Source organism: Nelumbo nucifera, chromosome 3 (assembly GCF_055504915.1).
Source record: "Nelumbo nucifera cultivar China Antique chromosome 3, China Antique-T2T, whole genome shotgun sequence".
NCBI classification, from domain to species: Eukaryota; Viridiplantae; Streptophyta; class Magnoliopsida; order Proteales; family Nelumbonaceae; genus Nelumbo; species Nelumbo nucifera.
In genome coordinates this window covers 18,403,316-18,475,404 of record NC_142651.1, presented here as the reverse complement: position 1 = coordinate 18,475,404, position 72,089 = coordinate 18,403,316, and the positions used below count along the sequence as shown (strand labels likewise).

The following is a 72,089-nucleotide window of genomic DNA, read 5'->3' as shown; positions in this document are numbered from 1 at the left end:
ATGATGGCCCTGAATGATTATCAAGATCGATCATATCTTTCTCAGATTAGGACCATCCACTTGACTCCTCCCCTTAATCCATGCCTACCCGCCAAATTGTAGCTCAAAATTCACTCATTTGACCCCCCATCAAGCCTAGATCATATTTCAACAAATCTCATTAAGTAGAGTGTACCATCCATCATCCCAACTTCACATGAAAAATCATACCATACCATTGTGTTTAGAGACCCATAAAACCTCAGCAAGTCAAATTTTACGACCAAATACCTCCGTTTGACCGTTAGAAAAGCAAGATTCTATTTTGGGCCCTCTCGTTGATTTAAAACCATAAGATAAGACCATGATCTGAACTAAAAAAATGAATCTACACCTCTGATTAAAGATCCATCACTTCCATTAGATTCAGGACAATCAAAACTACCAACCCACCAAATTTCATCCCAAAATTCCCCCGTTTGACCATTCATCAAACAAAGATTCTACTTCAGCAAATCTCGTTGACCTAAATTTGTCAGCCATAAATCTCAATCATCTCGACCCTATTTGTCCGATCAGACCTCACCATTGTATTTAGAGACCTAAAATACCCCAAAACGCCAAATTTCATGACCAGATTCACCCATTTGACTATTAAACTAGAAAAATACCATTTTGACGCACCAGATCAAATTGCCACATCATCTAGCCCAAGCTATAGCCTTAAAAGAGTGATGGCTGATGTCAGACCCATCCTTGACTCGTTAAAACACCTAGACCAATGAAACAGAGCCTAATAAGCTTAAAAAACTTAAAATACCAAACAGACCCTATTTGAAACAAAAAAAAAGACAAAATAACATTTAAAAGTTTTTCAAATTTATATTCTCTACCACTAACAGCCCCAAATACGATACTGCAACATCTGGCATGCCCTCAACTCCCATTGACCGCACAAAACACATGAAAACTACCCCCAAATAAAAAAATAAAAAACATTTCACCAAACAGGAAAACTTGATTGAATACCTATTTCTTTGAAGAATCTTTGCCTATTTTAGTGAAAGAACTTTACTCAGTCACAAACACTGTAGCTGAGCAAATTTCAGACCCATCTCCCTTCATTTTCTCTATAAATAGAGGCCCAACTCGAACTTGATAAGGGGGACTGAAGAGAAGGAGGAAAGGAAACCTAAGAGAGGCCCTAGAAAGAGAAGAAGAGGGGAAGAGATGAGAGTTTCCCAACTCCTATAACACACTCAGTTTGCTTGTAACCATGAAATCCTTGAAGCCTAACCTAGTTCCTGCTTTGCTCAAGTTTCATTTGAAGTTCAGTCAGTTGCTGGAAAGCTTGTTTCAAGGTCATACACGAGAGTTAAGCCTCTCATCCCACCATATCTTTCCTTTTAGTTTAGCTTGAGATTACTTAAAACCCTGAAATCTTAGAAAACTTGCATTCCCAACTTCTTTCGGATTGAGAAAAAGTGGTAGAGAGGCGAGGGTCTTAGGGAAACTAGTACCTAAGACATGATAACATCACATCAAATCAATTATGAGTGAAGTTGGGAACATTTTTGTCAGATTCTAGGAGCTTTTAGCAATCTTGTTAGTTCGTGTTTTGTCGGATTTTGAGCCTAAATTAAACTCATTTTGGGGCTGCTACAGCATCTTGGAGAGGAAGCTGGATCTGCTCCTCACAAATGGGTGCCTCATAAGCACATCCACCATGCATTGGGAACAGGTCCCGTGAATAATGACTAATAAGTACGGGAGATGTTCCCAATGCATGGTAGGATGTACGTATAAGGCGCCAAATGTGAGGAGCAGATCCGGTCCCCTTGGAGAGAGGGGTGCCTGAAACCTTCCCTCTCCCAATCCTTACAACCTGAAATCTCTTGGTTGTATGTCTTTATCGTGGAAAATGGAGTCTCTATCAAAGACCTAAATCGAGTTTTTCAAACCTGAAAATGATGGACCATTTCCTCTAAAAAATGGGTGGCGACTCCAATTCCTTTGAGCCGGTCATGAGTTTCTCGGAGCTCACAGTGAGTATGGGCGTTCAGATGCACATTGGGAACATCTATCCATGAATTTAACATACATGTATGGGAAATATTCCCAATGTACAGTTGGATTCTATGATATTGATGCTTTTGCTTATAGGAGATCCAAACCCACCATAAGTAATTTGGATTAGATGAACGGTTGGATTCTTTGTTATTGATGCTTTTGCTTCAGCTAATCCTTCCTCCACCACGACTTGGGACATCTAATCATGTTCTTACTAGGTTTAAACTTGATATTGTTACTTAAAAAATGATGATTAGGTGCAAGTGTAAATGAATAGTAAGGGTGATCATGGACTAATTTCGGTTTGGGCTTTGCACTTGTTAGATGGGCTATTAGCCAGGGCCCCAACTTAGCCTAGTTTTCAGCCTATCTTTTATGTAAAACATATATCAAATAGTCTATGCATTTTCGTAATGTATCTAAACATCTCTGTATTCTTTCATTTCTACCCATACATTTTCAAAATGTATCTATATCCATGCATGGTATAGCGTTCAAAGATTTGAAACAAATGGTGACTCGAATCCTAACTACCTCGATTCATTAAAATTTTTAACACAATTAAACCTGTTTTTAGGTACGCGTAACCCTCCCAAAACGGCAAAACAAGTTCTTTTTCTGTTGGAGCTAAAGCTCCCCTCTCTTCTCTAGTTCCTTCACCCCCTCTTCTCTTCCTAACGTACATGCAACTGCAACAAACCTTAATTGAGTTCAATGGAAGTTAAAATAGATTGAAGCACACCTTGTCTCCCTCCCCTCTTCTTCCCCTTGATTTTTTCACTTTTCTCATATTTGCCTTTTTGTTCGAGCGAGATTTTAGCTATGGGTGGATTTGAGACGAGCCAAGTAGAATACATGGCTATTTGAGCTCGGTTTGCCAAAACAGTGTTAGGCTTGAACTTGATTCGATCTAGAGACTTGAGCTTGAATTTGGCTCATATCAAAAGCTCGCAAGTTTGAGCTTGACTCAGCTTGAGTTTGAACGTAAGCCAAGCTTCCTATAAAAAATAAAAAATATTTATTATTATACATAAAAAATAAAAAAAAAGTATTATATATATATAACATTATCATATATGTAATATATATAATTTTTGTTATATACTAGACTTGTAAAGGGAAAATTTGATATTTCATTTTTTCTATTAACACTCAATGCCGATGTCAATTGTCAGAAACAGTATGAATAGTGTAAAACAATAGTTAAACAGTAAGGGTAAAGTTAATCAATTAACTAAATCATAAGAGTAGTTTAAGAAATTTGCCCAAATAAAAATGAAAATAGGCCACCTAATTTGAAGACCGAATAAAGGGAAAACTTTTGGAGGAAATCACAAAACCCTAACTTGGGTGGATGCCATTAACGCGTGATGAACCATTTCAGACCAAATGATAGGAGAAAAAGATTTGCAAAAAAAAAAAAAAGACACAATTAACAGGAAATCCCTAGCTTTCCTCTTATTTGTAAGGAAAGCTTGTATTTTTTGCTTTTTATAAAAAATCTATGATATCTGAATGACATACTTTTTTAGCAATACAGACTTGGCAAGTTCATTTGAAGAGTCACAGGTATTCATCAGTTTTGGTTCTATGGGATTCCACCAAAGCGGCATAGCAATTTTTCAATTGGTTAGGAGTTTCTTTAATAATCGGTTTTGGATGGAACTGAATATATAAATTAAGGTTTTGAATGAACAAACTACAAATCTTTGGAAAAAGAAATAGAAAAACAAATTCAAAGATTATGTCTCTTCGGAGAAACATTCGATAAAATTGGAATAAAATAATCTTTGAATTTGTTTTTCTATTTCTTTTTCCAAAGATTTGTAGTTTGTTCATTCAAAACCTTAATTTATATAATCTTTGAAAAAAGAAATAGAAAAACAAATTCAAAGATTATTTTATCATTCCAAAGAAAACCAACCGAAGATAGAAGTCGACATGCTTAATTTGGATAAAATAAAGAACCAGTTGACATTTCAACCTTAATAGAGAAATTAGTAACTCAAAACCCATCTTTAGAAAAAAAAAGACGCCTGATGCTTCTCTTTGCAAAACCTAATGGACCAAGTACACATTTTTTTCTCAAAACCAGGCAAATGGATTATTCAGATGTAGTTATTGCAAAGAAGACGATAATGCTGATAATGATGAAAAATAAAAAAAGAAAAGAGGCAATGGACGAATGCAAAGATTTATTACAAATGGCTTCATTGTATGTTTGTTCTACAACCTTTTGTTAACGACATCTGTAGGGTTTTGTCTGCAACATTTTTTTCGTTTTGTTTCATCTATCCTATGCTCTCAAACTATTCAGATAAACTGTCAAAATATCTTATTTTATTTTTATTTTTATTTTAGGGAAAATTCCCGATTAGTACCCAGTACTTTGGCTCGAGTGACAATTTAGTATTCGAACTTTAAAATGTAACAATCCAGTACCTAAACTTTAAAAATGTGACATTCCAGTACCTGTCGTTAACCAGTTCGTTAATATGCCGTTAAGTGACATTTGAAAAGTAAAAAATGCCCTACAAATTCTATCTACTTCTCTTTATTAACCATCCAAATATTGACAATAAAATAAACAGTCTCAAATTATAGATTCTTCTAAATCGTCACCAACTTTTTTTAATAGAAGAGGCTAGGATTTGGGACTGCTTAGTTTTTTGTCAATGTTTGGATGGTTAATAAAGAGAAATATAAGGAATTTTTAGGGAATTTTTTACTTTTCAAATGTCACTTAACGACTGATTAACGGATTGGTTAATGACAGGTACTGGATTGTCACATTTTGAAAGCTTGGGTACTGGGTTGTCACATTTTAAAGTTCAGGTACCAAATTGTCACTCGAGCCAAAGTACAAGGTACTCATTGGGAATTTTCTCTTTATTTTATACTAGTTGGAATTTGGTACCTGTGTGATGTACGGGATTTTTTAATTGAATTACAAGTTGGGGTTAATGGGCTTTTAAAGAGCTCTAGATACTTATAAACACCTTACCACAAAATTTCATTACAGATATCCCCCATTTAACCCTTCATCACACTAAGATTTTAATTTGGGCTATCTTATTTGCCAAGATATTCATTTCTTACATGCCCTTGATTATACCATTTATGGACCAATCAAACTCCACCAAATGATCGAAGAGACCAATACCTTTAGAAACCCCATTGTCAGCACCTGATTTTTGCTCAATTTGCCATCGAAACTCCAATTTACCTCGAACACCTGATCAGACCATTCCGATCCTTCTGAAGTACCTAAGAATCCCTAAACACCATCATCAGACCTAGGACCCCCTAAAATATCTTCCCCAGAAATTTCAACCCAAAATTCCCATCAATTTATTCCTTTATCAAACTAAGATTCCCTTTCGAACCCTCTCATTAGCTTGAAGCACCCACGCAACCCAAATCTCCTTGATCCTAAAATTTCTGAATCAATTAGACCATACAACTGAACCCTAGACACACCAAAAACATCTACCATAAATTTTTCAACCTAAAATTCCCCTATTTGCCCCATCATCGAACAAATATTCCATTTTGGATGCTCTCGTTAACTTTTTAGGATTTTGGCCCTCCAAAATCAATTAGATGTTTCCATAAGATCCTCGACACCCTAAAAACAATATCTACAAAAATTCAGTCCAAAACATTTGTTTGCCCCTCCATTACACTAAGATTTTATTTCAAAGTTTCGCATTGACTCGTCAAGTCCTTTCCAGATCTGCCCAATTTTGGCATAATTGGGCCAATCTAGCCCTACCAATCAACTCATAATGCTCAAAAGCACCACCCTGCCAAATTTCAACAAAAAAATTCCTCATTTTCCCCTCCATTACACGAAGATCCTGTTGCAAAGTTACTAAATTAACCGAATCCCTACCCTTCTAAATTTGCCTAATCCAAGACTATTTAAGCCAATCTGACCATGCCAATAGATTCAAAATGCCTAAAAACCCCGCCTTGTAAATTATTTCCTATTTTTGTTACTTGAAAGCTTCAATTCCTCTAAATTATATTGTTTGCCCCTCCATTACACTAAGATTTTATTTCAAAGTTTCGCATTGACTCGTCAAGTCCTTTCCAGATCTGCCCAATTTCGGCATAATTGGGCCAATCTAACCCTACCAATCAACTCATAATGCTCAAAAGCACCACCCTGCCAAATTTCAACAAAAAAATTCCTCATTTTCCCCTCCATTACACGAAGATCCTGTTGCAAAGTTACTAAATTAACCGAATCCCTACCCCTCTAAATTTGCCTAATCCAAGACTATTTAGGCCAATCTGACCATGCCAATAGATTCAAAATGCCTAAAAACCCAATTATTTCCTATTTTTGTTACTTGAAAGCTTCAATTCCTCTAAATTATTTAATATATTTTACTTTATTTCAATACTATTTAAATAAATTTAAATTATTTATATTTTATTTTCTTATTATCAAATAGTATTCAATCTATTATAATTATTTTTTTATGTTTTTATAAAATTTTTAAGGTTATTTCATAAATTCTTTGTATAATCTATTTTATTTGTTTTTAAATAATATTTAAGATATGATTTAGTTATTTCTTGTTTTAATATTTAAAATTAATTATTTACAATATTATTTATCTATTTAAATAGTATCATTATTTAGTTATTTCAATATTACATATTTATTGAATTTCATAATCCATAAAATTATAAGTTATACTATTATTATATAAATTCGTTTTTAATTTTGTAAAATATAAAATTATTATTAATTTAAATATTATGAAATCTATTTTAAGGATTTTCTACTTTTAATAAAATTTTTAATTTTATTATATAATTCCGTTATTTTAACTATTTAAAATTTAGTTATGTTAAATATTTTGTTATTTACAATAATTAGTTATTTAAATACTTAAATAAAATGTAAAACATTTAAATTTTTTCATTGTTTATATTTTATTTATTTTAAAGTGATTATATAATATTTTTATTTTTTACTTTTATTATTTAAATAATGGTTAAATTTAATAATTCATAACAATATAATTTATATTATTAGTACATAATTTCGTTATGAATTTCATAAGAGTATAAAATTACTAATATTATGAATATAATAAATCTATGATAATTTTTTTTGTGTTTTTAATAAATATCTTAAAGTTATTACATAAATTCTTTATAATATTTAAATAATTCTTAAATTTTGTAATTCAAACTTTCTTTTGATAGATATAGATGAAAAGCGGGGGATAGGATAAATAGGAATTATATATAATTTAGGAGAGAATTAGGAATTATATATAATTTAGGATATAAATAGGAATTATAGATAATTTAGGAGAAAGTGGGGGCATAGTGGTGCCACTTGACTACATTAGATTAGATTTTGGTAGAGAGAGATTTTAAGAATAGTTTTATGAAGGAATATCTAAAGGGATAAACATAGAGGAAAGAGGGATGGGCAAGGCATGTTGAGATGTTAAAATGAGAGAGGGAGAAGGGATTGATGAGGTGGCTTCATGAGGGAGCAAGGAAGGCAAAAATGAGAGGGGCTTAGAGTTATCAGTTGGGGTAAAGGAGGAAGTTGAGGCCACCTACGTGGCACTATGGATATAGATCAAATTTTGTAAAATAAGATGTACATTGGGAAACTAACCGACACTGATTTGTTAAATAACACACATATGTAAATAAGGGTAACATGCAAAGGCTAGACTCGTTGATTAAATCAAGTTTATTGTTCGGTAATAAACCTTGTCCGAGATCATATTGGCGTTGGAGAGCACATCCCACCCGTGTATTTGGAACATCTTCCCATGACAAGTACGGGAGATGATGAGACATCATGGAGATGTTCCCAATACATAGTTAGGATGTGTTGTAAGGCATTGCGGAGCACTGTCGTGTTAATGTGAACTCATTTATGGTGCAATTGGGATCTGCTCCTCACACAACCCATCTCACACCGATCTCACAGGCACACCCCACTATGTGCTGGGAACATCTCCCATGATAAGTACAAGAGATGTTCTTGATACACGGTGAGATGTGCCTAAGAGGTCGGTGTGAGGTGTGTTGTGTGAGGAGCATATTCAGACTCTTTATGGTGGCCATGGATAAACCAACAATCACTGCCTCACTGGAATCACATGTATTCTATGCCTATTGCCTAGACAAAGTTAAGAGTTCCGACTCTCTCGGTTAAATGAGAATTCACATATAAGCCCCACAAAATGCCCCACAGTCTATCCAACCATGTCTTGGGAACCCCTCCCTATGACAACTTCAGGAGATGCTCCCAATGCATGCTAAAATGTGCATGTGGGGCATTTGTGGGCACATATTTGATCCCGTCAAATGAAAGAGAAGGGGTTTCACCTTTGAGTTGGGGTTTGTCATTTTAACTTTTAGGGTAAAATACAAAAACCTCCCGAAAGTTTTTAACAATCATAAAAACTTCTTCTATAGTTTTACTTTGGCAAAAACCTCTCATAAACTTTTAAAAAATTGACAAAAACCTCCCTTCCGTTACAAACTCATACGAAAAACATTTATACCAATGTACCCATTGGATATGCCTATGAGATGCCCATTTGTGAGGAACAGATCCCGTCACCTCTATAGCTATAGCCGGAGACCGGATCTATTCTTCACGATGCCTCTCACACACACATCTATTATGCATAATTGAAAATATATTCGTACTTTTCAATTATTATTCATGGGAGATGTTTTTAATAGATGATGGATATGCGTATAAGGCGTCATTTACGAGGAACAGATCCTGTTTGGCGGTAACTTTGTACCCGATGCCAACGTCTTCGGTTTTGACAATGGCCCCGCCAAGGGTGGGCCCCCTAGAGCCCTAGTGGCTGCTTACAGGGTCTGCTGGCCTCCCATCAACGGTATTGAATGCTAGAATCGATGCCGACGTCTTAACTTCCTTCAAAGCTGCCATCCACGACGGCGTCGATGTCATTTTCGAATGGCAATGGATATTTGGAAAAACTTTATGCACTAACTCCACCGTTGATTCGAATAGGCCATGGATATTTGGAAAAACTTTATACATTGATAAATGTTTTTTTATTAATCGAAGGGAGGTTTTTATCATTTTCTTTTCATTTTAAAAAGATCTTTGTGTCAGAAATTTTAGAGGAGGTTTTTGTATTTTATCCTAACTTTTAAGAGGTCCGTCGTTAGAAACTCGTTACCATTTGAATTCAAAGCGTCAAACATGTAGGATGTGGTCAAATGCCGGGGGGCTGTGTGGGCCCCACTCCCACTCTGTTGTTCAGTGATTCTGTGGAAAAAAAAAAGGAAACGGCGATATCCCGACCGTCACATGGCCGAAATATAATCGAATCTTAACGGTTGAAGGATGCTGTTTAGTATATTTAAAGCAAGTAATGGGCAAATGCCAAAGGGACGTTAAACCCTAGCATTGCAGCAGCGGCAGGCCGGCAAGGAGAGAGTGGAAAGGAAGCTGGCGATTTGGGAAGCTTTGTGCATGGGTGGGTCGGAGAGAAGGGCAGATTTCAATCAAAGAAATCTGAAAGAATTCTATCTTCTCTTTCCGATTCCACCCATGCCTAAGGTTTCCCATTTTTCCTCTCTTTCCTTTGCCTTCTCCTAGTTATTATCAGCTTCGGATCCATTGTTATTGGTTTCGGGAAGCTAGGTAAGAAGGTTGCAGAACTGCTACGGGAGGTAATGTTTGCATATATACAACTCTGATTATCTATCATTTCGGGAATCAGTTCTCTCGAAGAACAGTAAAGTTCTCTTCAAAGTTTGCTTCATTCCAATGTGCGTCGTTGCATCTTTTAAAGTCAGGTAATTCCAATGTTAGTCGATTCTGCTCTCAAGGTGAGTTAATGACAGTCTTCGTTCAATGTAAGTCGGTTCACCTTCAACCGACTCCATCTATTATAAAATCCTCTCTTCGGATTCAGATATCTGAGAGAAACAATAGAATACATCTATAAAATTTTTCTCTCGATCTACTAAGCTCTTTTCTATTATATATTTTACTATTTTTTTACTGTTACTATCATCCGCAAACCATCAGTGGTATCAGAGCCCGGTCGATCAATTTTTGGCGTGATTTCCTCTAAACATTGTGTGCTTAAGCTAATCGTTCTACTCCTTCTCTTCCAATCTTCAAAGGAGAAAATTATGACTTCTGGTCCATCAAAATGAAGACCTATTTTCGGTCACAAAGCCTATGGAAAATTGTTGAGGAAGGGTTCTACATTGCTGAAGATACTTACACTCTTTCAACAAATCAAAAGATCTATGAAGAGAATTAGCAAAAGGATTGTCAAGCACTATTCTGTTTGCAGTAAGCAAGGCTGAGGAGATATTTCCTCGAATTATGGGTGCATCAACTGCAAAAGAAGCATGGGATACACTGCAGGAGGAGTTTCAAGGATCTGTCAAGGTACGCACTATTAAATTGCAGAAGTTTAGAAGGGATTTTGAAAATCTTAAGATGAATGATAATGAGACTGCAAAAGATTACTATTCTAGAATAAAGAAATAGTAAATCAAATGAGAGCCTATGGAGAGACTATTTCTGATAAGAAAATAATCGAAAAATTTCTAATCTCTTGTATAGAGAGATATGATGCAATAATTTCGGTGATAGAAGAAACAAAAGATCTAGAAACACTATCACCAACTGAATTAATGGGCTCTCTCGAGACATGAAAAATTCGGCAAGAAGAGAAACCACAAGTTGATGGGAGAAAGTCACAAGGAAACTCAAAAGAAAATAGTGACAAGTATTCTTTCTGTGGTATTTGTAAGAAGAGAAACCACTTTGAAAAAGATTGCTGATTTAAAGGAAAACCACAGTGCCAAAATTGTAAAAAATTCGGCAATGTTGAAAAAGCTTCTAGATTTAAGAAAATCCATCAAGCTAATTTTTCAGAAAAGAAAAATGAGGAAAATAATCTCTTTTATGCTTGTCATTATGCAATAGAAGAAAGAAATGATACTTGGTATCTTGATAGTGGGTGCAGTAACCACATGACTAAAAATGAAAGCATCTTTCATAGTCTTGATAAAATCAAGATAAAAGTCAAAATTGGTAATGGCGACTTCATGGAAGTAACCGACAAAGGCACCATTGTTGTTGACACCAAACAAGGAAAGAAATACATAAATGATGTACTTTTGGTTATGAACATTGATCAAAATCTACTCAGTGTGGGCCAAATTATTGAAAAAGGTAACTCTTTACATTTTGAAGGAAACTTTTGCACAATCTATGACAAGCAAGACAAGTCCTTTGAAATTGCAAAACTAAAATGACTGAAAACAGATGCTTTCCCATTCAATTGAGAGATGCAAGTTATATTGCAATGCAAGTACAAGTGGACGAGTCATGGCTATGGCATAGAAGATTCAGACACTTTAACTTCCATGGATTAAAGATTCTTTAGCAGAAAAACATGATGCGTGACCTACCAGCTATCAAGGAGTTCAACAAGGTTTGTGAAGGGTGTATGCTCGGAAAACAACATCGACACCTCTTCCCATCTGGCAAAATTTGGAGAGCCAAAGAGCCACTGGAGTTAATTCATATAGATGTTTGAGGTCCAATGCGTACTCCATCGAATAATCAAAACAAGTATTTCATTCTCTTCATTGATGATTATACTAGAATGACATGGGTTTATTACTTGCGAAAAAATCACAGGTTTTTGATATTTTTAAGAAATTCAAAGCCCGTGTCGAGAAGCAAAGTGGTCACAACATCAAGACCATAAGAAGTGACAGACGCAAAGAATATACTTCTAATGAATTCAACAAGTTCTGTGAAGATGAAGGCATGGAGTATCAACTTACACTCGGATACACTCCAGAACAGAATGGAGTATCCGAAAGAAAAAACAGAATAGTTATGGAGACTGCAAGAGCCATGCTCATGGAAAAGGGTCTTCCCAAAATTTTTTGGGCAGAGGCAGTGAGCACTACTGTCTATCTGCACAACAGATGTCCAACTAAATTTGTGCCAGGTAGGACACCAATTGAAGCTTGGAGTGGGCAAAAGCCATAAGCAAAACATCTTAGAGTTTTCGAATGCATATGCTACACACACATCCCACAAGAGAAAAAAGGCAAACTAGATGAGAAGACTGAGAAAAGAATTTTTCTTAAGCTATAGCACTCAATCAAAAGAATATCGAGTCTATAGCATACGGAAAGTAAAACTCATAATTAGTCGAGACATAAGCTTCAACGAGGATGCTGCATACAATTGGGAGACAAAAGAAGTTGAAAGAAAGACTATCAACTTGCCTCTATTACCAAGTCAAAGAATTGAAGAAGATCATAATCAAATCAATTCGCCAACACAATCGGAACCGGAACAAACTTCACAGTCTACTCTAGACTCACCATCAAGGCGAACTAAATCCTTAACGGAAATATATGAAACATGCAACTTGATGATCATAGAACCAAAAAGCTTTGAAGGAAGAAAAATGGAGAAAAGCTATGAATGAAGAGATAAAAATTATCGAAAAAAATGAGATTTGGGAGTTTGTGGATCGTCCACAAGACAAAAGACACTATTGGAGTTAAGTGGGTCTACAAGACAAAGCTTAACTAAGATGGCTTAATCCAGAAGCTTAAAGCAAGGCTAGTTGTCAAAGGATACTCACAACAATACGGTATCGACTACAATAAGACATTTTCTCCAATTGCTCACCTTGACACAATCAGGGCATTGATAGCACTAGCTGCATAGAAGAAATGAAAAACTTTTCAACTTGATGTGAAATCTGCATTCCTCAATGGCTATCTTAAGGAGGAAATCTATGTGGAGCAACCTCAAGGGTTTGTGGTGCAAGGACAAGAAGACAAAGTTCTCAGATTAAAGAAGGCATTATATGGTTTAAAACAAGCTCCACGATCTTGGCACAGCAGAATCGATAATTATTTCTTGGAGCAAGGATTCAGGAAGAGCTATAGTGAGCCAAACTCTACATCAAGACTCAAGGTACAAATAACACTCTTATTGTTTCTTTATATGTTGATGATCTCATTTATATTGGAAATAATGAGAAGATGGTCAAGAAGTTTAAAGAAGACATGATGAAGACTTTTGAGATGACTGATTTGGGCCTAATGCACTACTTTCTTGGAATTGAAATAACTCAAGAAGAAAAAGGGATCTTCATCTCACAAAAGAAGTATACAAAACTCTTTTGAAGAAATTCAAAATGGAGGGGTGCAAAACAGTCTCCACCCCATTAGACAACACTAAATTATTCAAAAAGGAAGATGGCTCACCAAAGGCAAATGAATCACAATTTCGGAGTATAATTGGAAGTCTTCTCTATTTAACTACTACAAGAACAGACATCATGTATGCAGTTAATTTACTATCAAGATTCATGCAGAATCCAAGTCAAGTCCTTCATAGAGTAGCTAAAAGAATACTGAGGTATTTGCAAAGTACAAAGAGCTATGGAATTTGGTACAGAGTCACACATGACTCTAAGCTCATTGGCTACACAGGCAGTGACTGGGCAAGTTCGGTAGATGACATGAAAAGTACATCTGGTTATGCTTTCACAATTGGATCAGGGACATTTTCTTGGGCTTCAAAGAAACAAGCAACAGTTGCCCAATCATCAGCTGAAGCAAAATATATTGCAGAAACAATAACAACGAGCCAAGCTATATGGCTCAAAAGGATATTTGATGACATGGGAGAACCACAAGTTGGTGCTACTGAAATCTACTGCGATAGCAAATCAGCTATTGCAATGGCAAAGAATCTCATATTTCATAGCAGAACCAAACATATTAGCATCAAGTATCACTTTATCAGAGAAATTGAAAGAAACAAATAAATAGATCCCAAACATTGCAAAACTGAAAAACAGTTAGCTGACATATTCACAAAGGCTCTACCAAAAGGCAAGTTCGAATTGTTACGAGACATGATTGGAGTTGCTGAAATGTACACCAAGAAGGAATATTGAATGTTGCTACACATTTCCAAGAATCATTGAATCAGTTCTCTCGAAGAACAGTAAAGCTTTCTTCAAAGTTTGCTTCATGCCAATGTGCGTCGTTGCATCTTTCAAAGTCAGGTAATTCCAATGTTAATCAATTCTGCTCCCAAGGTGAGTTAACGACAGTCTTCGTTCAATGTAAGTCGGTTCACCTTCAACCGACTCCATTTATTATAAAATCTTCTCTTCTCTTCTGATTCGGACATCTGAGAGAAACAATAGAATGCATCTACAGAATTTTTCTCTCGATCTACTAAGCTCTTTTCTATTATATATTTTACTGTTACTATCATCCTCGTATGGCAATTGATCTCGGATGATGCTTCGACTTCGTACTGGTTTTGCTCTGAGCATGCGATGCTTGGCCTCGTATGTTTTCGCTCTACGCATCTTGTAGCCCATGATCTGAGATTTCGTTTTGCGTGAGTGGATCAGAGTTCGATTTTAGCTGATTTAACAGAAGATGTGTAATATAACCCTAAAGTCCTTTTTGGGACATTGTCTAATACTATGCAATGTAAAGCAGGGAATGGTTATTAGATCTTTCCAGATCTATAGCTTCTGTTTAACAGAAGGGAATACTAAAGGGATCGGTCGGCCCCAATCCTCGTTATTGAGTTCAACCTGTAGTTCATTCTTCATGGTGAATGAATTAATTTGATGAACCGAATGGCTCACTGTGAATATTTACATATTTTTTTTCTTTTTTATAACTAGTCTCACGTTGAATCTAACAGGCTTGTATGTTTGGATTAAATTGAATTGAACGCACTTGCAATCGAGGAAAAAAGTAAAATAAATTAAAAAAAAAGGTTTTGATTTTCAAAAATTTTGGTTTTTCATTGTAATTCAACTGCACAGTTGGAAAGTTCATTGCAAGGTTCTCTTAAGCATTTCCCAAGTATCTTCAAGCGTTCTAGTGGTGGACAGTTGGCCTTCCAATTCCACTTATTAAGTTACAGAAATAGGGAATTATTGGCTCCCAGAATGCAAAACAGCAACAAAATTCCAGAGTACAGATGAGAAAATAGAACAGGGCTATTTTGCTGTTGCAAAACAGCAACGAAATTCCAGGAAATTGCAAAACAACATTTCCCAGAATGCATCCTTCTGAAAGTAGGAAATGTAAAAGTTCTATCTTGTGTCTCAACTCAAGAAAGCGTTATTAAAAAAACAGAACAGGACTCTCCGCCCTCAAAATTCCAGAGAAAGGGATGGGATTCTGTCTTTACTTGAGAGTTTTAAATGGATAGTAATTTTCGGTGACTGAATCTGGATTGAATGGATGGAACTATGAGATCGCATGATTCCCATTTCTTCTTCTCGGAGATTTTTTACTTTTCTGTTGAGAAAATTAGATTTTTCACTGCCTGAGATTTCTCACCAAAGAAGTCGGATGTTTTCCTTTCTACTGACAATCAAAGGTATTTTTGGGTCAGTTGGGTTTTCATGAGAAAATGGCAAGAAAAAGAAAATAAAGAAAATTTAACGGAGGTATTTTAATAATTTAAAGCCCTCCATTATCTGACTTAATGGCCGAAGGGGCCTTTGTCTAACGATCATAGTTGAGGGGGCCTTTGTCACAAAAAAAAAGTGCAGGGGTCTTGTAATTTACCTTTAGTAATAATCATTCCACAATTTTATTTTTTATTGTTTTAGATTTTCAATATGAGATCTATCATAATTTATAATAAACTCTATTTTAACCTTCTTTCTTAGTTTTTTTTTACTAAAAGGATCCAATGAATATATCAAACAAGCAAATCCAATCATAAAAATGTGGTCAATATAAATCCTCTCAAGGCTCAGTTTGGAAAGAGTACAAATGTAAATATGTACAGTGTAAATATATATAAAATAATATAAAATACAACGTTTTACACTCTATATATTTGTATTTGTACTTCTTCCAAACTAAGTCTAAGAGTTCAGTTGTTTTACTCAAATATTATGAGAATTTTGAGAAATTTTATGAGATTTTAAAAGGATGGGAGAAGCTTGTGTTGAGCCCATCCCATGCTTGATCCACTTGAAGGGTTGGGTTGGGTTAGAGTTGAGATAGGGCTATCAATAGAAAGTCCAAAACACCAACTTCAGATTCAATAATCATCTCCAAATTTAGATGATTTGTTTTCATAATTCAATACCCAAATTTGGATTTTACAATATGCAATAATACAATATGGATTTACATATATATATATATATATATATATATATATATTGATTAAAATTACATATATATATATATTATTTTTTGAATGTTTAAAAATGTATTAAAATAATACATTTTTTGCTACAAAATGTATTGTTTTAATCTCTCAAATTTTTATTGATTTTGTGAATGTTTTGTCTCGAACCAAAACTCTCCACCTATGCTATAAGTGAAGGAATCAATAAAAACCCAAGACCTGTCAACCTATCCCCAAACTAGTTTGGGATGATCACCACTTAGGCTGTGTTTGTTTTCAGTGTAAATAATATATTAATTTTATCCTTTTTTTTATATAGGCTACACAATAGGGGGTAAGTCCATCCCCAACCTAAGTACCGGTGGGATTCAATCCTAAGTCTCCACTAGGACCAGCAGGAAACCTTACCAACCAGGTTGGTACCTTCGCTATATACATCAATTTTAAGGATATCACATCAACAGCCCACTAAAATTTTAAATGGAAAAATATGGATAAGCCCAACGCAGATTTCTGTATTCTACCACAGATCTATAAACATTCAAAATGTCAAAAACCCCCACTTTATACATCAATGCCTGCCATGAATTAGCATCAATTCCAATCTGGCACCTACCCCAACTGTACTTTGGACCTAAAAATTCTGGCCCTGGGCTGAACCGTCATTCTCCCAATTTTAAATCAATCTACTGAGTTTTCCATCAAAATTTACAATTTTCCATAGAAAACAAATGCAGCGGACATTAATCCCTGATCCCAACCAGTTGCTGTCGACTGTTGTCATATCGGAGTTGATTCTTTTCGCCAATCGCTACCGGCTTCAAGCTTATTTAAGCTTTGATCACCAGTTGCTGTTGTAAAGTCGCTGCTGGCAGATATAAACATCCATCCTCAGTGTGAGAGTTGAGACTTAAGATTTGAGATCAGGCTTCGACTATTGATGCTGGGTTGCTGCATAAGCTTCAAGTCTTCATTGATGATCGCTATTGTGTCCAGTTGCTACCAGTCAAATGACTCCGGTCACCGTGGCCTGAGTTAACGGTTAATTAAGAGGTTGCCGCTGAAGTTAAAAGCATATTAGAGAAGAAACCCATATAAAATGAACGAACAAATTAGATAGTTTTCTTTAATTTTTATTCTTTTGGGATATTATCTAAAATTCACAGTGATGTATGCCATCGATTGTAAGTTTGTAACCGCCCATTCTAAGCCCATGTTTGGAAGTGCTTAAAAATAGGTATTTATTTAAGCTATTAAGTATTTATTGATATTTGAAAAATAAGTCTAAAATAAGTGTTTACTTTAAAAAATAAGCACTTAAAAAAGTTGAATGCCAAATACAAATAGTACTTATTTGAATAAACACTTATTTTTAAGCATTTATTTTTAACTTAAAAAACTCCCAAACATGGTCAAAATTGCACTCCAGATGCATGGATTGTAACGGCTTCCTTGTTCATGTATGCCATGGACTCAACTTCATCTGTCTCTATAATGGGATTTGGTGTGATTTGTGTTGATTATTATTGGATGATTAGCGACCACAGTTCATCTCAATTCACATTTAGAAATTTAAAATTCAGGACCCGGAAACGAGTTGGCATCATTATTATTGTTAAAACCATTAGAGAATGTGAGACAGTAGAGATTCACTAGCCGGCTCGATGGGTGATTGATTAATTCAAAGGACTTTTAAGAGTGTGGTTTATAGACTAAATGGAACCCAAATCTTGTCTGGGTGGGACGTTGACTGGTCCGACCGTCCGGATTGATGGGATTAAAACTTTGCTGAAACTTCGTGAACAACTGACCTTGAAGTCCTCTCAGTAGTATCATAGTGTTGCAGTCAAGAAGGTTCATATATATATTGAGGCTGTCAAGGATTAGTTTAGAATCCCTTCAATCGGATCTGTGATCGAGTTGATTGGCTATCCCAATTATGGCCCATAGGTGTGTGTCTCTTCCGAGATATCCACATCCAATAAAATTGGAGCAATACACATATAGCCCATAGGCAATTACAAGTTTACAACGGTGTGGTGACCCAGTAGGCCGAGAATGATAGAAAATAATTTGGACTAGCTGAGTGTGATGGCTGTGTAGCGTCATTGTATATGTCTCACAAGTGCAACAACCACTAAACGGATTGAATTAGAATCGGATCAGGCAATATCCAAACTGAATTCGATTAGAAAATCTGATATCTAAATTTGATTTGATATTTGATAGATATTGAAAATTAATATTTGAATTTGAATTCGAATTCGATTAAATATTTGAATATTCGATTTGATCCAAATTTGGCCAATTAATTATTTTGGTAGTTAATAAATAAATAAAATAAATGTTTTATTTATAAAAAATACATAAATATATAAAATATTTATATAATTTTATTATTATATATGTAAATTATATAAAACATTTAAATGTTTTATACATTATATATAAGAACTAAATAATCGATCGAATTCAGATATTTATCGAATCGAATCTGGTCATATTCAAATTTGAATCTGATTAACTATTCTGTATGAATAGGATATCCGAATTTGACCAATTATATATTAGAATTATCCGAATTCAATTCGATTATGTCGAATTTCGAATTCAAAATCGGATTTTGAAATACCATTGACTCCCCTAGTTAACATTCATGACTGATGCCAGTTAATTGGAATCTCGTAGAAAAAGTGCACAATTTTAACTATTGGGAACATTTTGGAGCATGACATGCCACCCCATTTAATTGAGATGTTCGGAATGCACAGTTGGAATGTGTTATGGTGCGCCTTTTCCCAATAGCCCTGGGCCCCTGGCTGTTGGCCTCCGACAGACATTTTTCTTTTTGGTAGAAAAAATGTGATGAGAGGGTCATAAAAGGTTGCATACCAGGATTAAAATTTTGTCACATATTGAGGTGTATCGGCCGATACGTATCATATTGGTGACCCTCTTATACGCTTCTATACTAAGTGTTTCAGGGTCTGACCTATTTAAAGGGGTAGACAGGCCTTAAACTGACCCTTGAACTGGTTTGAAAAAAAAAAAAAAAACACTAAAGATTTTGAACCTTTTTGCATGCGTCTGTTAATGCAAAATCCTTAAGGCTGTGTTTGGTTTGACCAAATCTAACATAAACATAAAGTTGAGGCCCGAGGAAATGTTATGCTGTGAAACTGAAGCATCAACTTTCTATTTCTCTTCTTTTCTATCAAACAAAAATGCAAAATAAAGGTTGTGGCATATACAAGAAAGTGATGATTCTAAGAGAATGGTCGTGTCATTGAGTAATCCATGTTCAGCCCTATCTTTGCATCATCTGTTCTGGGCGTTGGGTCCATGGTACCATGGATCCCAGGCAAGAGATTTTCTTTTCTTTTTTTTTTTTTTTTGTTAGGCAAGATAGGTTTGGGCTTGGGAAAAATGTAAGGGGCTTTTACATTTGGTCCAAAGGAATGAGGATTTTCTTATATTCTTATGTTCATAATTCTCGGCCCAGCTCCACTCTCATTTCCGGCCTTGGTCATGCCAAGTTCTGATAGGAGAGGCCCACCCTGATCCAACAACCACTTTTAATTCGTCACCCAAGCACGACACCATTTTGGTTGAGTTGTCTTCTTCCGGGTAAGATGGGGCCTGGGAAGCTTCAACAGGTCCTCAGGATGGGCTGGCAATTTTGTGCTCAAGCCCAACTGACTCAAGTTCCCAATGGACGTAGCTGGATTTGGATTGATCATTGACCAGCCCAATAGTCCCATGACCCATTCTTATCTTGGCCCATTTCCAATCTAATGGATAGGGATTATGACTCAGATCTGTCTTAATCAAAATGGATTCAGATGGTGAACCAATCCATTGACATTCCTATTCGTCTAAGGTCGCAGCATCAATGATTGTAAGTTGTAACTACTACCCATTTGGATGACAAACAAACCATGTGAGCACTGAATTCAGTTCGAACTCCAAACTAGTGAAACAGACCCAATGGACACATTCAACCAATTCCCTTCCAACTCATCATCTGCTACTACTCATCATGCACCTCAGATGGGGACCCAACCTGGTAGTGCATTTGTACATCATTGACCAACCATTTGACGTGTGATGCTAGGAAACCAGGATCCTACGGTTCTGATGATCAAACCCTTTTGAAGCTTGATCTTGCAACCCATGAATTTGCCATGGCTGATGTAACCATTAGATCAAAAAGCCCACCTTCAGTTGTGTACAGAAGGAGAACCAACAACACAGTTCACAGCCACATTTCATTGTCAGCCTGAAAGGGACCTTTTCTACCAGCCTTGATCTGGCCCTGCCCTGTCTGTCTAGGACAATGCCAGCAGAAGCCCATCTATGCTCAGATCAGATCAAGTTGATGTCTTGGGACCAATCTGAATTAAACCCTTTACATCCTTTAGAATTGGCTCCACCAAAGACTCTGAATAGGTTCTGAAACATGGATATATAACTGAGCAGTGTTCTGATCTGGGTTTATATATATATATATATATATATATATATATAAATAGCATCCACCATCAAATTGCATTAGCTCTTTTTTTTCATGAATGCATTAGTTGATCAGCAAAGGAAGATGGACCCACTTCAATTTTCTTTGTGGCATCCACAAAGCCAAATAATCAATGCATACCAATGAATAGACGACACGTGGCCACTTGGTGTTTGGCTGATCATGTCTCAATAAATTTAAGTAGAAACGTTAGGTGGTAAGTGCCCAGAAGATATGATCCATGATTAAATCTTGAGCTCTATGGAACCGAGATTTAGTGAAGAATGCTTTAAGTATTCTGAGCCCATGTCCATCCAAATTTGGTTTGAATCCAAATGTAAGTCCAAATCGGTCGGGTTGCACCAACTATCTCTGAACTTTCCTTGAATTTTCTGTTTCTTTCTGCAAAACAAAAGATCTCTGCTATGGGCAGATGGGGTGGGGGTCCCTTTCTTTCTTCTTTGCTTTTTTTTTTCCTGAAAATTTTAAATTATTTCTAATATTTTTAATTTTCATTGTTCAGCTTCAGCAGCAATCATGACGACTGGAAACGAATTTGTTTATTATTGCCACTACCCATCTCTCACTTTCCCATATCATTTCACCAAAGCCAACTTGTAACAGATTACTGGGCCCGTTTGGGAGGGCTGAAGCGCTTTGATTAAGCTGCCTTGAAGAAGCCACCGAAAGAAGCTTATGTGGAAAGTCATCTTTTTGGCTTTAATAATCTAGCTATTTTGGGTTTTTCATCAAACATTTCTTATAGGCTGTTTGGGTGAGACCCACCTCGTCAACCTAGAAGCTGCTATGTGAAAGCCCTCCTAAACGGGCACCAAAAAAACCATCTGCAGAAGCACCTAGGAAGTGATCTCCTACAAATTAAAGGGTTAGAAAAGCTAATGGCAGACTCAGAGGACATGACTTGATAATTTAAGGGTTCATAATCGGATATGGTATTGAACGAAATAGTACTCTTGTAGCCCACCATGTAGTTGGACAAGGCTTAGATGGTGATGAACACGACCCTTAATTTAGACCTTTGTCAACACATCTCAATTCTCTCTCTCTCTCTCAACACAAAGGACAATATGTTTGACAATTAGAAGGCCTGAATAATTTCCAAAGTTGAGAAAATAATGCTTCTTTGGAAACACATGTGAGCCCCTTTTCTTCTAGGCTCAACACTTAAAAGAAGAACTAAGTGGAGCATCCCTTTTCGGGTCTCCATTTCTCTCACTCAAGAGAGTGGGAACAAGAGAGCTCGACAAGTAAGAAACATCTAACATGTGGAGGGAATAATTGTGGGGGAGGACTCATCTTGTCTAAAGGTGATACCAAATACTCACCACCCATTACCCTCACATGCGTATTCATCCAATTAATTGTCTTTGTCTCCATCCATAACTCTAAGCTGGAGTTTTGGATATTTTTAAATCCAATCATTTGCTTCTTTAGTCTCTTCAAAACCCATCTCAAATATGGAAAAAAAGAAATTGTCTCAGCCAATTAAATTATTAAGACTTTATTTGTTTGCAGTGCAAATCTGAACCAGATATAAAATTTACACCCCCATATATTCCATTTTGCATCCATTTGTTTGTTAACTATGATTTACACCCTTAATTGATTTGCATTCACTTGGCAGTGCAAAATTTACATCAACCCAAAAATTGATATAAAACTTGCACCACCATCCTCCTCCTTTAATTCTCTCTCATATAAAGTGAGGACCACATCCTCTTGTTTCTTACCTCACTCCCAAACAAATAACTCCCCCTCCTACTTCTGTTCTCTCTCATATAATGCGGTATTTGCACCATTTTCACTTTCTACTTTACTTCTTACAAACAATAAGACAAAGTCGAATCTAAAGCAAAAGAAAATCACAATTTACACTCAACCTATTTGCACTCCCATGCATTTATACAAGTGCAAATCAAAGTTTTCTAGTACGATACCTTTCTTTCATTAACCAATCACCCAAATATGTTTTCTCTCTCTCCTTATGAGTTATGACTCATGGATTTCTCAACTTTTTTCTGTATAGGGTAAGGATTCCTAAACTTGAACGTGTGGTTTTGCTTTTAGCCAAGAAAGAAAGAAAACAAAGCTATGGTTAATTTGGAACACGAAGAGTAGATAATGGCTTGGCATCAGCCATGCAATAAGTTAGCATAGTACTGATTGGAAAATGACTTTCAGAGAACGTTTCATTTGAAGACCTTACTCACTCAATGGTTTTGGCCAAACTGTCAACTGTTTTCCATTGTTCTTGTTGGAACTTTATTCAGACAAAATACTATTTTCTTACTGTACTGCATTGTTGTTTTTTTTTCTTTTTACTTTCTCTGTGCTTAATTGCAATCACTTTCTTAAAAAATAAGCAGAACTTCCATGGTTTTTATTTGTTTTGTTGCTGAAAACTAGTTTAATTTTGTGGGGTCAGAGCACAAGTCTGTGCATGATTATCAACTTTTGCTGCTAAAATCGTTATAAACATGTCTTAAACTTTACTTTGAAAAACCCTGCATCCTGTACTCAAAAATGAAAAGCTTTGTTGGTCATTGATAATGTCAAAAATTGTACTGGGGGGGGGGGGGGGGGTTGCATGAAATAATTCAGTTTGGTCTGATTCAGAAAATAAAACTCCTCATGTCGTCCTATGGTTCTGATAATTTAGAGATACAAACAAGGCATCAATGTGTCCAATTTAAGAGTCGCAAGATGATGATGACATAAAAAGACATCCTTGTCGTTGTTCAATTCCTCACTCTCACTCGTATTTGAGGTTAAATTTCAATTTGTACCAGTTCAGGAACTTCATTCCTTCTTATTTAATTTACTTGTTTAAAATTTCATTATCTCAAGAAAAGCCTGTGCAACCAGTGCCCAGTGGTCAGGAATGAGAATGGGTTCAGGCATTTTATCCTTCAATTTAGGTTGCTTTTAGATATGCTATGGGCTATAAGCTTTCAAAGCCCTAATTTTAGGCTTTGTGCTTTGGGGTTTAGAACTGTTCTCTCTTTAGACTATTATTTTGGCTCATTTTTGTTTTCCACAGCCCAAAGCTCAACAGCAAAATCTTATTGAAATGGAACCTAAGTGAGTTATATATAAATCATTGCTTCCAGCTTTCTAGAAGATGGGCCATGGAGAGTGGGGAGAGTACAAAACAAGTAACAACGAATGTGCTCCCTCTTTCTCAAACTTAAGCTAGGCATGAAAAATCACTTGGAGGAGCAACAGGCCAAAGTGCAGAAAACTGATGGGCCTTTAGAAAGCGTTGTTATCTCTCTTGTCATTTTGCTGGAGTTAAATTGGGTGGGCCCATGTTCATTGGATTTGGCTCCTCTCCATAAACCAAGTGCAGCTTTTTGTTGGGCCCAGTGAACAGTCCATTCAGAAATTGAGAGGGACAAGTGCACCTACGAAGAATTGGGCATCGCTTTCACTCAAAAAGTGGCAAGGTTGTCACTGCACATCAAGGCAAGTTTCCGTCGCTTCACGTTAGGTGGTATCAATACTCCATACCTCTGCTCCCTGTCACCCATCAAACCCTTTGTTTTCTTCCTTCTTCTTCTTTCATCCCTAGAGGATTGGAATATTTTTTTTCATACATCCTGGAGGTTTTTAAATGATTAAACCACTCATACATGGCGGGATAAGGGGCATTATTGTCATTTTATAGGAATTGCCCTTTCTAATTTCTAAACTACCCATCGAAGCTCCTCATCTAATCTTGTCAGATTTTTTTTTTTTTTTGTGTGTTATTGATTTTTCTCCTCCTAATTTTTCACCACACCAGTCCCAAAAGATTGGATTTATTCATAAGCTCCTAAAAAATTGGAGGGTTTTAAATGGTTATACCATAAGGGTATTATTGTCATTTACAGGATTTGTATTTTCTAATTACTAAACTACCAACCAAATCTCATCATTTAATCTTGTCACAGTTTTTCTGTTATTGGTGTACTAACTAAACTTGTTGCACTAAATAATATTGGAGATAAAGCTAAATGGAGTTGCCTCTGTTGAGAATTGAGTTTCCTCTTCTTCTAGCTTTTGTTTCAAATGGATATAATAGTTTCAACTTTCACTGAATTCTTTTTTTTTTAACTGATAATAACCCTTTTTTTTGTTTTTTTTTAACCCAATTTTCTTTTGTATCCATAGGTTGCAACCATAGACACTGGGAATGTGAAAAAAAGGGTGGCAAACCCCAATTACATAATTCCAAGGCATTTGAATTCTATATCAGTTTCTCCTTTTGCAACCCTGAAAAAGACTGAACTTTCAATTGATTTGATTTTGAATTACACTAACACTAGTGAAATGGAAACAATTATAGACATCTTTCAAAAGATATTGGCTGTCACCATTGACATGAAGGCTGTTTGCAACTTTACCCGGTTATATATAGTGGCAATCTGGAGCTTTATTATTTAGGGCTCTAAAGGATCTTTGATGTTCCTTTCCCCACTCTAAATTTGGTCCAAATACTTTGCCATCTTTTCAAAATTGTCCCTCTTTTATGGATAACTTTATATGGTATTAAAAAACAGGTACATATGGATGATTACTGGACCTTAATTCTTCTCTACGGACTTAGTCCTTTACCTAATGGCTCAACATTGAGGCCTTAGTCCAAATGGTATTCAAAGTACTTGTTTATACTTGTCCAGCCCACTTTGTCAACTCTCTACTCCTGTAAGTCATGGGGGTTGTTTGATGATGGCTGAAGAATTGAGTGACTTGTTGCATTGTTTTTTAGTGGATAAAATAATTGAATAGTAAAATATTCAAAGGTATAATAATCTATCCAACTTCAGTTTCAGTCATTAAGGAGCCCACAACCTCCTTCAAAACTTTTCCACTAAAAGACAAAGTAATAAGCTTTTTAGGGTCTTTTTAGTTCACAGATAAGATAGGAATTGGAATCACCTATTCCTGATGCTGTTTGATTCGGTTGAGAATTGGAATTGGATTCTCATTTTTGTTGTTTGGTTCATTTGGAGTTGGAATTAGAATCAACTAAAAATTTTCAATTTTGTATTAGTCTATTTATTATTTTAGTACAACTTTATTAATATTTTATGAATATATAATTATTATTTTATTAGTATTCAACAATTAATATTTTGCTATTCATCATTAATTTAATAGTATTTTATTAATATATTATTATTTTATTATTACTAATAACATTTATATTATTATGTTTTACTAATAATGTATTATTTTATTATATATTATTATAATTATTTTTGTTTGTTATTTTAAAATTAATTTATTATTATGGCATAATTAATATGCTAGTATTTTATTATTACTTAATTATATTATATTGATATTATATTTCTATTTAAATATTATTATGATTATTATTTAATAAAAAATATCATTCCTTTTTTATTGTTAATTTATTAATATTTTATTATTATCTTATTATAAATTTAATTATATTTTATTATTTTATTAATATTAGTTTTTGGGGTACTTTATCGTGACTTCTTTACTTCTTGACAGACTCTAGAATGGGAATCCCATTCCATAAGAAGGGGGGGGGGGGGATTAGGGGTGTCAACTGGACTAGAGTGGACCATGCAGAAAACGATCGGTCTCCCACCTGGTCTATGGTTCGGACCATCAACCACTAGATCAATGCATATGGTTGAAATAGGTAGTTTTGTGTATGAAGCTCCCTACTAGACCCAAACAGAAAGCCTGTTTCATTGAAACTAAGTGATTTGTTCATTTCTATTGTCTCTTAATACCTAATATTCTATAATAATAGAAAGTATTTCATATATGTGCACTTAGTAAACAAGAGATCTTGGTTAAAATGCTGGAGACTATAGTCCAGAGAACTGTTGGTACATGGATTTATTTATTATAGCTAGATGTTCTCAGAGGATCTTAACCCAGGCATAGCACCTATTTGGAAGAAGTTATTAGTTACTCTGCAGAAGTACTTGGTAAATGATGAAGATGGATTTACTTTTTATGTAAAAATTTGCCCCAAGAATGAATCTGATAAACACTGAAATTCCTGCTTCATAGTCAGTAAGAACTTAATTTTTACTAGACAAGAAAGAGCCCATGAAAACTTGACACCAGGCACGCTACAAATGCCAACACCCCAACTTAATAAAATTGAGCAACTCTGATAAGTATTCTCTAAGGCATGGTGAGAAAAGATTTAATGGGTAGCAGAAGGGATCAGAGTAACCAGAGATTTTTTCTTTTGGCTTTTTATTTTTTTTATTTGTTACTTTTACTTTGCTAAAGAGTTTAGGGCATTAGGGTGTGTGGACCATGTGATGTGACCCTTGAGTGGTTGGATAAAAGGACAACTTTAACTAAAGGATGGTTGGCTTTTAGTTGGTATCCATGAATTTGATATAAAGGAATTGTCATGCTCTTATCATAAAGAGGAGTTAGTGCAGTAGGGCACTCCCATCTTTTGCTCTTCCTTGATTGGCTCACGTGGGGAACTTAGTGTCAATGGTCATTCTCCATTATGGATGGTGCCAATGCTGCTTTACAATGAGCCACACCGTAGAAATATATATTAGAAAAAAAAAAGGAAAAGCAACCCAACAATAAAGAGGAGAAGAATACATATTTTTTTAGGGTATGGGCATGCTGACATGCTGCCAAGTGGCAATGCCCCCCTCTTGATGGGGTGGTTCAAGCTGCCGGCACTGCCATGTGGAAGAACAGGGATGATGATGTTGATGCAACAAGCAGCTTTGAGGTGCAACATCTGTCTTCACAAAGGGCAATTTTGTCAATAAACTTGGGAGGAGTAACTTCATTTTTTTACCCATGCATGATGAGGATAAGAATAGAGATGGTTGACCCATTGCCCTAATTGAGAAATTACTGAAAAGGGTACCGACTACTAAGAGATGACTTCCATTAAAAAAAGGAAGAAGTAAAAGGGAAAAAAAATATATATTTTATAGCTTTTAAAAGGTTCCTTAGGTGGCTAGCAGAGTTTGTCCTACAAGGCCAAATGTATTGGACAAGAATAGTTTAGTTTCATAGTTTATAATATAAATATAAATTAGATCCATGTATAAAAAGCCTTAGCCAAAAGACAAATATACCCTCATTTATTAAGAAGGATGCACTAGGGTATCATAGCTTCTGTGCCCATCAACGTAGGGTATTCTAGCTTCTGACAATTGTTCATTCTGTCTATTTATGAAGGGCATGTTCAAATTCTCCCTCATTGTCGGTAGGCTTGTGATCCATGTGGTTTTGGATTAGTAGCTTAAACATACTTCGACAATATTTTTAGATAATGGTTGATGTTCTCATCTAAAAGCACAAGCATCAAGGATTTCTCTAGCCAAACTGCGAAAGCAAAAGAAATCTGAATACAATAAGGCCGTGTTTGGTTGCAGTGCAATTTTTTTTGTATCAGTATAAATGCACAGTAGTGCAAATGAAAAAAATGTAAATTTTTGTTTAATTTTGTTTTGGGTTTTACTTCATTCTGCTGTATGTCTTAATTTGCTTAAACAAAATAAGCTACAATTTGAAATAAGAATAGTTTAGAATTTACACTGTCACAGTTTTGCATCGGTGCAAATTTATTTGCATTACAATCAAACACAGCCTAAATAAAAGTAATATGATTTATTACCTTCTTGATTGGGGATATCATCTTATCCCTTGAAATAAAATTTACCCTGTTTTAGTTGGATTTTTGAAATAATCCCTATGAATTAGAAGACAGAATAGAATAAATATTTCTGTTAATGAGCATATTACGAATTAAATAATATAATTCTAGTAAACATCATAGATTTTTTACTTCTCTCACCATGTGAATAGGTGCAAGCTAGTTTAGTCATCCATCAATTTCAGTACATTATAAAGAGTAATTTATTGTTTGTTAATATGTGCCAAGTATCAAGGTTTTACTCTTATGAGCTATCTCATAAGGCATTTGATAGAGAGCGAATTGAGAAATAATAAAAAAAAATGTAAGAATTGTGAAGTTATTTTCTAACATTAACATCATAATAATCTCAGCCTTATCTCAATTATATGTGATCAACTATATGAATCCTATTTTATCTTCCTTTTTTTTTTGTTTAGTGTAAATACAAATAAATTCAGAGTACATCTTTTATTTATATATATGTTTTGACTTAAGGGAAACATAATACGTCTCCGTGGAGGTAAAATGAATATTATATTGGTAAATAAAAGTATGTGATTGACATGATTAAATGCACTTCTTTTATAAAATTCTATATCCTAAAAACTTATTTCTTTTTAATGGAGAGAGACCGGCCCCCATTAAATACTAATTGCTCAGCTCAACTTGTACACTAGAATGTATTCATTAAGAAGATCTAGGTTGTGTTTCATACAATCGTTGTTCCTATCTGAAAAGTTTTTGTGTTAATCGATGCAATTTTATGAGAGATATTTTTCTATTTGAAATGCTTCTGAATTGACCGGTACAGATCGTTGTTTCTATCTTCAAACATAAATATCAACATCAGTCCCAAACATGCATTTATTAACTCTCATGTGTGATGTGATAACACATGTTTTTCACCAATTTGTATTGATCAGCCCAAATTGTTGTTATACGAAGCAAAAAATAGATGACCATTTGCCTCTAACAGACACAAATTTCAACAAGAGTTCCTCATAACAAACAAATCCTATTTAGAGATCAACAAGCTTAGTATGACAATACTTGGCAACTGAAAATGATGGCGAGAGATATTCCCTCCATTGGCATAATTTTAGGGTCATTTGATTCATAAATGAAATTAGAATTGAAAATAGAATCCTTTGGAATTGGAATCAAAATGGTCTATTTCCATAGTTTGTTTGATCTTGAGAAGAATAGAAATGAAAATTGACATCAACAATAATGAGATTTCATTCCCAAGAAAGGAATAAGTAATGCCTATTCCTCATTCAAATAAGACTCCAATTCTTCACAACCGGCCTTTGTTTCTACATCCCGCTTCTTTACAATGCGTTTTGTGAGTCGGCCATTCTCAAAACATCGATCCGATAAAGTCACAATGCTTGATTTGGGATCCTAATCAGCAATGAAAAATCTCAAATCAAATCAGTCTTAATGGGTTGGTCATATGGACCCTGACCCATCATTGTGTTCCGTTAAGAACCATATTTCCTTTCAAATTGTATATCCTCATTTGTCATGTGAAAATGGGTGAGAATAAGATATAATCTCGTGATTAGATAGATCAATATCATTTTGTTTGATAATTAATAATAAAAAGATAGTATTGATTTCCTTTCTCACTCTCTCACACTGAGTATAAGGCCTAGACTCCATAACATAACTCGTCCATGAGACCATGACCCGGTAGCTGAAATGGTCACTTGCAATCACTCCCGAAGCCGAAATAGAGGTAGGATCGACCCCACATAACTGTATGACTAGTGGGCCTCACGTGTATCCTGCACTGCCCCCACCTCAGTCCCGAGAGAAAGAGGTTTTGATTTTGTGCCTCCGATTCCCATTTTGTCTCCTAGCTCTGCTGGTTCCTTAATGGAGAAGATAGGATTTCTTAGTGGTTACTCAAGTCAGAAGCTAGGGGCTCGCTTTGGTCATGGGAATTCAACTCTTTTTTGACATCTTTATCTGCTGTTTTTTTTTTCTTTTTTTTAGATTTTTGCCTAAGACTCATATTTTATCTGCTGCTATTCTTTGGTCAAGATTAGAGTTAGAGCCCGAGGTAAACCTGTCTGCTATTAACTAATTAATTGACCTACATTACAATTTACAGAATCTTTTACTTGGAAAGATGCGATTCATTCTAAACTAAACAAATTCAGTTTGCAAGAGTTTATTTTGACTTTCAAAGAGTAGGTAAACCATTCCTATTCTCTCTCAACCCCTCTACCCGTTTCTTTATTCTTAGGGTCTGTATACAATTGGTGTTTTGACTCTATATGTTATAAACTGATAATACATGAATTTGCCAGCTGGAAGCCTTGTCCATATGGGCAGTTATTGAGTCACCTATTGTTTGATGTGCCCATGTTCTGACCACCTGTAAAATTTGAGTCATTATTCAAAACATGAAGTCTTGGTTTGCCACGTGGATACCTTTTTTAGTTTTAGCCACGTAGGACGACGGGGGTTGAGGACACACTCTCATCTTTCTTTCCCCTACAGAAGCAATATCTAGCAGTTGCTAAGTATTATTTTTAATTTCTGGCTTCTGGGTAGATCCCACAGTTTCAGGTCTTAAGTCCACATTGAATGCTGATGATCCTCCGTTTTGTCTGTCTTCTCTTGCCGCAGTTTTATGGACTTATGGGACTCCAACTGATATGCAGCCCCACGGCTCATTTTAGTAGAAGCTGTCTCACATGATGTGTGATGGGCTATCCGACGGGTCGGATCGAAGGGGGATCTGATGCTGTGTAATGTAGTAGGACAAAATGTTTGGGAACAACTCAACTCTTCAGAACTTGTTAGACTTTGACTGGACAATAAACGAGGGGCCAGCCGTCCAGGAAACCAACACAACGTGCTGGGCCCGCTGACAAATTTAGCATGGATCTCCATGGAACGGATCTCTATGCAGATTAGGATCTGATGGTTCAGATTTCGAACGCATGGTTGGTTCTTTAGGGTGCTGTCGTGCTCCTGCAACAGCGGGGTGAACAGATGGTGTTGCATGTAATTTATTCACCTCTCTCTGCCCCCCCCCCCCCCCCCCTCTCTCTCTCCCCACTTCAGTCCCCCCCCTCTCGCTCTCGGTAAAAAGCTACAAAAAGGCCACGACAAAGCTTTTTCATGGGGGTTGTGGAAATCATGTCGACTTCTCTCTCACTGTCTTTGTTATATCCTCATCCCACAAGGCCATAACGTCACTGTGACCCTGGTAAGCACACGGCTCTTGAAGCGTTTCTCCTTGCTATTTTAGTGTATCTGATTTTTATTTTCTGTTCTGCTCCAGAGGTCAAGGAGAATTTTATCTTGTTTTCCAAGTTTGAAAGAGAAGTAAGATATGCAACTAATTGATTTTCTTTTTTCCTTTTTTTTAGAGATTTCTGCAGCTTTAATGATGATTTGTTATCTGATTTCTCTTCCCTTTTAATAGGTTTTTCTTTTGATTTTTCTCTCTGTTCCTCTGGGTTGTCAGAAATTGAAAGTTCCAACTGGTTTTGAGCTGCACAGTCGAGGTGGGTATTTTTTATCGTTTGTCTGCAACCGTGATGTTTCACCCTTTATGGAGTATTGAAGTTTCTGGTCCTGTGGACACCCTTTAATGGGTTTTCATTTCTTCTGTCATTCCGCTCTGTGTGTTCTCAGACATTAAATTTGGAACTGGATTTTGGGTAAAAGTGCAAGAGGAAGAGATGCTTTTCTTCCTTGAATTGTGGTCGACTTTTACGTGAACTCTGTAGCTTCTGATTCTGTTCCAACTAATGGAGTCTTGGAGCTATGGTTCTGAAGGGAAGGGTTTTGTATTGTCTGATGAAGTGATTTCTCCTACTGACGCTCTTGCAAGAAGTAGAAAAGTGTTCACGGGTTGGGACTTGAAACCCTCCTATAATTACGAAAGCACCATGTTAGCTCAGAGTCGAGCGGCCGTCGAGAACCAGGGATTCATGGAATTGGGTTTCCCTGCAGCCATCAAGAAGCCACTTCCTGACAACCAAATTGGCGGGTTTCTGGGAGGTAGGACCAATAGTGAAAGAGAGCCTTCTCCTTCTTGTGTGGTTACTCCGAAAGCATTATTCGGAGAAGAGGAGCCATGTTCAAGGCTTTCAAGCTCTATCATGGAATCTAATACCCGGGACTCCTCACTTATCGATTTGAAGTTGGGGAGGTTGGCTGACTATAGAGATGCACAGAATGGCGAATCCTCCAAAGAAAAGCCGATTCTGTCCACAGTGAGATCAGCTGTACCTGCAAAAAGAGCTCGCACGACGAGTTTGAATTCTCAGACTCCCTTTTGCCAAGTTCATGGTTGTGAAATGGATCTCAGTTCCTCAAAGGACTACCACAAGAGGCACAAAGTTTGCGAGGCTCACTCTAAAACTGCCAAAGTTATCGTGAATGGAGTTGAACAGAGGTTCTGTCAACAGTGTAGTAGGTTGGTCTTCTTCCCTCTGCACTTCATTTTGAAGTAGCCTTATTTTTTTCTTGGTTCATTTTGAAGTGACTTTCAGTGAAATGTATTTGCTATTTACCTCCGGTATATGGCATTCCTCAGATCGGGCTCTTTTAACTAGTTTCCATTCTCTTTCTCTTTGGATGTTTTTCTTTTTCACTTTTTTTTTTCCCTAGGGTGGGGGTGATCTAATCACTTCACTTCCAAATTTTGATAACGAATTTTGCAGAAATCAGTTACTATCAGAACATCAATTCTTTTGGGGTGAAAAAAGTTGAACCTCTCCAACCATGTAATACGGTGGCACAATCTACTTTTTTTTTTTGTTTTCTAAAATTTTATAATTTATTTTGTTTCTCTTGCTGCATTTGGTTTCATAAAACATGGTATGCAGTAAGGGTACTGCTAAGTTAAATTGCCAGGAACAGACATCGGGTCTTTTTAAAACCCTCCAGGGACTCTTAGAATTCTTTGTTGTTTGTCAAAGCTCAAATAGAAATAGAGGGATTTACTGATCAGAAAGAAAAAAGATATATATCATTTCAGGTTATATATATATATATAAAATTTGGTTGCATTAAACATTACATTACACCCAGAGGAGATCCAATTTAATTTGCCAATCTCATAAGTGACAATATCATTTCAGGTTATAATCCAATACTTGTGGGGGTTGTTTCTTGGTCCTTCACTCTCTTCTTTCAGTTGTGATCTTGTTGGTTGGAGCCCAATCTGTCAAATTAGTTCGATTCTTATTAACAGCATAACATAAAACTTTTTCTTTTAGAAAAACATACCTTTAATGCAGAAAATCTTATTGTTACCCAGGTTTCATTTGCTTTCTGAGTTCGATGACGGTAAACGCAGTTGTCGGAAACGCCTTGCAGGCCACAATGAACGTCGCAGGAAGCCTCAACTGGGTAGTCAATCTGGTAAATGTGGTAAATTTCTACTTTCTACCAAAATAAGCATTTGGATAAAACAAAAAACTATGAGCTCAAAAAGTACTTAAAAACATACAAATCATGACTAGGAACATCCCTGAAGAGTGCATGGGTTGTGAACCAGGACCAAAGGGTATCGGCTGTAATGTTGATGATTGCTTCCACTGTTTTTTTTCCCCACTCAAAAATACAATGGTTTCTGTCAAGCCATATTGACCATATGACTGCCAGGGGGATGGAGTTCCATCGCACCTTGTAATCTCTCATTCTAATTACATAAAATAGTTATTTGATTATCTTACTTCTGTGCCATTATTACAATATTATGTTTGTCTACTGAAAGTATGGTAGCTGCCATTTAATATGGTATGAAAAAAAATGATTCTATTAACTTTGATGTACATATTGTAGTTGTACTGAACTTTAAAGGAGCAGAATTTCTCTGACATCTATGTCCTTTTCCGACTCTTGAAGAGATAGATTTGCAAATGGAGATCACATCTGCGCCCCACAAACACCCCACATGCACATCTCAGCGTGCATGGGGAACATCTCCCTAAGTTGTCAGTGGGAGATGTTCCCAATATACGGTTGGGATATGCTGTGGGGCGCAGATGTGAATTCTTGCAAATGGGATCTCTGGTGAAAGGAGACTCTGCATTGGCGGGAGCCTCATGCACTGGGCTGTCCATCTTCTTTTTTTATTATTGAAAAGATATTGTTATTATTACTTTTTGGTCAAGTTTACTGTTGATTTTTCTTATCTTCCGATGCAAAGATAGTTTGTACATTATGGTTCTCTTTATGAGCATTTTTGAAGTCTATCAAAAACATGCAGTTATTTAGCTAGTAATTTGTCCATGTATTAAGAATCCCATGCGATAGGTTCCAGGGCTATAATTCAAGTGTATTAGATGGTTTGACCATGTGTATAAATAACCAATAACAGCACCGGCAAGGGGTGACTTGGTGCAAGTAGAAGGCTCTAAAAGAGAAAGGGTAGACCAATGAAAATGGGTGCTGAAGTGGTAAGAAATGAACCAAGAGCTTACAACTTGACATAAAACATGACTGATGATGGCAGGAAAGGATTCATGTAAGCAACCCCAGATGGTTGGGATTAAAGCCAAGTTGAGTTGAGGTCAAATATATTGGATGTTCTTTTGGGATGAGTTTGTTGAAATCTTTGGCTCATGATGATGGACTTGGCAGGCATCTGTTTTCTATAAGTTGTAGTTAGTACTTATTGAAACTGTTAATATTTTCAGTAACTGTTATGATGCTCCTCTGGCTGCAATGGATTTTTTGCTTCTTTTATAAATTCTCCTAAGGAAAAAATAACATGTCAAGCATCTAATTAACAATCTCATAGTTGCAAAACAGAGCTTCATCTCTTTGTACTGATTAAGCCTTCCATACACATTTGTCTTAAATAAGGATATATAATCACTGATGACCGAAGATGTACTAAACTTATCTGATGATTTTGGAGACCAATCTTGTAAGGTCGCATATGGTTTCTTGATACTTGAGAACAACAGGAAATTAGGCAGAAAAACTCCTTGCTTCTTGGTCAAAATGTATACGGTCTCCATGCAGTTCATGGATATAGGTCTATATCAGTAGGACAAACTAGTTTTCTAGGGTTTGACATGGTTAGGGCTTTTGAGGTTTTGAGCAAATTTTAGTTTTATTGGCTTTTAAATATGTCAGAGAATAGTGAATAAAGGGGTAGATGTTATTAGGAGCATAAAGAGTTTTAATAGGAAGACTATAATATAGTATCTACAGGGATGAGAATAAAAATAAACTGGATTCTGAGTCAGATGGATGGGAATGGGTTTCAAGTTTGGGAGTCCTAGTCAAAGCAGAAAAATCAGGACCTAAATTACGACAATAAGGGTTACAACTTAAGAGGATCCTATAGTTTCTAATTGTCCATTGGTGCAGATTTTGGTGGCCAAAATGACTTAAGAGGTATGACTCTGCTAAGAGTCTCAAAGTTGAGGGTTTATAGGTTATATGTGGGTTCATTTTTGGGTACTTGATCTTTAAGCAACAAGGATGATTAACATTTGAGAAGTTGGTCTTGGATTGATTTGATTACTTTGAGTATCTAAATGTATTGTACCAAAAGGTTGATAAAACCCATAAGGAAAAACAACGGTAAGTTAAAGTAATAGATTATTAGATAACAAAAAAGATTTAGAGTGGAAGAAGAACATGCCATTTCTAAAGAGCTAAGCTTAAGGTTTTAAGTCATGAAGGACCAACTACCCCATCTTTGAATCACAAATTAACAAAAATGCAACTTTTCAACTCCTCTTTTTAAGTGCAGATTTTGTGCTTCTCTTTTAAGGCTACATTTAGGAACCTTCTTAAAGTGAGAAGATCCAAAATCAAGTTTCAACTCCACTTAACCTCTCAATAATTCATTCATCTTCCAGGGTATCACATTCTCAAGGAAAAGGGTCTGGATCTGCTCCTCACACCGACCTCACAGCATGTTTCAGCCACACACCGGGAGCACCTACTGTACTTGTATATCATTATTCATGGGAGATGTTCCCAATACATGGTGCAATGTGGCTGTGAGGAGCAGATCTCAGTTCCAAGGAAAAGTATATTAGAATGAGAATTTAAATGTGTCAACCACTTCTGTCATGGAAAATTATATTACTTTCTTTTTTTTTTTGTGCAGGGGGGGGTTTAACCCTAATTCTTTGGTATTTGCTACTTGAATTGGGATTTTCGCCGTGTTTGAGTGAGATGTGGAAGACTGAAAAAGAAAGCAAAAATGAAATATGCAAAGGAAATAAGAGAAAAGCTTTTCTAAACAGTCAGGGGATAGTAGACTTGTATGGAATAGGAAATCTTTTGTATTCCCATTGTACGGCCTCTAGTTGTACAGGGATCTTTTTTTGTTAGTAACATGGTGAATTATCTAATAGAGAGAGAAGAAAAAAAAGTAAAGATGAAATATGAAATTAGAGAAAAGCTGCTAAAATACATGTAAAACATATTGAAATAGGTCACCTAGGTGGTTGTAACCAAAAACCTTCATGGTTTCAGCTCTTCTAGCATAAACTTACTCTAGCTTGATTAAGAGCAAGGTTCAAAGTATTGATACGTACCGGCCCGTATCGTCTAATACGTATTGTATCGGGAGCTTCCCGATATGCCCCTACATAGGGTGTTTCGGGGTTTTGACCGGTTCAGGGGGTGGATGGACCTTAAACCGGCTCCTCTGAACCGGATTTGAAAAAAAAAAAACAAAAATAGACTATTGATACAGCCCGATATGCCTCTACCGGCATATCAGGCGTATCGATATTTTGAACCTTGGTTAAGAGCATAAAAAGTCTACCACATTACCCAATGTTGGTCCCAACTATCTGGGGTCTTGGGAGGGGTAGACTAGGTACAGTCGTAACCTTTGTCAAATTTTCAATCACTCAGTGGTTGCCCCCAGACTTGAGCCCGTGTTCTCACCCTTGCCAGCCCAGGATTTTACTATTACACCAAGTAATTGCCCCCTTGTCCCCATTAGAGGCATATCAAGTGTATGTTACCAACATAACAAATCCCTCCTCCCTACCCCCACCACCAAAAAAATCCTACAAAGAAAAAAATAGTAAAATAAACAAGTAAACAAACAAATCAGTAAGGCATCACCAAAAAGATGGTTTGTGCTTTTAACATGTCATTTGGTCATCATGTAGCAATTTTCAATTTCTTCTGACCGGGCTTGGCATCTGGATATTACTGCCTCAAATTGTGCTTCCTGAAAATATGATTATGAAGTAATTTGCAAGATGTCTGTACCTGTAGTAATGTATTTAACATATTTTTAGAACAAAACTTTTTATTCCATCCTAATGTTGTGGTGGATCTACAGGTAGCAGGTTTCTGGGGACTCCATTATCAACAAAATCATCCTTTATCTTCCCAGATATATTTCCAAATGGCATGCTGCGCCCAGTGAAATACGAAAACAGTAATTGGTCTAGGAACATAAAATTAGAAGATGAAGCCGCATATAGCCCTCAGTCAGCACTACCCATCACAGATGGGAATTTGCACCAGAAATCTTTGCTCCCTCCATATTGCATGGAAAAACCATATCCTTCCTTGCATAGCAACAGAATTGATACAACACCACGAAGCATTTTTCAGGAGAATGGCAGTAGATATCCACATGATTTTGCAGGCTCAAATTCAGCCCCAAGATCATTGTTTAGGAATACCTCATCAGGAAGTGAAGACTTCACTGTTTTTGATACAGCTTCAACTATTCAAGGATTATCCAGGGTCTCAGACTCTGGTTGTGCTCTCTCTCTTCTGTCATCTCAATCACAGAACTCATCAACTCATTCATCAGGAATTCCCATGGCTCGTCCTCTGATTATCCAAGGAAGCCGTTCTCAATACAGTGTTGGCCAACTTCCTGAAAAATTTCTAGGAGTAACCTCACAGGCCTCAACAATTATAGCATCAACCAGGTTTTCTTCTTCTGAGATGAACTCTCTGGATGTTGATCAAATAGAGCCTGTTTTGGTCTCTGATCCAAGCAATGCTGTCAACTTTGAAGTCCGTACAGATGGAATTTTCCAAGGACCAGACTTTATGGTGGCCAAGGATTCTTTCTCTCATGGACATAGTTCTACTGTTGGTCTTCTTCAACTGTCATCACAGCTTCAACGTGTAGAGCATCAGAGGCATTCCCTGCAAGTGAAGCAGGAGAACGATGTCTTCTGCTGCCTTCCCATCAATTGAGAAATACGACAGCAACAAGGTATTATAACTTCCCCTTGAATGCTTCTAATTGTAACTTGAAATTGCACTGGGTGCAACTTGGGCTGGCCTTGATTGAGCATTTATTAAGATTTGAAGGGGCACATCATGAGAGGCCAGGTTCAATGCTCCATAAGTATTGCTTTTGTAATCTCATAACCATATGTGAATTTAGAAATGAAGTGTTTGGCCAAGTAGATTGGCATACTACCTAGATTTTAATTCTTTTACATTAGTGGGAATGGGGCTTGTGTAGCTAATGTTGGTGAGCTTTTACAAGTAGATTGACTTACTTTTCTGTCACTCTTTGAAGGTTTTCAAACTTTGATACACACACACAACAGAAGTGGAGTTATTGCTTTAATTGATTTCCATAGTTCTAAAACGTAAAAGATGCTAGACAATATTAATATGGCAAAATGTAGGTTTTTTTTTTGTTTGAATCAATAACAGAAACTTTTATTAAGAGGAATAGAAAAGAGAAAGTTACAACAGGGAGGGGTAAAATCACTTAACCCTCCCTAAAATTAGAAATCAAATTACAGCAATGCCCAAAAGAGATAGCTCTTCCCACCCCTTGTTTGGCCAAAGAATCTGCCATAGAATTAGCACTCCTCTTGGACCACTGAAAGTCCGAAACTGAATTTCCATGTTCTGAGTTAGCTGGTTAATTTTCTTTTTCTCATTTGAGAACTTCCACAGACTTAAGTCTTGCTTCTGCAGCCAACTAACAGGCAGCCTAGAGTCGCCTTCCACCAGCAGATTTTTAATATTCAGCTGCTGGGCTCTTTTAATGCCTTCCAAAACTGCTAAAATTTCAGCTCTCAGAGAATCCCCCCAACCTATAGGACCTGAAAACATTGCAATAATTTGACCTTCTTCTTCCCTGAACACTCCAACTATACCCGAAGGGCCTGGGTTTCCTTCGCTGCTGCCATCAAAGTTCAACTTAATGAACCCCATAGTTGGAGGAGTCCAAGCTAGAATAGGGGAAGTATTCAAGGGAGCAGACCAAGCCACTTCTTTCCAATTTCTAATGATATCTCTTGCTGAGTAACCTTCAAAGAGCTTCATAGTCTTGACCCAATGTACCACCGTCACAGAGATTAATTCAATTATGGCTTTCTTGTTTCTTTCTTTTTCGTTGAATGTTCTTAGATTTCTTTCCTCCCACACCGTCCAGCATATAGCTGCTCTTACACATCTCCACAAACTTTTACCTCTTTTTGAGTTAAACAAGCTTTGCACATTTGGAGAGGGGAGGGCCACATGCAACCAAAAAGAGAGAAAAACCAACACCTAGAGGTGTAAAACAGGTCATGCCGTGCCAGCCCGTGCAAAGTGTGGGTCGTGCCGTGCTAGCCTGTGGACCGTCTTGGGCCATGCCGCCCTCCCCTAGGATAACTTGGGGGTCGGCCCGGCATGGCCCATGGCCCAAGACCGTGCGGGTCTGTGGGCTGGGATGGCCTGTGGGTCATGCCTTGGGCCAGGTCGGGCCATGGGCCGGGTGAAAACTATATTTAAAAAAGTGAAAAAAAAAACTTAAAATTTTAATTTTATATGAATTTTGTGTATACAATTGCTTATATATACAATAATTAAATAAATTAGTATAATAAAATTGAAAATAATTATTTATTTTATTAATATATTATATACTATATTATTATATAATATAATATATTATATATATATATAAATATAAACATATTATATATATAATATATAAATAATATATATGGGTCGTGCTGGGCCGGGCAGGGCTGTGAACCTAAAACCCCAGGCCCAACACAGCCCACACGATTGTGCCGGGCCTGGCACGACCTGCTTGCCGTCGTGCCAGGCCAGTCCAAAGTCGGGTCAGGCCATGCCAGGCCACGGGCGGCACGACCCGATTTACACCTCTACCAACACCAGATTTCTGATACAAAAGGACAGGAAACTAATAAGTGAAAGCAGCTCTCACCATTCTTCTTATATAGGATGCACCAGTGCAGGGATAAACACCAATTAGGCCTTTTCTTTTGAAGTAAGTCACAAGTGTTACACTTTTTTAGGATAGCTTCCCAGCAGAAAGCACCTACCCTGGGAGGAATTGGTCTACCCCAAACTTCCAAGACTGTGAAAGGGAAAAATGTAGGTTTATCTGTTACATTGATTTCTTGCACAACTCGCCATTTACATGGACTGTTCTGAATCTGTCTTCTATATGTAGAACAGCTTGCTTGAATCATGATTCTTCCTTAAGATTAATGAAATTGCTGCTATCTGAAAAGAGTGCAGGTTGCTAAAGGATGTGGCAATTAAAGGAATGTTTCGTCTGATCCTTTGAACTAACATGGATGAACTACTCCTAAGCAGACAAGGAGAAACTCTATCTACCATTCTACTTTTGCACATACTGGTAACTGCTCTTCCACCTATGCTTGAAACACAACCAAGTAGCCATGCCTTTCCTAATCTGTGAATAACAAAAGCTACTTTTGGCTTTGGGACTTTGATCAATGTGTACAATCTCATCAATTTCTCAAAAACTAATTCTTTCAGTTCTCCAGAATTTCCATCTCTATTCTGCTTCAAGGGACCTAATTAAGTAAATTCCACAAAACAGGCAGTCAATCATTGATAAAACATATCCTTTTTAGTTTATTTTGGATTTACTTGCCTGCCTGGGAATTATACTCAATGAAATCAAAACTCAGGTAAAATATGGTTATCTATGCAAGGCCCTTTTTTTTTTTAATTTAAGAAGATTATGGAAAAGAAAAGGTAAGAACAAATTCTGAGAATATGGTATAGATACAAAAGAAGTATCATCTCATATAGATTATATTAGGAGTCTAACTTTTCATGAATGTCTAGTCTCTGCTGATGCTAATTCTGTTGTGATGATGCTGATGTCACCTTTGCTGGTGATATACACAGAAGTAGAGATGATTAAATGAATCATCAAAACATTCCTTAATGACTCCAGTAGGTGTTAAGGTTAATCCTCAAGTGGATTAGATCCTGATGTCGTTAGCAATATAGAGTAGTTTTATTTTCCCTTTGTTTATTCCTGTTACAACACTTAATATCACCCTTTTCATTTATAGCATCCCCAAGATATCCAATTATTTAAAATTGGATTTAGCATTAAAAGAGAATGTATATTTTATAAATCTATAAATCTTAATTTGCTTTGAGAAGCAGAGTAGGCTGGTCAAGCCATCTCTTCAACCTCTACCATTCACCATTTTAATTATGTATCATGGTTCAAAGTATCTAGACTCGTAGGCAAAAATTGTGTTATGTGTTTTTAAACACCGATACTTCATTTTTTTTTTTTGGTTTATTTTTTCAGTTAGTATTTCAAAGATAAAATGCTGGGCTAGGAGGGGGTCTTATGTTTTAAACTGTTTAAACATATAGAAACCGTTCTTAAAGGAACCCCCTAAATTCTTGTATATAGCGTTTCGGAGACCCTAAAAACCGATACGTATTGACACTTGGAACCATGTTATACATATAATTTCTATACCCAATCAACAGAATTTTAGACATCAGACGATGATGTGGTGGGGACTGGGGATTAGGACATTGGAATTGGAAGCATCAGTGTTAGGTTGTTGAATCTTGAATTGGTCGGTTTCCGAGCTGGGGATCGTCTCTGCTGTCAAATAATGAGTTAAAATTTGACACCTAAGGACTGTGGTGGATGTAGTTTGGATATCCGACAGATCTGACACACCTTGCCAGCTTCGGGTCCCCATGAAACCCTCAAAATTAATGCCCTTTAACTGCCTCAACTCCCAAATTCAATCTGCAGAGTGCAGAGCCCCGCAGACACCGCTTTTTTTTTTTTTTTTTTAAAGTAGAAACCATGGACAGCCTCCCCCACCTCAGGTCCTCAGAAGCCTCGAGTCTGCAATTTGGTCAAGTACCAACCACAAACATTTGACTTTCTAAACACTTTTCTTGTCCAGCTCTCGGCTCTCCATCAGCAATCTGCAATCTGGGGTGGCGTTTTTGTTAAAAGACAAAGATTAAAGATATGTTTATTGCAATTTCCTGTTAGCACCAAGTAGTTTTCTATTCATTAACAATATAATATCTATTCCATTTCGAGGCATTGAGCATCTTATCTCATGTGAATTGTGAAGCCATTTCCACCACTGTTAGCCCCCAACACGGCCCCCACAGATGCCCGCAGGGCAGTAGGCCACACCCACCCATCCATCCATCCAATAAAGACAAAAAAGAATAAAAAGAGCACCTAAGCTGACCTCAACTACTTTTTTAGGCATTAGCTTTAGGATGTTTCATTTTCTAGATTCTTGTTATGAGTTCAGCTCAGGGGCTGATTTGGGCGGAACTAGCTTCATCCGAAGCTTGAGATTCATCTATGATTAACTCGTGCAAACATGTATTCTCTCCGAAAATGACATGAGAACATATATCAGATGCCCAACATCAAGATATAAAGGTTAAGCAGTTGAGTTGCAACGAATCTCCTTTTTTAACAAGATTAAACCATAGTTGTAAAAAACTCGACCCCCCAGCAAATCAACCTACTAGGAGAATGAATATTTGATCATCTCTTAGGTGATCCAGCTTTTGAGTTGTATGGTCACAAGTGAGAAGGCTGAATATTTTATGTCGACTAAGCAGATAAAGATTGCAGAGAGAGAGAGATGTTGAGGCCAATTTGAAGCTCCTTAGGATTTAGGAACTGTTGGCTGAAGTGTCTGAACTGAATGACTTGTAGGGCCTTGAGATCTTTATGGTTAGCTGAATGGCATGTTTGGGTTGATTACGATGCCTTTGGGTATTTGTTAATATGACTATTTAATCCAATTAAAAGCAGGATTAAATTTTCATCACGTATCAGGGTGTATTGGGCATATTGGATTGTATGGCGCTGGCTCCGATACTTGAAATCTTAAATATTTTAAGACTTCATGTTTTTAGGACATAGACCTTGCCGAGGAGATTGGATTCAGCCCTCACAAAAGGGTGCTTATACAAGTACAGAGATATCCTTAATACAAGTACAGAGTATAGTGTGAACACCGTCTTGTGGACTGAATCCGAGTTCCTTGATAAGACCAACCAGCTGTAAAATTTTGGGAAAATACTTAGGTCCCATTTGGTTTGCAGGAATAGGGATCTGGAATCGGAATCGGAATGAGCTATTTCGATTCCAACTGTTTGGTGAAATTGGAATCTCATTTTTATTCTTGTGGGAATGATGTTTTTCCATTTGAGGGAATGGTCATTTCTTGCCCTTCCCTTGAAATCTCATTTCTGTTGATTTTAATTTTTATTTCCATTATTTTTAATCAAGAAGACTATAAGAATAGACCATTTTAATTTACATTCCGATTCTGATTATAAATCAAACGGATCCTTAATAAAAATCATGTGTTGATCAAACCCCTGATACGCCCATTCCAAAATACTGGAATGTACTAAATGACAAAATAACCAAGTCATTCAGTTCATCCATTAAGCCATCAATTAAATGGCCATGTGGCCCCAAGTAGAAACATTCAAAAGCTCTGGTGTCACAAGGGTATGGTAGTACCTTAATTTATTTAAGACGAATGATGATGGGTAGAAGGTTCCTTTGATCAAAACACATATTTAAATTGCTGAGACACAGTTTAATGGCAGAGCGTATTGAGCATTTTGAATAATGGATATATAATTTGTTTTCTTTAATTTTTCAGCCCAATAATTGACAGATAAGATTTTGAATAATGGATACATCTTAAAGCCTCAAATTCCTAGTATTTCAAAGTATTGATCACCTTATAATACAATGCAATACCTATTGATATTTTTAAACCTTGGTTGAAATCTTTATAGAAAGTTTTGCCTTGTATGGCCATTTAGGCACATTTGAAACCAAGGTTCAGTTTGGAAGGACTACAAATACTTGCAAAATAATATAAACGAAACTTTGAAATGTGCCAAACTTTAAAATGTGTCGGTGTAATACCCAAACTTTTGAAAGTATTAATTCAGTACCTGACATTAATAGTTCATCAATTAACTGATGGGCATGATGTCACATGTGATTTATAACATTTTGAAATCTCAAAAGTATCATTTTAAAGAAAATACTATTCATTGTCTTCTTCCTTGAAAGTAAAACTAAACCAGAGTAGATGAAAAGTAACTAAATGACAAGAAACCAGAAACAACTTCCTCCCAACATATATTATTGCATGCCTACACATGGCTGTTGAAATCTCTTAAAGCTCATCTATAACAGACCTCGAGTCCGAATCATATATAATTCCATGGTTTAGCTAGTTTAACAGTGGCTCTTCGTTATTGGGCTTACCCAGCTGGATCCGCCTAGGGAAGGTACTTGTGGAAGAAAGGAACCAGGTGAACTGGTTCAAGTTTTCTCAGCTCAGTTCCAGTTACTGTATGCTGGGATTTCTATCATACAGTTATACACTTGTACCAGCTTAAGCGTAACATCAAAAGATGAAAGTTGAAATCAGGTTAAGCATAAATTCTGGACCACCTTTGTCTTGGAATGGGTTTTTGTGAGGGGTAGATTCCAGCTTGTCCCTTAATTTTATTAGATATTATAATTGGAGGAAGAATTGGGTAACAAGATTAATTATTCTTTACCAATTGGTTATTATGAAATTAAAAGAAACAATAGATCCATTAATTTCTTTATTAGGTTGTGTCTGGAAACGATGCAAATAAGTTTGAATGTAAATATGTAGTGTAAAACGGTTCATATAAATTGTAAAGTTGGTTTAGTTTTGCATTGACAAATTTACCTTCTTACCAAATGGACTTTTATCTGCAATGGACGCAAACATGAGTTTCAATAAAGTATATGTTTTTTTTTATCAAAAGCCCACTTGAATGCAAATTTACTTCTTTTTTATTGATGTACTTTTACATCTTATTATCAATGTAAATATGCATTGGTCTGTCATTTATTAATGCATAAATGTAATGTTGCTAAATATAGGCAAAAATGAACCAGAGTGCAAATCAAATTAACCCTGAACCGAGATTTACACTCCATTTGCATCGTTTCCAAATGCAGCCTTAGGGAAAATGATCAAACAATTAGAATGCAAATAATCAATTTAAAGGGAAAGAGACACCCAGGATTTATGTTCAAGCAAGTTGCAGATTCATTGCAGTTGAAACAGGCTGTGACTTAACAAACTAGGGGCAGGACAGGAAGATTAAAGAAAAGGCCATTGTTCTCTTCAAGCAGTCGAATGACAAAAACCCATTCCAAGACAAAGGTGTTCCAGAATTTATGCTTAACAAGCTAGTACAAGTGCATAACTGTATGAGATAAACCCCAGCATACAGTAACTGGAACTGAGCTGAGAAAACTTGAACCAGTTCACCTGGTTGCTTTCTTCCACCAGTACCTTCAATAGTTTCCATCCTTAACAAATATTCACCGGCCTTTAGTTTCAAAACATGTCAATTGTGTCATTTTCACCAAAGGGCCTTGTAAAGAAAATTAGACGATGCTCAAAGGGCATTTGTATCATTTTACATGCCATTATCCGTTTTAAACTAAATTGACAGTTTTCCAAAATTTGGATACTGGTGATAGGCTTTGAAGTTTGGGTATTAACTTGACACTGCCCCAGAGTTTATTTTCAAACTACATGGTTTTGCACTCTACATATTTGTGTACGTGCTCCTTCCAAATTGAGCTCAATGTACAGACTCGAAGCTCCCTAGCGACGATGACGATTTAATGGTTGAGCTGTGTAACTCGTCAATATCTGAACAGAACTGTGACCCAGGAACTGGTGTCCCGGTCTTCCAGTGTTCTAGAATATATAAGTGTTGAAACTAAACACATTAGACAAGTGACCATAAAAATAAAAATATAGTAAACAAAATTTATGGTCAATATCCCACGGTCCAGAGAACTTGGCTCGACATTATAAAATGACCAGTACTATCTACAGTAGAAAAGGACAATAATATGAAAGCTTACGCAAGAAATGTAGCAAGGATTGCGAATTCTTCTACTTTGTACTCTCTAGTATTGAAGAGAGCTGGCAGCTGGCTCATAACTTCAAGAAAAGATTGGATTCTGAGCCTAGCTAGGTCTAGATCAGATAGTTCTCAACTCTACTAATAAGTTTTCTATTTGAAAGGGGAACAATGTACACTATGGTGTCTTGTGGGTAGGCTTCTCCTTAATTAGCACCTTCGTGCTCAAAAGTTTGACACAAATTAAGTATGAGTTCACTCATGCCATAACCCTTTCCTGGCTAGTATTAACGATTGAGGAGAAAAACATCACAAATATAAGAATTTTTTTCTTGGGGTATACTAATACAAATATAAGACATAAACATGAACCAAAAAGCAGAGGGACCTACCAACTTACTAAGCCATCAAACACTGCACTAATTTGGCTTTGATCTTGAAAGGATTACCTACGCAGGCTACAGGCTGTTTAGTGTTTATATACCTCCCCTCCAGAGAGTTTACATCTCCGCCCCACAGCACATTTTCATCGAGTATTGGGAATATCTCCCGATGATAATACCAGTCCCAATACACGACAGGGATGTATTGGGACTGTGGGGCGGAGATGTGATCTCCCCTCGAGAGTAACACTTGGACCAAACTAAGGGGCACTAAACCACCAGCCAACACGTTATCTTACTCATGCACAGTAGCTCCCTTGGATTTTGCGTTCATCCCGTCCTTTACATAAATCTACTTCCAGAGGAATACGTACGATTTCAGACATTCTCCAAAACCAGACTCTCCCACCTAATTGATTCCATCAAATTCAAATTCTTGACGGTCTTGGTAGTGTGGTGTTTTTCTGCTCTTAGTGTTTGAGAACAATCAGCAACACAATACCCATCTGATTATACAAAGTTTCTGCCATAAATTGAAGTCAATAGGACAGGATTTAGTCCAATCAGTCTAATGTGAGTCCATTATAAATGGCCCAGGTCTAATCCAATCTAATGAATGTTGAACTAATTTGGACCGATCCAATTTAATGTTTGAACCATCCAATCTCTTGAAATTCCTTTCGATTTAGATTGGTTTCAATCCAAACCCGGTCCATTGATATATATATATATTCTTATCTTATATCAGTGGACCATATATTGTCTTAATCCAACTCAATCCAATAAATATTTGTTACAGATGGACCAGGTTCAATCCAATCTAATAAATATTTTGGACCGGATTGATCCAATCCAATATGTCTTGCTGGTCCATCCAACCCGTCCAAATTAATTTTGGACTGGATGGGGGTCCAATCCGAAACCATTGATACCCTTAACTGTGATGAATGCATCTCCACTTCCGGACAGTTGATTGAAACAATTCTGTTGCTTGGAGTTAATAGATTTGAAATCCCAAAAGGGGGACTCTACTGTAAGGGGAGGAGGTGCTTACTGAGGCAAGACAACAGCCCACAAAGATGGTGGACGTTTGGATCGTTTTGCAAGCTTCAAGACTCTCTAGTGAATGGCTTGCGTTTGCACTTACATTCATCGCTACATAAGAAATTCTCATCTAACAGTTGAAAATCTTGTCTGCTTAGAGTTGTTTTAAGTTTTAACTTTGTTAGAAAATAAAAAATTAAAAACCCATTCAGGGACCTCATCTCAGCTCTTACGGTTTAAGCTTTTAGGTTGAATGGTTTTTTGAGACGATATCTTTTTCATCACTTCACTTGTCCACACTTCAAACCCAATGGGATTTCACCTGAAAGGGCTTATTAGAGAATAAAAACTTATTTTCACTTCATAGCTGCTTAAAATTTTAGATTGAAAAGTTATTCCTTGAGCAATACAGTATGTTCTGTATATGAAGTTTCGTGCACGTAAGACATCAAATAGAGAGCAGATCTGCTACCCATGAGATGATACAGCCACATCTCAAACATGTTTTGTACTTATATGTGGCCACGCATTTACATGTTCAAGGTATATATCTTACTTAATGTATGCTTAGGTCCGGGTTTGATGGTTATATTAATCCTACATTACAGATTCAATCCCTAAAATGCATCACCACTGTTTTAAATCATAAACGTGGTAGTCAATCAGGTGTTATTGATTAAAATTCATGCATGGGTACATTTTAACTGATCAAAATTCTTTCGATACTATATCCTTTTCGCATGATAGATGTTTCCAGAGTTATAATCGGCCAACTTTTTGACTTAAACTCACTCCGACTTTTGGTGCCTCGGAGACTCCTTGTCAGAAAGGTCGGGAGTTTCAAATGAAAACCCTAAAAGAAATGCATTATAAGAGTGATTTGGGAACCTTCCTTCTCTGATAAATGGGGTGCATTCGCATTTCATAGTTAAAAAGACAAAAGAATAAACCATTGTTATTTATTACAAAAAGTTAAAATATGGGGTATTTTGTTATTCATGTAATTTTTTAACTGATCTCGTTTCCCAAAAATTTATAGAAAATGGGAAAAAACTTTCAAAAATGGAAACAAAGTATATTTTCCAATCTATAAGAAAAACAAATTGATAACGAATGGTTGATACCAGCCAGCTGAGTGATCCCCATATTGACAAAGTTTTAACATAGAAGGATGATATAGTTTTAACTTTTAACTCTCTATACCTCTTCTAATTTACAAGACCAAAATTTTTTGTCTCAGTTTAGAAATAGTGCAATTTGCAAATATAAGGTTTAAAAATATAGCATGCAAGGTGATGTAGGGATACTTGGTGGGCCTCGGATCGCACCACGTGGCATCAATCAAATCAAATCCTGGCTATACATCACCAACTGCTTCCAACCACTCCAAGGCAAGGTCAAGTATAAAAGAGGGTGCACATCTCAAGGTAAAGACACTTGCAATGACATTCAAAATCCCAAGAGAATCATTCTTGCCTATTAAGGACTAAGCTTTGGGCCCTCGTTTCTAGCCTGGTCTGACCCCTTTTAAGCACTCGACTAACTTAACAGTCGGAGTCTCTACCCTTGGGATAACACCCAGGGCATCTGACATGTATTCTTCTCTTGTTTACAAGTCAAACCTATTGGCCTCGGACACCAGCGAAATCCCCTTGTTGCCCTCAGCCTCGTATTTGGCAGCAACACAAGGTTTTGCACTGTCTCCATCTGGGAAAAGTGCAAATACAAGGTTTAAAAATACTTTGTGCTGTACCTATTTATATTTGCATTCTTCCCAAACTGAGCCTCCGATGCACTTCTTGGATGGACTAAGACGAGAATTTAGAGCAATGCAACCACACCCAAAATATTATAAAATGATCTATTAGTATAACGGTGCAACCAAACATTTGCAACTTTCACACAAGGCCATCAATTATATATGTATGCGAATAAGTTGAATCAATTATATATGTACATCATTTCTATAATTGACAAATATAGGTGGCTATAAAATTTGAGAGCAGTTTTCCAATTTGCATTTCTTCCCTTATTGTCATTCAGCAATTTTGCAAATAATAATAATAATAATAATAAAGAACAATGGCATGCAGCATATCTAACATCACGTATTCATAGGTGTTAATTTGAACAACTGGAAAAGAAATTTTAAAAAGATCGATCAAGTTTAGAAATCCGGCAAATCAATTTGACAGCCGACCTATCTCCACTTTTGTCTTTGTTTTTGGAATTTGAGAAGTTATTATAATACAAATAAATCAAATTAAACTTGATGTGCTTTAGATTAATATAAATGCATTCCAGGACTAAGTAATAAACTTTTTATAAGAGTTTGGCTTCAAGGAAAAGAACTTTTTAATATAAAGCAGTTGGAAGTTTTCCAATCTATTTACAATATATCAACTTCTGAAATTTCAATTTCATTTGAAAGGGGTATAAATTATACCGGTTTTAATTAGAATTGAAGGAGAAAAATAGACAAACACCCACGTGTGGATGATTTCATCTTGTTTATCACACATTTTACAGATTTAAACCTCCCACCACCCTTGTTCATCCTATATGATTATATATCCCTCTCACTAAGAGCTGTTTGAATTTTTCTAGCTTCTGGGTGCTGAAAGGAGTTGTTTGATTGGTTCAATATTGAGAAGCAAATCTACGACTATCAATAAGGGTTTGAGAAGATTGTATCTATCACTAATTAGAAGGTTCCACACTTCATTCTATTTATCAAATTTTTTAACCACAAAAATCAAGTAGACAAGTACCATTCATTTCTTTTCTATCCAAATGATCAGTCATCCATTTATTACCAAAAAAAATGATCAGTCATCCATAATAAATTTATTCAAAAAGGATAGTAGGAGATCTCCTGGGTGTTTTAGCTAGAACTATTATATTTTGGAGACTTTCTGGGGCTTAATGGTGAAACAAAGAGATCTAAGATAAGTCACTTCAACTTCATTCATGGAATCCTAAATTCCCAACATGTTACAATATTTAAGACATTTGGTCCTCCAAAAACAAAGCACATATACTTCAAATTACAGACGTGTATGGATCTCAACATCTGGAATGATACAGTCCATTAAGAAATGAAGTAACAAACATCATCAAGCATATGAACTTGTGCAAAACTGCAAATGAGAGAGTTCGAAAGAGACGTTAATGACAAATAACCTAACTTCTGTGCTCAAGTGGAGTCCAATTTTTTGGAAGTACTGTCAATACTTTCCATTGCACAAGCACTAGTTCGCTCCTGCACCAGCAATTTTAAACCAGCCCAAACCAAATGTTATATATGCAGAGTCAGCCATCGATCCATCTTTAGGTAGATTTCCAACTAGAGAAGAAGTCTGAATCTCTTACATTATTTTTGTTATTCTCAGAAACTGATCCAGTCGGTGGATGTGGAACGTACCTGGCCCACTGTAATCTTCAAAATTAGCTAGGGAAGTTCAACAATGAATAGAAAACAGTCGGCCTCCCTCTAAGTCTAAGGGATCAAGGACTTACATTTTTGGCTGCTGTGCTAAAAGCTTCTCGATGTGGTATTTCAGGATTAGCAGCCTTGATGCGCTGAATCTCCTCCCTTCCATGGAAAGAAAAAGATATATAACAAATCAGTTCATATATATATATATATATATATATATATATATTATATATATATATATATTATATTATATTTTCTAAAATTAAGTTCATATATAAAAGATATGTTGTCTCTTCTTCTTTTTCTGCTTCTTCGGTCTTACTTCATGAATCGGTTGTAAGCAGATGGGAGTCTGTGTTTCCTCTCAGGCGCTGCCAAACAATCAAATTAACCACCATAAACCAAGAAGAAGTATCAAGATGAATTACACACATACACCCACAAACACAGATGTAATGGAACTCAATTAAAGCAGAGTGGCCGATCGAAAATGATCTATATACGTTTTACAACATATGGAACTTTTGGAGACATCTGTTGGCTAGACGTCGACGAGGAGGAGGAGGAGGATTGGGTCCTTCTGTAGTCGTTGCAGAAAACCTGTTTCTCCAGGAACTGGTCAACTTCAGTCTCTTTGGTGCAAATAATAGCTTTAACATTAGGGAGAAAATTAAGATTAGTTGCTTCGAGAATGACCTGAAATCCAAGCTGGTGATGATCCATACGTTGGCCTGGCAATGGAGGTCTAGTGCTTAGAAAAGAAAGGTTACTGCAGTGACCACATTTCACAGTAACAGTATCCAACAACCGTTTGCATGGAATTCCCACCTACACAAACAATACATATATAACACTAAGTGGGTTTTTCCCCAGAAAACATTCTTCCATGTTATTTCTTTTCTGTTAGGTTTGTAACACACGGAAGGATTGAAAACAGAAAGAATGCGTGTTGGAGTAAAAAAGAAGTCAAATCTCAGGTGGGTTCTCTACATTTCACTTTTTCTTCTTTTCTCTCCTTGTCTATACATACCACAAGAACATATGCACAGTTAGTATTTCCACGTAAATTACCGCTAGAACAGTGTTACAGAAGTTGCAGCGAACGTAGCAAAGATGCTCCGACGATGGAACATACTCCATGGGGATTTCTTGTTCGTCGCCGTCGTCTTCTTCTTCTTCTTCTTCAGGGAGAGTCGAGAAGGAGAGAATTTTGAAAAAGAAAAAAAAGGAGAAGAGGTAAGAAATGAGGAGGGGATAAGTTTGAAGTGGGACAGAGAAAATCTAGGTTCTCTGAACTCTGATAGAGAGCTATGTTTCAGAAGCGCCAAAAGAAAATCCGGCCCCGCTGAAAAACAGAGTTGCAGAGATGGAGATGGATTGGGCGGCCACAAGATACGCGACACACACGTTTGGACCTTGGAGAGAGATTCTCGCGATATTTTAAGGAAGATGTGAGTAAAAGAACTAGCCACGTGTACTAACTTACAGCTTCAAAGTTCAAACTTCAAGGCGGGAGACCTGGGAGCTATTTGTCTCTCGCCCCAGCGACAGTGTCTAGGAAAGCAACGTTAATGGCTTATGGCTTACGTGCTACGACCAAGTTCTGTTGCATTATTAAGGTAACGACACCATGGCTCGCCCACCCCAACCCGTTCTGGTTTGCTCTGCTCATTTAGGGTTCAACTGAATTAATTAGGGTTTAATGAATATAAAGATTGAACCAAATCCACCTCTTTTATGGGTGTTGATTTGGGCACATCTCAGTTTTTAAATCAACAGGGCACAGCCACACCATAATTGGTAACCAATTAAAGAAGTCAAATATGTGCATGTGCTTTTGAGTTTTGTCTTCTCAACCCATGGACTTTTTGGGTAGATCAGGGTGCACACATTTATCAAAAGGTGGATGTGCCCAAATCATTTTTCCTCTTTTATCTATGTGGGTTTAAAGCCTGAAGCCTGAGGGTTAGACTTAATTAGGACCAAAGTATGGTTAATTTATTAGTAGGATGCATGGTTTCAGTTCTTTCGGTTTCTTGGACACCACCAAAACAAAATAAACCAAAATTTTCATTCAAAAAACACCATCTAAATATTGTTAACTTTTTTTTTTGTAATTTATAAAATTATCTTAATAATTGTTAAAATCAGTAGTTAATTAAAACCGAAAATATGAAAAATTGGGAATTGGGTTATCTAAAAAAAATTGAAATTCTTAAAGCATTCCAACATTTTTGTTATATTTGCCTATTTGGACATAGCTTATCAAAACTGAAATATTCTAAAACTTTGGCAAATTTTAAAACCATTTTTTTGGTAAATGAAAAAATTTGAAACCATGAGGGCATGCTTTTTCACCCCTTTGTGATTCAGAAGTAAATAAAAAGTTAAGGGTGGACATGTCTGCCCCATGTGGACCTAAGAAATTAAAAAACAAAGTCAGTGAATTATGGCCATCTATCTTAATCAAATGCCTTGTACCCATATAAAGAGTTCAGATCTGCTGACCACATTCATCCAGTGTCACATTGAAAATAATTCTTGTACTTAATATAACTGATGTTCCCAATGTGCCATTGGATGAATGTGGCCAGTAACAGTAGACCTCTTCTTTGGTATGTAGTTCATTAATTGAACCTAAAAAGGCTAAAACAAAGCTACTCATGAGTCTCTATAAGGTCATAAACTCCTAATCCAACAAAAATCTTGTGCAAATTAAGGCATGGGCTCAGATTAATCAAATAAAGACACCCATGTAATGTAATGTTTCTTATTTCAAGCCTTGTATTAACCCACCAAGGAGGCAAGGGTCAAGGATGGTATCAGACATAAAAACCCATCAATAAGTTATGAATCATCACAACAGAAAAACGAGAAATTGGGGACCAAAGATATCAAGAAATTTTGAAGGCCTATGGGGTTGGGCTGAGAGAAGTCCATCTTGGGTACAATTACAAACAAAGAAACCTGAAAACGACGGGAGCTAAGATCACATGTCACCATCATAGTAAATTTAGGGGCCTCGGCTTGGAGAGTGGGGGGGTTGATGTGACGATTCCTTGATTGCCAAACATGGAACCAAGCTCTCTTTTCTCTTGCTCTCTTCAACTTTCTTTCTTCATATAATCGACTTTCCCAAGGCCTCTGCCCTTTTGTATTCTTTTCTCCATTTCATCTACGCCTTTGTCTTCACTAGATTCCATGTCTTCCTCGAACCAGAACCCCCTCTCTCTCTCGTTACTCCGATGATCTGATCATTAACGGATTTGGGTATAATCAGTATGCATGGGGAGACCCTTTTCTTTATCCATATCTAGAAATCTTTGATTTGACATCCCACGGTTGGATTGCTTCTTTTGTCCTTTTAACAGTTTCATCTTCCCCGACTCCCCCACCCACAGAGATCGATCACAATTCACAAACCTCCTTTGCTTCACTCATCTACGTGTTTACTGTGGGAGCAGCTGCTTTATATTATAACATCACGCGGGAGCTGTCACGCCGAGCAAACCGTGTGAGCCCTACAGTACAGCACTGTTGTTCATCATTCATTGCTTGAAAACTTTAAGCTAATTAAGAGACCACCAAATTAATTAAATTCTTTATAAGTCTCAAGCTCTGAGTGCCATTGAACGATGAACACCCATAAGCTCACATCATTTATATGGGTTTTGTAGGGTTGGAACTTCATTTAGTGAAGGTTTGAATTTGATAGAATGTGTTGGCTGGATTGTGTTTGTATTGGAATCCTTGTCTCTCTGTTTATGCAAACTATATATTGTTCTGGAAGTGAAACCTCAATGCATGCATGTATACTACTCTCTCTCTCTCTCTCCATCCTTACTAAAGGACAAATTAAAAGGTACTCCTGTTAAAAGCTTGTGTGTGTGTGTGTGGTGGGGAGGGGGGGGGGGGTGTTCAATCTTGTCTTCTCAAAAAACCACTTCTGAGTTCTGACCTGTTCAACAGGGGTATTCCCTGCTTATCAAAAATGGGTCTGCCCTAATCACCACTACTCTGCTTTTGTAGTTGGGGTCTGGTGATCACAGTATATTCTTTCTAGTCTTTGAAACCAAAGGATCTAGTTAGCTTTCACTGTAACAGAAATAGACTCTTGAGAAAGCATGCAAGCATAAAGGAGGAACAATGGAGGCAACTATATGTATTATTAAGGTATAGGATTTGATGATTGAACATCAACATATACATATATATATATTGATCATTCTCATGAGAGGTACAGGTCGCGTCAACTATATATGAAAAGAGCTTCACTTGCAGCATCTTCAGTATGCAGACCTTATGGATGATGTAGCAAGACTTAGACTGTCAATCATGGAAGGTGATTGGTTACATGTTCCCATCAGGATAATGGCCGCTGGCCGGCCGGGTCAATAATTCATGGCCAAGCAAAGCATCTTCTCTTTCTTTTGTTCTACAAAGTTTGGTCATTGGTCAAGCAGATTGTCTTTGATTTATATTCACCAACCATTGGATAAGTTCAGCTCTCTAGCAATATATAGGTGTTCTAGTAAGATATATTAGCATTTCATCAGTATATATCCTGCCGACAGGTTGCTTGTTTTTGCCATGGATTCATCCAAAGAAAGTAGCTAGACTATAGAAACAGTAGTTCTTTCACATTCACATGTATGTCTGAATTGCTTCACAACTTCTTCCTGCCTCTCTCATTTCTTATCATTATGGAGAAAAGATTTGGACCCACTTCCTTTCATTGCATTGAATTATCACTGAAATATCAATGCTAGTACATGTACAACTATGTCGCTTGTGTCGTTTGAAGAAGAAACCAAATGCCTCTAGAATCTGACTCCCATGGGTGAATACCTGCCAAAACCCAGTAAGTAACATGTGAAAAAAAAAATTTACTGATTCCCTTAACTCTGTCATGCATCTATATATCCAAAGTAAGTTTGTTTGTAGTCTAGTGACAGTAACTGTTTGACAATTAATATTAATTTTTCCCCATCCTAATGCATGACTCAATCTTCTGAAAACTAACCAAAACAGTAACTCCAAGTGATGAGCTTGGTCAAATAACTAAGATGAACCATTGCTAAACCAATTTCTTCTCTCATTTAGACCATCCAGTGTGATGTTTCACCCAGTTTTAACTAAATTTGATAGCTAAAAACTGCATTTTGGCTTCATTTGTTTCTTTGTAAATCTTTTCAGCATTAAATATATTTCAGCTAGTATTTCTACCTTTTTGTAGCCAGAACTTTGCTTTCCATCCATTCTAATTTTTTTGATGTAAATGGCAAGGAAGACAACGTTTTCATCATAAAAGGGAAAATGATATAGCTTATATATTTCGGCCTAAAAAAAATTTCTGTCTATTTTGATATGGAAACTTATGCATCCATAAAGGGAAAAAAATCACTTTGAGCAATTAATAACAAATCCACAACTCCCATTTTCTAAGAAAATTCTCATATAGGGATGATATATGCATATTGTTGCAAGGAAGACAATTATGGGGCCCTAGCTTATCTCTCAAAGAACCATTCGACCTAAAAGCTTAAGCTGTTAGGTGAGGTCTTTGAATAGGTTGATATTCTCTAACACGCCCCCTCACATGAAAGCCTATTGGGCTTGAAGTGTGAACATGCACAGACCCACCCGTACTTTGTTATGAAACTTATTTAATTATAATGGGGGCAACGAGGATCGAAAACTAAACCACTTGTTCAAAATGACTCTAATACCATCTCAAAGAACCATTCAACCTAAAAGCTTAATCTGTTAGGTGATGTCCTTGAATAGGTTGATATTCTCTAAAATTCTCAATGGCTTATCTTTATTTGAACATGCCTTGTGCATTCATATGAGACCAATTAATCAGATCGGTGGTCAGGCCGATTTGAATAACTGGGGGGCTCTTTGATTTGGTCTGAGACATATGGTGGCACGAGCCTAGGCTGCACATATGAGTCTCATCACATATTTTGCAAGGTTAGGGATTATATGAAGGCTGTTTGTGTCTTTTTACATGGAATAATTTGGTAATTATACCACCTTAATGTGTATGCTCAATAATATAATGAGAGCATGTCTTTGATTCTGTTGGCAAGAGTAAGCTTAATTAGCATTCATCAAAGGAAAATCTTAAGACTGAGTTAAGTTGGAATGCAAATCTTGACCAAGTGCAAAATTTGTACCTAGCTAGATCAGTTTTGCTTTTATTTGTTTGTAACTATGATTTGCTTTTGTCATTTTATTTACATTTGGTGGCAGTGCAAAATTTCCATCACAAAATCTAATGCAAAATTTACACCATCTTCTTCTTACCTCAATTCTATATGGACCACATCATCTGGCCTATCTCACCCTTAGGCCGATAACCTTCCTCCTACCTCCATTCTATTCCCATTTAAAATGGAGGCCACCTGATTTTACTTCCTGTTTCACTTGTCACAAACAAACAAGACAAAATCAAATATGAAGCAGAAGTAGTGAAGAAGAATTTACACTGAACCTATTTGCACTCCCATGCATCTACTCTAATGCAAACAAAGTTTGCAGAGCAATTTCACATGGTAACATGAATTATATGGCCGTGTTTTCAGCTGGTTGATGGTCCTGTGCTTCTTCAAAGTGAACTCACATGCATTTAAGGGATTTGGTCCCAACTACTAAACCAGGTCTGAGTGAGTGTGCAATCTAGTCTAGTCCAACTAATTTTAAATCATTGCCTTCAATGTGCATTAATTGTAGTTTTAGGCATTAACTCAGTACTAATTTAGAAAGAGGAAAGGAATTAGAGACATTGTTTGTTATCATTTAAGATTAGTACCTAATTTAGATTAGAGGTAGAGGGAATGATTGAGAGGAACAGGAGCAGGTGGTTCAATTTCATTAGCTCAAAATTTCACCACATTACAGAGTACGTACAGGCACTAATATTGGGTTGTATTACTTTTGTCAGCTTTTCATCCCACTAGTTTAGCATTCATCAAAGGAAAATCTTAAGACTGAGTTAAGTTGGAATGCAAATCTTGACCAAGTGCAAAATTTGTACCTAGCTAGATCAGTTTTGCTTTTATTTGTTTGTAACTATGATTTGCTTTTGTCATTTTATTTACATTTGGTGGCAGTGCAAAATTTCCATCACAAAATCTAATGCAAAATTTACACCATCTTCTTCTTACCTCAATTCTGTATGGACCACATCATCTGGCCTATCTCACCCTTAGACAGATAACCTTCCTCCTACCTCCATTCTATTCCCATTTAAAATGGAGGCCACCTGATTTTACTTCCTGTTTCACTTGTCACAAACAAACAAGACAAAATCAAATATGAAGCAGAAGTAGTGAAGAAGAATTTACACTGAACCTATTTGCACTCCCATGCATCTACTCTAATGCAAACAAAGTTTGCAGAGCAATTTCACATGGTAACATGAATTATATGGCCGTGTTTTCAGCTGGTTGATGGTCCTGTGCTTCTTCAAAGTGAACTCACATGCATTTAAGGGATTTGGTCCCAACTACTAAACCAGGTCTGAGTGAGTGTGCAATCTAGTCTAGTCCAACTAATTTTAAATCATTGCCTTCAATGTGCATTAATTGTAGTTTTAGGCATTAACTCAGTACTAATTTAGAAAGAGGAAAGGAATTAGAGACATTGTTTGTTATCATTTAAGATTAGTACCTAATTTAGATTAGAGGTAGAGGGAATGATTGAGAGGAACAGGAGCAGGTGGTTCAATTTCATTAGCTCAAAATTTCACCACATTACAGAGTACGTACAGGCACTAATATTGGGTTGTATTACTTTTGTCAGCTTTTCATCCCACTAGTTTCGATGGCTGGATAGAGTGTGAGTAGCAAAAAACGAATAGGAAACCTGGGTTTAAATTCTTTGCCCCGTAGATATGGCGCGCGGAAGAATCCATTAAAAGAAAGCTGGACATGGGCCCCTACCACATTTCATTCTAGGCTGAATAATTCTCAGCACCAGGGAACTATTTATTTATTATCTAAGAACTTAAAAAAATAATAATTTCCTGTAAATATATTTACGAGTTTTCAAATAGTTCCTATTTTTTGTAGGTTTTTTTAATTTATTTTCTATTAATATAGAAAGAAAATTGATAATAAAAAAGCTTATTTATGATAAATACTGTACGCGGCTTGGATTTTGTAAGAACTTTTAAAATGGGACTCGCACCAGTAAACTTAATATTTTTTTAAGGGTCATACTATCGTGTGAAAATTTTATACAAGTTGACTAAATTTTGGAATTCTTTGAGTTGACTAAATTTTATATAAATTGACTCCTGGTCCAGTCTTACAAGTTGCAACTCGATAATTCATCCAAACAAAACTTTACGAAAATTCATGAACTCAGCATATTTGGCAATCTATACATTCAAAATTTTCTTTTTGGCTTCTTAATTTGCACATATATAGGGGTGTCAATTGGACTGGATTGTGTCCAATCCACTCGAGTGCAATGTGAGTCCATTACAAATGGACCTGATCCAATCCAGTCCAATGAATATTTCGAATCATTTTGGACCGGTCTAAAGATTGTCCAATTTGTTCAAATTCCTGTTAATTTATATTGGTTTCAACCCAAACCTGGTCCATTGACACCTATGTTCTTATTTTCTATCAATGGATCAGATATTGACTCAATCCAATATAAAATTCAAAAACTCAGCATATTTGGCAATCTATACATTCAAAATTTTCTTTTGGCTTTTTAATTTGCACATATTAACATATACACCCCATTTTGTGTATTTTCCATGTATTTAATTTATTGACTCCATCAATGCCCCCACCATTAAAAAACAAACTAGAGTAATTGGTTTTGATGTTGCGCAATCTAGCATTCCTTGTTGGCAAACAACTCAGATATTGGGCCAATGAAGTCACCTGGTCGAGCTGTAAAAAGAATAAATTAGAATGTTTAGATTGCTTGACTCAGGATGGGCACTCTAATGCTTAAGTTAGCGAGTTAATATTTTATTGTAAAGAAACTAGAGGGCCAAATTGCACATACCTTTTATGAGGAAGAGGACGCTTGTATATAGGCTAATTGTCGTGAGTTCCACGAAATGTGTTCGAGATCTCCGACCCATTTGATTCAGAGGTAGTTCCATGCCTGGAGACGGATTCCGCGTAAGCTGATATTATCTGCTCAAGAAGTAAGTCGCTCGTCACATCAGGCATGTCGCTAATTGGGTCCAGGTTAGGTTGGTGGAGGCAAATTGCCTCTTCACGCCGACCTAACATCTCCTAAGCTATTCGTATGTCGTCCTATCAAGGTGGGGCCAGGAAGGTTGAGATAGATGCTAGGTGTTCGAGTTTTGCTTGCATGGTGCCGAGATGCCAATGGATAGTTATGTAGTGCAATGTACAATGTGTCGTGATATCTGGAGGACCAAATCACCCTTTATCAAGTTAGAATTATGATGAGACAAAATTATACTTAAAAAACACATAAGATCCATTATATTTTTTTCTAATTTAGAACTGTTATTAGGTCTCAAAATCTCAGCGGAAAATATAAATTTAGTGATTTATTAAAAACAAAACTAAAATACATGATTTTGTTCCCTTATAAATTTAAGGTGAATTCATTGATTAGAGCTCAACAACAACCGATCCATAATAACCATTGCAATTGTTACATTGGGAATATCTCACCAAATGTTGGAAGCGTGTCAAAACATCTTGTCAGTACCAACACCCATTGTAAGTACATCTAGTCGTGAATTGCCGTAATAGTGGCAAAGACATCAAAACAGCACCACAAGCCATCTCAGGCCTTCTACAAACTCAAAAGACTATCTTAAATCCGCCATGAATCCAAAGAAAAGAGCCGTCCTTAACTTGAAACTTGAGGAATTCATGACACTGCGCTTCGAGAGCAATGCAGCGCATAACCAAAAACACTAGTCAGACTTAGGTCCCGCTTTTGCTACGTGGCCACGAGAAAACCTATGATGGGATGTAGCTTGTACGTGTCAGACGAGAATCCTTAGAAAAAAGAAAGCTTTATTTTTAAATGATTTGGTTGGACACATGGTAAAATTTTGATAGTGTTTTCTTGATAATCAATATAAAGACAATGATTCTCTTTCCTAAACAAGACTCGAATACTTTTTGGATCATTTTCCTTAAAGCTTGCCCGGCTCTGTTGAAACTCCCAATAGGCAAAAGCATACCCATCATCCCCCTTTGCGGCCCTAGTCCTAATCCTTCTTTATCCTTTAAAAAGACTGTCCTACTTCATCTCACCACAGCACTTACACCCATCATATATGAGATGTGTGGTGTCAGATCATGTTAAAAGCGTGTTGAAACATATTTCATTTGAAGCAGATCCGACCTCCCTACAATTGTGATGGAATGGATAATGGGCCTAACGCGTTTTTTGGCCTTGCAGCAAGATACACATCTCGTACGTGTTTCCCTGCATGGTTTTACCGAGCCCAACGACTAGCCTAGTTGTTTCTCTCCCATGTCCCAGTTAGGTCCAACTTTAAAACGTTGCCGTAAATCTTAACTAATATGAGAGACAGTCCAGTGGGCCTGAACCTGCTTCTCAGGCTCAGCCCAGGAATTGTTATATCTAGCTTGGGGTCGGAGGATTGCTGCTTCTTGGATACCAGTGATTCGATCCAACCAATGATAAACCGGAAAGATGAACCATGAACCGCTAACACCAGTGACTCGATTTCCGGTCCGAGTCTCACGAAATTGCAATTTGCAGGTAAAGACGTAACAAAGGCTGGTAGGGTTTAACAAAAGCACACTCGACTCGAGGGATAAATAGTAAGGGTTTATCGTGTCATATATAAACATTTAGCAGTATACCAGCGAATCCTTTAGATTCGTCAACAAAATCTGCAAGCAATTACAGGAGATACTTCATCTTATTGTCCTCCGTGCCAAAACAAGCAATTACAGGAGCAGAAGAAAAAACAATATTCGTTCATTGTTCGACGCCATGGGTGATGGTGAAGGAGGAGGTGAGAAACATCAGAAATCGAATGATAGAATAATTTCTACTGATCCTAACGATTACACCATCATCAAAGAAGGAGAGGCTGAAATCCTTATGCACGCCAAAAACCAAGTCTTCTATAACAAAACCCAGGTATTGTTCTCTCTTTTGGGTTCTCTTACTGGTTTAGAATTGACCGTTTTATGCGTTTCTTTCATGCTTAATTGCATGTTTATCTTTTGATTTCACAATGGTGGAAATCGTTGAAATTTATGATCCAATTATTTGTTCAAGATATTTAAGATTTTAGGGAATAAGTTTTGAGAAACAAAATCCCATGGGAATAATGGATTTGTTTTGCTTGTGCTGGTGCTCATGTTCATAATTCAAGTGTATACTGAAGTGGTTCATGGTCGGATTCTGAAATTAGTACAATTGAATGTAGTTAGATTAGATCTTTTTGTTTTGTTTTGTTTTTTAATTTTCCACCAGGGGTCTTTCTCATGCAAAATTTGAGTCTTCTTGCCAAGTGTTATATCATAAACATTAGCTTCTACTTGTCACCTTATCGGGGAACGTTCTATATGGAAATGACGAAATGTGTTCAAAGATGCAAAACTCACCAGGATTATAAAATAGGGCCCAAATGGTAATGCTATGAGGATACATATAGTTTTTCCCCTGCAAAAGTTGAAAGGAATCACATCAACTAGCGTTGTTAATAACCAATTAGATGATCTTATATGAACTCATTAAAAAAAAAAAAGATGATCTTACATGAACAACCTAGATATGATTGTCCTTCCAAAGCATGATATGTATAATTCGTGTGCTGTTTACATTTTGTGCCAACAGAAAAAGTGGAGGGATTGATACTTTATGGAAAGTTGGATAATTACCTCAAGAAGAATATTAGAATATCATTCACCAATTATTATTACTTGGGTAGTTTGGATGGTTTCCTATAATTTCGATTAAAAGCTATTCTCGTTTATCTGTTTAGTGTCATTGTATTAGAGTATTTATTATCAAATTTGGTTCATCAGAATCCCATGGTCTCTTTCTTCACATTATTCTTGGTTTAAGGTTCCCTATTAACAGTGCTTCTGCAGCGCTTTTTATTTTTCTATAAGAACTTGTTTGGTTATTGTAATATAGTATACTTACCAATAAAAAAAGTATCGCATCCAAGCTTGTTTTCTTTTCTTCCCTTTTCACATGGTTTGAAACACCATTTGTTTTGCAATGGTGTTTGGGGAATAAAGAAATATTCCCCTTGTCAGTTGGCTGTTACAGTTCTTTTGGGGGTGAAAAGAGCTAATCTTTTTGTCCTAAAATAATCAGGTTAATAATAGAGACTTATCCATTGCTGTCCTGAGGACCTTTATATCTAAACGTAAGGAGGAACATGAAGCAATGTCCAGTAAAAGGGCCAAGGTACCACCAGAGGTGTCAGAGGAGGCTTCTGCTGGACATGTAGAAGAAGAAGCAACTGATGATCCTGTTTCCAATAGTGAGAAATCAAATGGAGAATGTGAAGTTCTGGTGGAGCCACCTGAAGATGAACCACATGCCAGCCCAGAAGAAGCAGTCAAGCTTACAGAGGGAAAAGGTCGTGGTCAACTGAAGCCACCCAGAGTTCTTGAGGTTTCTTTTGACCTTGAATTGCCTTTTATTTTTCTTTCTTATTATTGCACTGCTTATCTATAAGCATTTTGTGTACTACAATTGTTTGTTAATTGAATGTCTAGATATGATGGTGTGGAAATACTGTGGTGGAACTGTAAATTCTAATTGGTTGGGTTATTAATTTTATCTATTTGGTTTATTTTTCATGAAATTGCAGGCTTTGGCTGCATCTGGGTTAAGATCTATAAGATATGCACGTGAAGTAGAGGGAATTGGTCAGGTTGTAGCTGTGGACAATGACAAAGGTAACTTGAAATTGTTAATATGTTAGATCTTACAATCCAATATTTTCTAGAAAGCATTCAGTTTTGCTCCTTATACCAAGGAGCTCATGCAGAACATTCAGGTAAACTGATTAACAATGATGATGCATGCATTCTTATTAGGGCTCCCAATTGGCCAGGTCTGGGCTGAATAAGTGTAGACCCGGTCCTGAATTGATATTACAAAAAAAAGAAAAAAGGCAAACATGCTCCCAAACCAGGTCCTTCAGGATCTTGAAGCAATAGAACCAGAACTGACCCTGTCTTTATTTTGGTCTAATCAATTCTGACATGATATGACTGATTATTACTGACAGCCTTTTAGCTTGATAATTTGAAAATAAACCATCTAGTTCTCTTTCTGTAGTCTTTCTCTTCTCAAAATATCTTATATATTCCTATAAAATGACAATTTTAGAAATCTTATATTAAGTTATTACAAGTAAACCATGAGAAACATATATAAAACACTGTTGGTATCTTTGCCATATGCTAATATACACAAACAGATGATTGGTTTAGGTCTTAATCAGGTTGGAACAGGTAAAACCAACCCTGATGCCATTGTAATTGGGATTCAAAATGCTGATCCAGATAATAGGGTCTGATATGTTCAGGTCTGTTGGGCTGACCTGGAGAGTAGATAGCCTTATGTTCTAATGGAAGTGACATTTAAGACTTGGTTTCCTTTTTTATGTAAGTGAAGTTAAATTTCCATAAGCCCAAACTAGGGTCTTTTGGAATACCTTCATTTATCATTTTGTCCTGCATTCTGATATTTGCATTATATCATAAATTATTTGATAGTTTATCTGTTGCTGAAAGCCTGAAATGAAGAGCTTAAAAATGAATCATAGTATCTTCTTTGCAGTGTCTGTTGAAGCTTGCAAGAGAAACATAAGATTCAATGGTTCAGTGGCTTGTTCAAAGGTTGAATCTCATCTTGCTGATGCTCGTGTTTTTATGCTCACCCACCAGAAAGAATTTGATGTGGTATGTACTGTCTATGGTATCACATTTGTAACTGTGGAGTTTCCTAGAAGATGTGCTTTCTTCTGCACATTCTGAACATAGGAACAGGGGAAAAGGTTCACCTTATCCACTGATTAATCAATTATGACGAATATCCATCTTTCCTCTTTCTTACCAATTTCATGGTATGGAGGCCATTTCCTCTTTTCCTATTACTTGTCATACTTTTCAGCTCCCCCCTCCTACCCTCCCCAAATGTTGTTGATTGGCCCTTTCATATACTAGAATATATCACAAAGCTGGTGTATGGTTTCATTCTCTGTGACTGGTATTTCAGGTTGATCTTGATCCTTATGGCTCACCTTCTGTGTTCCTGGACTCTGCGGTTCAAACTGTTGTAGATGGAGGCATGTTGATGTGCACAGCCACTGATATGGCAGTGCTCTGTGGGGGCAATGGAGAGGTTTGCTATTCCAAGTGAGGATTTATGCTTCCTTATCTTCAAGTAGACCAATTTTCACTGCTCACTGTTTCTATGTTCTTATAATTGATTGCTCAATTTAGATATGGTTCGTATCCATTGAGAGGAAAGTATTGCCATGAAATGGCTCTGAGGATCCTACTTGCCTGCATTGAGGTAATTTTATTTCCTTGAAGAAGCTTTCTTTGAATAAATTTGTCTGAATGGTGGATACATCATTTACTAGAGGGAAAAGACATATGATTCCTTCTACAAACTTCCATAATTTAGTATTTCTCAGGTTTTGGCATGAGCATGATTAGACATATTATTTGTCATAACCTCCCTTACTTACGTGAAACATACCGCTTACTGCTTAAAATTATTCTATTCTTTGATTTCTTTGATTTTTTTTTTTATCTTTATGAATAAAAAATAAACACAGCATTTGTCAGATTAAAACCTTTTCTTTTTCTCCTTTTTTCCTTTGACATCCAAGTGGCCTTTGTCAATATTTCCAATTACAGTTATGGTTTTAATTTGTTTGTTCTTTCTTGCTTATTTTAATGCAGAGCCATGCAAACCGCTATAAGAGATATATTGTTCCTGTCCTCTCTGTACAAATGGATTTCTATGTTCGTGTCTTTGTGCGCATATTCACGTGGGTCTCTTATCATCTTTAGAGTTAGCATGATTTTAGCTATTTGGCGTACTTATGAGATAAAATGATGACTGATTAAAAAAAAGACAGAAGATAAAATAGAATGATGTCTTCTTATCATCTTCTTGATTCCTAAAACAATGTAAAATGCATCAAATGTGTGATTTGCAGGTCTGCAAGTGCAATGAAGAATACCCCTCTTAAGCTCTCGTATGTCTATCAGTGTATTGGGTGTGACTCTTTTCATCTGCAGTGTCTTGGGAGGACAGTCACCAAGGTATTCATCTTATTTGATATATACCCTTAGTTTTTTTTCATCGGTGATTGGTGAGAATTAATCAAGATATACAGCTGTATAACTAGGATGCTGATATCGAAGAGGAATGAGAAAAATCCTACTGTGGTGTACGTGGTGTGTAGGGAAGAGAAATTAAGGATGTGGGTCATGCGAGGAAGAGAACTATTAAAAAAATTCATGTCAGGAAGAGATTCAGATCTGAAATATAGAAGACAAAAAGAAGAATGAGAACAAAGCTTGCACCTTTAGAAGAAAAAAAGATAGGAGAGGTAGAAAAGACAACCATACTGATTGATAAAAAACAACCATACTCTTATCCATATGTACTTCAAATCAATTTTTACATTTCAACTACATGACTCTTTATAGACTTAAAAATAGGGGTTCAGATATCTCATTGTTCACTCCAATTTCAACTAAGCAATTGACTAAAAACAGTTTCTAAATTGTTTTAATTCTTAGCAAAACCCATAGAAACTCAAGTAAGGACTCTAGCTCTTAGAACAACTCTAAATACCCATCCTAATCCAACTAAATAAAACAAACCAAAAGCAACTCAAAGATTAACACAAAAGATAGAAATTAAAATTCCATCAAAGATTGATACCCCTATCAGTAAGATGGTCATAACTAAAACATGCCAGGTTCGCAGGAGTCTTGTTGATAGATAACTCAATCACCTACCCAGTGGCACAAATTATGTGAAAAGAACATGTTTTGACCCTTAAAAAATAGTCTGAAAGAAAAGCAACGTGATTTCATGTTTAGCTTTAAAATTTTTTTGATAATCATCTTTAGCTTTACAATTTTCAGCACTGTGGATGGTCCACTTCCTGGTGGTTGAATTCTGTGACAAATCATTCATTTTAGTCTGCTTCCATCATACAATCCAGACATTGTGAATCTTGGGTTTGGATGCAAGACCTGTGGGAACAATTAGTGTGATAGAAAACTAGTTGTTGGATCCTTTTTTGTGTGTCTTTAGGGGGTGTATATGGCAGGTGGAAACAATAAGAAAAAAATGAATGAAGATACAAGGGCTGGCTTTGTTTGGGCTGTGTTGGACACTAATTTTTCCACACCAAAAGAAGTTCAAAGAATTTCAGTTATGTTGATGAATGGTGTTCTTCAGTTATTTTAATTGATTCAGTTGCTACATTTTAATTGTATGTAAACCTAATTGTTGTTTCTTTTCTCCTCCTTTATCTCATTACAAAGAATAACAGCGTCAGATATCTACCGGGGTTTGGTCCTGCAGTTCCTCAAGAGTGCAGCGACTGTGGGAAGAAGTTCAACATGGGTGGACCCATATGGTCCGCCCCCATCCATGATCAAGAATGGGTAACTTCTATATTGGCAAATGTTAAATCCATGAAGGACCGCTATCCTGCCTATGATCGAATCTCTGCTGTACTGACGACAATATCTGAGGTACTACAACAATTTATTATTTTTTGTAGGCTGATGTTGTGTTTTATTCTCTGAAGATCTCTTATAAAAAGTCTTTTCCATTTTACGTGCCCTTTTCGCCTTATAAGGAGAATTTTAATCTCTGCCATTAAATAGATACCTTTGCTGATCCAAGAAACCACCTTTTATAAGGTTTGGTATGACAGACAGACAATACTTTGCTCTATGACCTGTTGGGGCTCCGACACGCCCCACCCCAGTTGTGGCAGGTTTTTTTGACCACTGATCGGGTTTGAGGCAGGGATGGTATTTGAATGCCCCAACCCTTGAGGTAGCTTTCAAAAAAAAAAAAGAAAAAAAAAACAAGATATGCAATTAGAAATGACCAGGGCGGGGCGGGGCAAATTCGGGGATCCCCGTTCTCTACAGGGATGGAGTTGAGGTTGGGGTACAGGGCGGGGTATTTGAATTCAGGGTCAGGGATGGGGCACGCAAAACCTGCCCCCACCCCGCCCCGTTGCCAATTCCTATTGACTGGCTGTGGTTATGAGAATATGTGTTGTGTTGATATAGTGTTGAGCCTTCTTTTCAGACAGTTCTGGAACAACACATGTGGCATATAATTGCTCTTGTTTTGGGGCAATGAGTAAATTTTATAGGTAGCACTTCAATTTGGATGATCCAGATTTTGTTCAATTTTTTTTTTCCTTTACAGTTCTTTGGATCCCTAGCAGAATGGTATGAGTCTTCTACTTTCATAGGACTTGTTAGCCAATCCCAAATAGTTGGGAATTACGAATAAGGCTGAGTTAACTTTCATAGGGCTGTATCTCATTCCTATTTACATTTTATCTGCAGGAGTTGCCTGATGTTCCTCTCTTTGTGAGTCTGCACAGCCTCTGTGGGACACTGAAATGCACATCTCCTTCAGCAGTTGTGTTCCGTTCTGCAGTGATTAATGCAGGATATCGTATCTCTGGAACTCATGTGAATCCATTGGGCTTGAAATCAGATGCTCCCATGGATGTTATTTGGGATATTATGCGCTGCTGGGTAATTACGACATGCCTTTTTGCAATTTGTTCTAAATGGAAACACCACTGATCAACAAATTAATATGACATTTTGCATTCTCAATCAGTATTCATATAATATCAATTGATTCCAGGGAAAATGACAAGCATTGGGAGATTTTCCAACATGAAATCAATATGTGATGCTCTGTTTAGTTGGTATTTGGTATATGTCTAAACAACATAGGGATCATTTCTTGCCACCATGGACAGACTCTTTGTTAACCAGTTAATAACACCAGCCTTTTCCAGATATTATCTGTTTTGTCTAATATTAAAAGATAAAATGATCATCATCATCATCCATGCCTTATCCCAAATAAAGGAGGATTTTATGAGACTGTGAGGTTGGCAGATGACACTAAAACTTTTGCCAAACCCTTGTGAACATGGAATTATGGATCCTGATTTCTCTTTTCGTGCTCATAAAACGATCTCTAAATGTTTTCAATATTCTGTAGCATTAAAGTTTTCTCTTATTTGATAATGCAGTGTAGTGTATTGACTAATGTGCTGGAGTAAGTTGGTTTGAAGATTTAAATAGTGATTTAATGATTGGCTTACTGATGTAGGTCAAGAATCATCCAGTAAAAGCTCAGCCACCAGATCAATCAGGCACAGTGATCCTTTCCAAGGAACCAACATTGCAGGTGTGTCTTGAGCTTTCCCACCTGGAGTCATTCTTTTTTCCTATTTTGTCCTACTTTACTGTTTTCTTTTCCCTATTTTCTGTTATTTGTACTTTACCGTAGCCTGAATTACTGTGGCATACTGAAAAAAGAATTTTGTGATTGTAGTTTCTATTGAATGCAACTTGATAATTAATCATTTCCATCAAGTAGAGCCTTTTTCGTTCATTATTGAGGTAGCTGGTCTAAAATTCAGAGAGAAAGCACAAGAAATTTAAATAGCTACGAAATTGAGCCTAATGGAATCCATAGAGAGAAAGAAGTGGAGTTGCTAACTAGAAATAATTGAATGTAATGGAAATCTTGAGCAAATGCCAAATGGAGGAGAAAAAACAGTGGAATTACCAACTTGAGAGTTAACTCTACATCAAACTTCGGCTGAAATTGAATTGAAAATTACATTGTCCACTCTTATCTGTGTCCTTTTGTTGGCAGGCCAATTTTGCTCGAGCGGTTTCCTCCCTTAGCAAAGCCCAAGTCAAAAAAGTAGCACGTTTCCTTCCAAATCCAGAAAGACACTGGGGACCAAAGCTTAGAGCAGGCCGTCAGATCACAAGTAAGCATGCATCTTTGTTGGGTCCACATGTAGTTAATGGAAGTAATAGTCATGAAGAAAGAGATGAGCAGGAACCTAAGCGTCAGAAAACAGAAGATCATACCTCTCCATGTCAGGAAAGTTGATAATCGTTTATTTGTTATCATGTGTTATGTCATCACAAATCCGGGATACCAGGCAAGTTGCTTGGCTTTGTTCCTTTAATTTATGGAATACTGTTCATTGGAAAGACCAAAGCCACCTTGTATTATCTAAATGTTGAGGAATTGCCTGGTGAAAGATCATTCATGAGTGTCCTTGTGAATTAGTGATCATTGCAGAAGAATCATAAGGGTTTTGTGAAATTTTGAGTTAAAAGAGTTGTCTTGGGATTTTAAGAATTGTATGTTCATTTTCTCCATTTCTAAAGCTGAAAAAAGAAATGCATGTGTGACCAAATCCTGATTTGGTTTCACTTTTCTATCAGCTATGGCGATAATAATGAGGCTGATTTGTTGAAAGGTTGCAATATATTCAATTTGAAGATTATTGTAATGCTATTTCAGACGGTCGGAGACATATGAGTTGGTTCAAACTCCTGTAAATATTTGAGGGATACGCACTTATTTGATTGGTGCATGCAAGCCCAATTCAGTTTTGTACTAGAAATTTACAGTGTCTTGTTTAGTTGCAATGGGTGTAAACATGAATTTCAAAGGTTAAGCTTCCCATTTTGAATGCAAAAATATATTAATTTTCATTATTGGTACAAAAAACGTATTCTTATCAGACACCCGCAAAACGAAACTGGAGTGCAAATTCACTTTGGTTTTGTATTTTGTCCATTTACATGATCACAGTAATTGTTTATTTGCAGCTAACAACGATTCAAGCCTAATGCAAAGACTTTTTGTTATTACATTTTACTAGAGCCTGCAGCATCATATCAGCCATTGCATTTACATCCCTTGTTATTGTTACTTTGGTTTATCGAGTTGTGGGATGCGAGAAATATTCATTACGGCCCATTTTGGAAAGAGTACAAATATAAATATGTACAGTGCAAATATATAGAAAATAATACAAAATATAAGGTTTTATATTCTATATATTTGCATTTGCATTTGCATTCTACACAAGATTCAGAATTTTTATCCATCTGGATTTTGAAAAAACATATTCATTTCTGATTGTCGGTGAAAAGACGCCATAATTTTCTGAAATTAGGCCAGATGGGGCCTTGCTATGATGGATAATACTTGAACCCAAGCTTCAAAGGATCGATACTCTTCATAATTCCCATCGAAACTCTCTTTTTATTTTTTTTTAAGTTTTTTTGTTTGGTAATTCCATATTTTGATGGGAGACATGTTATATCAGTTATTAGCACTTAAAACCCATTGGAATCACCAAACTCAAAATATTTAAATCATCGGGGCCCTGAAAACCGATATGATGCGTTAGATACATATAGATGCTTTGATTCTTGTTTGAATCTGCCCAAGTTTGTAGTTGTGATTTTAAACCACTTGTGGCACTG

General features: G+C 36.5%; 3 protein-coding genes across 11 annotated transcripts; 2 read left to right on the top strand and 1 right to left on the bottom strand.

The window, feature by feature from the left end:
* Positions 1-31,459: 31,459 nt before the first annotated feature.
* On the top strand, positions 31,460-41,218 carry LOC104599748 (squamosa promoter-binding-like protein 6). Of its 8 annotated transcripts, none has more exons than XM_010262434.2 (7): positions 31,461-31,687; positions 31,763-31,806; positions 31,907-31,988; positions 32,119-32,905; positions 33,752-33,864; positions 37,766-38,662; positions 40,938-41,218. In XM_010262434.2, exons 4-6 carry the CDS (start codon positions 32,235-32,237, stop codon positions 38,641-38,643), a joined length of 1,662 nt encoding a protein of 553 aa, XP_010260736.1. In that variant the 5' UTR covers positions 31,461-31,687; positions 31,763-31,806; positions 31,907-31,988; positions 32,119-32,234; the 3' UTR covers positions 38,644-38,662; positions 40,938-41,218. The 8 variants fall into 8 exon arrangements, with proteins under 8 accessions (XP_010260745.1, XP_010260736.1, XP_019053920.1 ...); XM_019198375.2 differs by having other exon boundaries at positions 31,482-31,687; positions 40,945-41,218; XM_088900508.1 differs by having other exon boundaries at positions 31,483-31,687; positions 33,752-33,855; positions 40,945-41,218.
* A 9,800-nt stretch (positions 41,219-51,018) lies between these two features.
* On the bottom strand, positions 51,019-53,098 carry LOC104599733 (protein CRABS CLAW-like). 2 transcript variants are annotated; one of them, XM_010262413.3, is made up of 7 exons: positions 52,585-53,098; positions 52,210-52,341; positions 52,017-52,113; positions 51,836-51,884; positions 51,594-51,669; positions 51,447-51,506; positions 51,019-51,336 (listed from the first exon to the last, which is right to left on the bottom strand). In XM_010262413.3, exons 1-7 carry the CDS (start codon positions 52,651-52,653, stop codon positions 51,271-51,273), a joined length of 549 nt encoding a protein of 182 aa, XP_010260715.1. In that variant the 5' UTR covers positions 52,654-53,098; the 3' UTR covers positions 51,019-51,270. The 2 variants fall into 2 exon arrangements, with proteins under 2 accessions (XP_010260715.1, XP_010260708.1); XM_010262406.3 differs by having other exon boundaries at positions 52,017-52,128; positions 52,585-53,096.
* A 9,185-nt stretch (positions 53,099-62,283) lies between these two features.
* Positions 62,284-71,032, top strand: LOC104599725 (tRNA (guanine(26)-N(2))-dimethyltransferase 2-like). The gene is made up of 12 exons (XM_010262394.3): positions 62,284-62,652; positions 63,844-64,146; positions 64,346-64,433; positions 65,323-65,444; positions 65,761-65,900; positions 65,988-66,060; positions 66,456-66,544; positions 66,716-66,821; positions 68,061-68,273; positions 69,111-69,305; positions 69,898-69,975; positions 70,450-71,032. The coding sequence occupies exons 1-12, from the start codon at positions 62,503-62,505 to the stop codon at positions 70,693-70,695; spliced, it is 1,803 nt and encodes a 600-aa protein (XP_010260696.1). The 5' UTR covers positions 62,284-62,502; the 3' UTR covers positions 70,696-71,032.
* Positions 71,033-72,089: the final 1,057 nt, after the last annotated feature.

Excerpts from the sequence above, each read along its gene's own strand:
- LOC104599748 (XM_010262443.2), top strand. The coding sequence starts at position 32,235 with ATGGAGTCTTGGAGCTATGGTTCTGAAGGGAAGGGTTTTGTATTGTCT. Across the intron at positions 32,906-33,751 it reads TTCTGTCAACAGTGTAGTAG|GTTTCATTTGCTTTCTGAGT; the intron begins GTTGGTCTTCTT and ends ATTGTTACCCAG. Across the intron at positions 33,865-37,765 it reads TAGTCAATCTGGTAAATGTG|GTAGCAGGTTTCTGGGGACT; the intron begins GTAAATTTCTAC and ends GTGGATCTACAG.
- LOC104599733 (XM_010262406.3), bottom strand. The coding sequence starts at position 52,653 with ATGGAGTATGTTCCATCGTCGGAGCATCTTTGCTACGTTCGCTGCAAC. Across the intron at positions 52,129-52,209 it reads ATCACCAGCTTGGATTTCAG|TTCCTGGAGAAACAGGTTTT; the intron begins GTCATTCTCGAA and ends GAAGTTGACCAG. Across the intron at positions 51,507-51,593 it reads TTAGCACAGCAGCCAAAAAT|TGGGCCAGGTACGTTCCACA; the intron begins GTAAGTCCTTGA and ends TGAAGATTACAG.
- LOC104599725 (XM_010262394.3), top strand. The coding sequence starts at position 62,503 with ATGGGTGATGGTGAAGGAGGAGGTGAGAAACATCAGAAATCGAATGAT. Across the intron at positions 66,822-68,060 it reads TTGGGAGGACAGTCACCAAG|AATAACAGCGTCAGATATCT; the intron begins GTATTCATCTTA and ends CTCATTACAAAG. Across the intron at positions 69,976-70,449 it reads CCAAGGAACCAACATTGCAG|GCCAATTTTGCTCGAGCGGT; the intron begins GTGTGTCTTGAG and ends TTTTGTTGGCAG.